Below are 72089 nucleotides of genomic sequence, written 5' to 3'. Positions count from 1 at the left end.
AGTATGTAGAGGGAAATTTATAGTTCTAAATGCCCAACAAAGAAAGCAGGAAAGATCTAAATTGTCATCCTAATGTCACAATTAAAAGAACCAGAGAAGCAACAATAAACAAATTCCAAAGCCAGCAGAAGATGAGAAATAACTAAGATCAGAGCAGAACTGAAGGAGATAGAGAAACAACCCTTCAAAAAAATCAATGAATCCAGGAGCTGGTGTTTTGAAAAGATCAACAAGATAGACCACTAGCCAGACTGATAAAGAAGAAAAGAGAGAAGAATCAAATAGATCCAATAAAAAATGATAAAGGTGATATCACCACTGATCCCATAGAAATATAAACTATCATTAGAGCATACTATAAATACCTCTACGAAAATGAAAGAGAAAATCTAGAAGAAATGGATAAATTCCTGGACACTTACGCCTTCCCAAGACTAAACCAGGGAGAAGTAGAATCCCTGAATAGACCAATAACAAGGTCTGAAATTGAGGCAGCAATTAATAGCCTACCAAACAAAAAAAAGTCCAGGACCAGACGGTTTCACAGCTGAATTATACCAGAAGTACAAAGCGGAGATGGAACCATTCTTTCTGAAACTATTCCAAACAATAGAAAAAGAGGGAATCCTCCCTAACTCATTTTATAGGGCCAACATCATCCTGATACAAAACCTGGCAGAAAGACAACTAAAAAAGAAAACTTCAGGCCAATATCCCTGATGAACATTGATGCAAAAATGCTCAATAAAATACTGGCAAACTTAATTCAACAGCACATCAAGAAGTTATCCATCACAGTCAAGTCAACTTCATCCTTGGGATGCAAGGCTGGTTTAACATACACAAATCACAAATGTAATTCATCACATAAACAGAACATAAGACAAAAACCACATGATTATCTCAAAAGATGCAGAGAAGGCCTTCAACAAAATTCAACAACTCTTTATGCTAAAACTCTCAATAAACTAGGTATTGATGGAACATATCTCAAAATAATAAAAGCTATTTAAGACAAACCCACAGTCAATATCAGACTGAATAGGCAAAAACTGGAAGCATTCCATTTGAAAACCAGCACAAGACAAGGATACCCTCTCTCACCACTCCTATTCAACATAGTATTGGAAGTTCTGGCCAAGGTAATCAGGCAAGAAAAAGAAATAAAGCGTATTCAGTCAGGAAAAGAGGAAGTCAAATTGTCTCTATTTGCAGATGACATGATTGTATATTTAGAAGACCCTATTGTCTCAGCCCCAAATCTCCTTAAGCTGATAAGCAACTTTAGCAAAGTCTCAGGATACAAAATCAATGTGTAGAAATCACAAGCATTCCTATACACCGACAAAAGATAAACAGAGAACCAAATCATTAGTGAACTCCCATTCACAATTGCTGCAAAGAGAATAAAATACCTAGGAATACAACTTACAAGGGATGTGAAGGACCTCTTCAAGGAAAACTACAAACACCTGCTCAAGGAAATAAGAGAGGACACAAACAGATGGAAAAATATTCCATGTTCATGGTTAGGAAGAATTAATATCATGAAAATGGTCACACTGCCCAAAGTAATCTATAGATTCAATGCTATTTCCATCTAGTTACCATTGACTTTCTTCACAGAATTGGAAAAAAAAATTAAATTTCATATGGAACCAAAAAGAGCCCGCATAGCCAAGACAATTCTAAGCAAAAACAAACAAAGCTGGAGGCATCACACTACCTGACTTCAAACTATACCACAAGGCTACAGTAACCAAAACAGCATGGTACTGGTACCAAAATAAAGATATAGACCAATGGAACAGAACATAGGCCTCAGAAGTAATGCCATACACCTACAACCACTGATCTTTGACAGACCTGACAAAAACAAGCAATCAGGAAGGAATTCCCTATTTAATAAATAGTGTTTGGAAAACTGGCTAGCCATTTGCAGAAAGCTGAAACTGGATCCGTTCTTTACATACACCTTACATAAAAATTAACTCCTGATGGATTAAATATTTAAACGTAAGACCTAACACCATAAAAATCCTAGAAGAAAACCTAGGCAATACCATTCAGGACATAGGTATGGTCAAAGACTTCATGACTAAAACACCAAAAGTAATGGCAACATAAGCCAAAACAGACAAATGGGATCTAATTAAACTAAGGAGCTCTGTGCAGCAAAAGAAACTATCATCAGAGTGAACAGGCAACCTACAGAATGGGAGAAAATTTTTGCAATCTACCCATATGTCTTATCCAGAATCTACAAAGAACTTAAACAAATTTACATGAAAAAAAAAAAAAACAACCTCATCAAAAGTGGGTGAAGGGTATGAACAGACACTTCTCAAAAGGAGACATTTATGCAGCCAACAAACAAATGAAAAAAAGCTCATCATCATTGGTCATTAGAGAAATACAAATCAAAACCACATTGAATACCATCTCACGCCAGTTAGAATGGCGATAATTAAAAAGTCAGGTTGTAGAGAAATAGAAACACTTTTACACTGTCAGTGGGAGTGTAAATTAGTTCAACCATTGTGAAAGACAGTGTGGCAAATCCTCAAGGATCTAGAAATAGAAATATCATTTGACCCAGCAATCCCAGTACTGGGTATATACCCAAAGAATTATAAATCTTTATAAATCTTTCTGTTATAAAGACACATGCACACATATGTTTATTGCGGCACTGTTTACAATAGGAAAGACTTGAAACCAACCCAAATGCCCATCAATGATAGACTGGATAAAGAAAATGTGGCACATATACACTGTGGAATGCTATGCAGCCATATAAAAGGATGAGTTCATGTCCTTTGCAGGGACATGGATGAAGCTGGAAACGATCATTCTCAGCAAACCAACAAAGAACAGCAAACCAAACACCACATGTTCTCACTCATAAGTGGGAACTGAACAATGAGAACACATGGACACAGGGAGGGGAACATCATGCACTGGGGGTTGTCAGGGAGTGGGGGGCTAGGGGAAGGATAGCACTGGGAGAAATACCTAATGTAGATGACAGGGTGATGGATGCAGCCAACCACTATGGCATGTGTATACCTTTGTAACAAACCTGCATGTTCTGCACATGTACCCCAGAACTTAAAATACAATTAAAAAATAAAAAAGAAAAAAACAGTATTAAAAAAAAAAAAACTTGTGTAATCATCCTCAGCTTCCTTTTTTTCAAATTTTTCTTTTTAGAGATAGGGCCTTGTTCTGTCAGCTAAGGTGGAGTAAAGTGGCACAGTCTCAGCTCACTGCAGCCTCCACCTTCAGGGCTCCTGTGATTCTCCTGTCTCAGCCCCCCAAAGTGCTGTCATTACAGCACCACCATGCCCAGCCCTCAGCTTCCTTTTAAAAACCCATACTCCTGGCTGGGCGCGGTGGCTCAAGCCTGTAATCCCAGCACTTTGGGAGGCCGAGGCGGGTGGATCACGAGGTCAAGAGATCGAGACCATCCTGGTCAACATGGTGAAACCCCGTCTCTACTAAAAATACAAAAAATTAGCTGGGCATGGTGGTGCGTGCCTGTAATCGCAGCTACTCAGGAGGCTGAGGCAGGAGAATTGCCTGAACCCAGGAGGTGGAGGTTGCGGTGAGCCGAGATTGCGCCATTGCACTCCAGCCTGGGCAACATGAGTGAAACTCCGTCTCAAAAAAAAAAAACCCATACTCCAGCCGGGTGCAGTAGCTCACACTTTTAACTCCAGCATTTTGGGAGGTGGAGGTGGGCAGATCACCTGAGATCAGGAGTTCAAGTCCAGCCTGTCCAACATGGTGAAGCCCCGTCGCTACTAAAATACAAAAATTGGCCAGGAATAGTGGTGCACGCCTATAATCCCAGCTACTTGGGAGGCTGACGCATGAGAATTGCTTGAGCCTGATAAGCAACTTTAGCAAAGTCTCAGGAGTCAGAGGTTGCAGTGAGCTAAGACAGCACCTCTGCACTCCAGCCTGGGCAACACAGTGAGACTTTGTCTCAAAACAAACACACAAATAAACAAAAAACCATACTCCCCTCCCTCTTTTCAGAACACAAGTTGGCTTCTAGCCAAACCTGTGTCTTCCAAATTGCAGTTCTTAAGACTCCAATAAACACCTTGTCATATTCCACTGCAGTCTGGTCTTTTACCTCTTTTGAGTTGACAATTACTATGTGGCAGGTGGCTCAGGTGCCCCTTTTCCTATTGCCCAGCCCACCTCTGGTTTCAGCTGCAGCTGGGTGGACAGTCCCTTGGCAGCCCCAATTATTCGCCTGTTACTGGCTGGCTCTCACCTCAAGCACTATATAGACTTTTCTTTCTGTCCCAAGGTCTTCTCTGATGTCCTAGGATTCCACTACCTCTGAACCCACGTGTCGCCCTTGAGCATGAGGTTAATGTTGCCAGAGGAAATCTACAACCAGTGGAGAGTTGCTAAAGTCATTGCTTCTTCTCTCCATGCTTCAGGCAGACCACCCTGGAAGGCCTTCTGCATTGGGATCCAGGCTCCAGGGCCCACAGCAGCAGCCTCAGTGTTGCATCCTTACAGATGCTTCTCATCCCTGTCTCCCTCTCCTCAGCCTCTCACATCTGCTCCCTGGGATCACTTCCCAGTTAAAGCCCTTCCCCCACCAAGTCTTGCTGCAGGCTCTGTTTCTGGGGAAATGCTGGATGCTGAATTTCAAAGTGGCCTGAGAAGGTGGGGTCACAGAGCAGTGACCAGGGTGGATAAACCAAGAGGCTTCTTGGAAGAAGCGGGCTCTCTATTGCGTTTCAGAGGAGAGGGATGTGATGGCCTCTCAGAAAAGTCCTCTGGGTTGTGACTCCTAAAGAGCAAGAAAGCTGAGTCCATGGTGCCTCGGTCTCACTGTGGGAAGATGGTAACTGTGGCTGTCAGGTTTCTGGCTTCTCCATTCGCAACTCTTCTTTGGAGAGACAGGGTTTATAAAAATGCTTTTGCCTTTCAAATGAAAATCTAGCCTTTCAAGTCTTATTAACTCTAATGGGAAAAAAATACCTCAATTTAGTTTTTTCTGGAGGTAAGAGCAACAATATTAAATGATCCAATTTACCCATTTCTAATACCACTCTGGTTGCTAATGAAGATGCATCTGCCACATAATGTGTGGTTCACACACAGGGCTTTACTACTCGGATGAACACCGTGCAGATGCTTTCATGCAATACGAAAACATTGCATGCAAATTTAATTTTTGTGAATCAAATGCTGCTTTCCTCTGGACTCACATGGTTGTTTGAGAATCATAGTTTCTGTCTCTCAGGGCCTTGGCAGACAGTACCCCCATACTCCCTTCCCCGTTGCCAGGTGGCCAATGGCCCACAGGTAAACAGGTGGACAAGGGAGGGTCCTTGTGCTGGAACCATTCAGAGCAGACTCTGGGCAAGCACAAATTTTTAGTAGTGCGAAAATAATTGCTAAATTTGCTAATAATCACAAATACACTACCTGCTCTGCTGGTAGTATGTCATCACAAATGTCCCATGAGGTAGACATATTATTATTTTCATTTTCATAGATGGGAAACCTAAGGCTGAGAGGCTAAGTGAATTGCCTGAGGTCACAGAGCTACCACAGCCACCCACTCTGCCTTAACTCTATCCTCCCTTCCAGGAGGAGGAATAAAAATCCAAACCTGAGTCCTATGACTCCAAAACCTATTTTCTTTGCCGCTATGTCACAAAGTTACACAAGATTCGCAAATGATATCATACATTTTCATCTGCTTATACTGATAGACAGTAGTTCCCCTTTATCCATGCTTTCACTTTCCACAGTCCAAAAATATTAAATGGCAAATTTCAGAGATAAACAATTCATCAGTTTCATATTGCTCTCTGTTCTGAGTAGCGTGATAAAATCTAGCACCGTGTCACTCAGCCCCGCCTGCGATATGAACCATCCTTTTCTTCAGCGTATCCATACCATATAAGCTACCCACATTATACAATGTGATCATATGGGAAAAACATAGGCTATGTAGGGTTCAGTACTGTCCTGTGCCCCAGATGATAATGATTGAAATTGATGGATTATTCCATTAAGCGTAATCTTCAAATTGAAGTTTTCAAGAACAGCATGCAAGAAGACAGTGTGTTAAAGATTTATTATGCTTATGAACTATTTTTGTACAATTATTCATCAGCTACTGAGGCTCTTGGAATGAATTTCCCAAGAAGGGGGCACTGATATATGTAGTAGTGGCTGTGTTAGTTGATTCTCAGGGCATATTAAAATGGTAGAAAATTTTTGTCACTTTTGAATTCTTCTATCTGACCTAGTGCTCATCACAAGTGAGAATTATGATCTATGTTCTCTATGCTCTTTTTCTTCCACTCATCCTGGAAACATGCTAGATTAAGATGGAAATAATGATATAGGCAGAATTTTTAGAGAAAAACCCATTCCACAAGAGCCAGAGGCTTCTACCAAAAAGTTAACCCACTGGGGACACCACCTTCTCAGAGAGAATTCATTATTCCAAGAGCAAGGCCAGAGAGAGGATGTGGCTTCTTGAACTCGCCCTGTGCATTTGACCCTGATTTAGACAAACTTGTCCTCATGAGCCATCAGCTGACCCAGCGGTTCCAGCTTCGGTGGCAGCTTGGCACGTATTCCTCTCAAATTCATCATTTATGTAATAAATCCCAAATGGGCTCCATTTCAAATGTGAATACATGAGATGAACAAATTAATGATGAAAAATTCATCCTGAATATATTTATTTCTAATGATACATAAAGTCTTGTGTTTAAGAGAAATAATTCTGTAAGCAGAAAGGTACCCATCACAATGTGAATTGTTGGGAGGCTAACTCCAAAGCCAAAGCAGCCCAGCATTTTCCTGCATATTAAATGCACAAAGAGCCATCTGCCCCAGATGATAATGATTGAAATCGACAGACAATTCCATTAAGTATAATCTTCAAATTCAGACATTCAAGAACAGCATGCAAAAAGACGGTATGTGAATGATTCATTATGCTTATGAACCATTTTTGTACAATTATTCAGAACAGACTGGAAGTAAATTATTTTTTAAAATGTACTTGAAAATGAGTGTGTACATTTAGACCTTTATAGTGCAATAATTTACTAAAGAGCTTGTAACAACCTGCCCTTTTATTTAGCATACAGTTTGTGTTTTAAAATGTCAGCTAAGTATTTCTTTGTTTAGGGATTTTTTTCAAGAACTTCTATAAGAAATAGAAAACAGAATATGACTGCCAATTCAGTGAAATTACATCCAGAGGGACAATGAACTCTCTGGGTGTGCTGTCCCCATTTTATAAATGGTGATCGATGAAACAGTGGAGGAGGTTGGTGTATTTTAAATATGAATGAGAAATAAGACAAGCACTAATGTCTTTATAGATTATTTATGCTGCTCTAATCTCACGCTTTTAGAAACTTTTAGCCATACTCTTCCACCATAATTCAAGCTGAACTTCATTCTCTTTCATAGCTTTCCTCTTAGCCATCTTTCTTATGCCTTTGTTCCCTCAGGTAATTCAGACACTTCCTATTACTTCCTTCACTCCTTCACTTTGATCTTGTAGGACTTCAGCGTAATGCGATGTATTTCTCCTTCCTCTGAGAAGATGGCCCTAAGATAGTTGGATTTTATATGCACAATTATACTCTCGAATCTGGTCCACCTGCCTGTTTTCTCCTTTTGATAGCATGTTCCTTTTCATGGAGAAAGACCAAGACCAAGGGGAGAGGAGGGCTACATGAAATTTCTGCTGTTATGGCCAAGAAGTATTTCAGAGTCTCTTGTTCTCTCCTCCATCCCCCAATTCCTGAATTCTCAAGGAAAGGAGGAAGAGTTCTTATAAGTCTAGTTTTTAGCAAACCTTTCAGAGGCTTACCACTGGCTACAAAATAAATTCTGATAGAATGAAATATCAGCCCAACTAAGAGAGAATGAAGAGGTAAAGTGAATTAGGAGTTGTTGTACCACCAGAGACAGATATGAAAAAGGAGCCAGATTATTAATTGTTTTTTGTTTAATATTTAACAAACCAAGGCTCTACCCCTGCCAAAATTACTCCCCAAGTGTAAATGTGGCCCAGATGGAATGGGAGGTTTCTTTTCCTCACTGCAACATCCAATTTTTATTATTTTCTTTGCCACTCTAGAAATTGTCATCCACTCCAAATTTACTCTCTTCTCTATCTATCCCAGTATACCGAAACTCAACCTGTCCTGTACTTTGCCCTTGAGTCAAGTACATTTCCAGTCCTTGAATGAATAAGTTCAAAGTATTTCCCACAGAGCTCACAAGTCTCCTGCTGTTTTCCCCTCCTTTGTCTCATGGTGACTTCAGATGCAGGGAAAGAAAAGGGCTTGTGACCAAATTAGTAAGCACTAATGAAAGCAATGCAGAGATCAGTTGGAGAAACTGAGGCCCAGAGAAAACGCAACTGAGCCAAGGTCACATAGTCAGCATGCAGCAGATTTGGGGTCAGCCAATTGGTGCATGAACTCTGAGGGCTGGCTACCAGGAATCCCAGCCTGATTCTACTACTTGCTAGTTGAGTAGCAATCCTATTACAGCCTCAGTTTTCCCACCTACAAATTGGGGTTATTAATTGATGCCTGTTGTGAGAATTCTGTGGATAATATAGGAATAGCTCAACCAGTTATAGTTAGGCTCAATAACTGAGACCATGCACATTAAACTAACAAGACAGATTAGCAAGATAAAAGGTTTGTGGATTATATTGATATTAATACTTTTATGTTTATATGTACATAAGGGTCTCATAGAAAAGGAAATGAAGACCCAAAGAAGTAGTTAGGCCTGAGAGTTTACATACCATTTTAACAAAGAGTGATAAATGTGTGGAGAAGTGACAGGACAAAAGAAAAGAGTTTGGGTTTTTAGGGGTGGTAAATTCTGGAAAGGTCAATATACAGGGAAAACTAATGGAAGACAAGAAATATTTCAGTAAGGTTTGTTTGTGCAGATTCAAGCCAGTACCATCTCCCGTAATAAGAGTCTTCTATTTTTCATATGGGAGAAATGAGTGGGACACCTTCACAAATGGAAATTTGTGCCCTGCATGTAGGCAGAAAGGAGGAGGATAGAGAGCTTTATTTGCACCTGCTGTTTTTGAATTGTCTTCAACTCAAAATAATCCTCATGACCATGTGGTATATTTGGGGGTTGCATACTCTGAACCCCTTTATAGTGTTAGTGATTACACTAACAGAGTGATTAATTACAGAGTGATTATTCATCCAATAAAAAAAGTCTCCCGTTTACCCAAATGTTATAGAACTCAATTTTCCTTTTGACCATGCTGGGATTTAGTATGCCCACTTACTCTCCTGTCTCCAAAATTGTTATTCTCTCTATTCAAATTTGAGAATAAATGTTAGTGAAGCAATCTGCTACTCCTTCTGCCCCAAGTGTTCTCAGAGACATTAAATAATATTCTCCATTGCCTTTGGTGACTGGCCATGTAACTAAGAATAAAAAGGAGGGAGCAGAGAAGGATCAAAGAAGAAAGGAACAGGAAAATGCACTTAGTAGGAAAGGAAGGCCACAGGAAGGCAGAGAAAAAGAAAAAGAGTGCCCTGTATGATCAAACAGAGTTCCCATCCGGATAGAACTTTCAAAAACCATTTAATCCAACCCTTCTTATTACATTTGGAGACACTGAGGCATGGAGAGGGATGGGTCTCATGGTGGCAGAGAAAGGTTATGAACCCAGGATCTACCTTCTCAAATTTCCCTCTGACTAGAATGCTTTTCATTCTGAACCACCGTCCCAATGTCACCCTCTGCCGAGTTAATGTCTATTAATTATGAAATCTCAGCTCAAACATACATTCCTCTGGCAAGTCTTCCCTGATCTATCCCCTTTCTATCTAATCCAGGTTCCCCTAATGCACTCTCAGAGCACCTCCCAAGGTGTTTTTTCCCCAGTCCCCCATTCTCCGCCCACAACCCTGGGCACGTAATTGGCACTCCATCAACACGGGTCAATTAGCAAGGTGTAGACACCACACGTGTGCTCTATGTGGGATGCCTTTCACTACGGCAAAGAAACATCTCCATACAATTCATTCATGAAGCAAGGAACAGAAATAGCTCCCATTCATGCATCTTTAAATAGGGAGGTTCACACAGGATTCATTAAAGGAAACTTTTAATTGTGACATTTACTCCTGCAAAGTCAATGTAGCTCTTTCTCTCTAGTCAGCTCTTTCTTTCAAGGCAAACCCTACTAGACAGGACAAGAACTAACAAGGAAATCCCATAAATTGTTCTAGTGCTTTATTTTATTTTTTCTAACTCTTGGTCTTATCACCCCAGACACACTTTACGTGGAACAAATTGATTAAAACATAAAATGAGAATTCGCTTTCTCTTAGGCTCTGCAGTGTGTCATTACTGGGATATAAAAAGATCCAAGTGGCTTAACTAAATCCAAAAAAATCCATCTCATACTGTCTTATCTTCAGCTCTGAAGTTTAAGCTCCTTGCTGAGAATGGCGAAGGAAGAGAACTGACATTTATTGAGTTCCTACTATACTCCAAGCACTGGGAGAGGAAATCCTCATCCTTTATTCACTCAGGAAATATTTGAGTTCCAGGCACTGTTCTAGGAACGGGGGAGACAGCAATGGAAAAATAATAACTCCTGTTATCGTTGAGCTTTGTTGTTGTTTGTTTGTTTAAGACAGGGTCACCCAGACTGGGGTGCAGTAGCACAATCATGGCTCACTACAGCCTCAATCTTCTAGGTTCAAATGATTCTCCTATCTCAGCCTCCCGAGTAGTTGGGACTACAGGTGCACACCGCCATGTCTGGCCTTTTTTTTTTACCCCATAGAGATAAGGCTTCTCTATGTTCTCCAGACTGGTCTCAAACACCTGTACTCAAGTGATCCTCCGGCCGTGGCCTCTCAAAGTGCTGGGATTACAGGTACGAACCACAGTGCCCAGCCTTCATCAGAGTTTTCAGACAGACAGGAAGCAAATAGACATATCACCTAATGTCAGATAGGAAGTACGGCGATCAAGAGAAAGAAAGTAGGTTAAAGACTTCGGAGTGATGGGAGACATTTCAGACTGGAGGGCAGGAAAGAACTTTTGTGGAGGTGCTCCTGGAGCAAAAGGCTTGTGATTATTGGGAGCAAGAGTGTTCCAGCCAGAGGAAGCAGCTAACACAAAGGTCCTGTGGCAGGAAGATGCCTGGGAGGCTGGAGACACAGGGAGAAGGCGGGCACACTGGGAGCACACAGAGCAAGGCAGCAGCAAAGCGGAGATGTGGACGGAGAGGCAGACGAAGATCAGATCATGTAGCCATACGAAGAACTTCCAACTCTACTCCACATTTCATAACAACCTTTGGAGGGTTTTGAGTGAGGGCGTGCAGCAATCTGACTTTCTTTATAAATGGCTGTGTCTTATTTAGTCTTCAAAACTATCTTATGAGCTAAGCAGTATTAATCTCATTTTGCAGACGTAGGATTTGGGAATGAGGGAGATTAAGCATCTTGTCCAAGTTTATGTTGCTTATAAATGCTAGATTTGTAATTCCAATTTAGTGTGGTGTGATTCCAAACCCCAGGCTCTTCACATCACCCCATGCCATCTGAGGACAGGAACTGTGTCTTGCATGACACTGAAACATGGTCACAGTACCCAGCTCATGGCCACTGCCTGGTAGGTATTTGGTAAGTGAATACATAAGACTCAACTCAAACTCTACCACATTCCAGCAATGCCTGGGCATTTGGGTCATTGATGTGTTAAATATGGAGACTATAGGGATTTTTACAATAAAAAAGAGAATAGCAAAGAAGTAAGATGTTCTGCTCTGTGCTCTATTTCAGGCAATACCCATCCATGGAAAACATCCTATTTTTTCAGTGATTCCAGTTTTTTACCCCACTTGATACTTTATATCTTCTACATAAAGAGTTCTGTGTGCACACACATGTCAACATTGAAACAATCATCTTGCCCTTTCTAAAAGTCCAGGGGTCTGTTGGAAATGACATGCACTGCAATTTAGCTGAGTGCTGCGTTTGCTCCTAAAGGCTATGCACACACATATATCACATCAAGAAGAGCAACATGAATGGATCCCATGCCTGTTCTCCTTCCTACACTCAAGTAATACACTCCTTTTTTTTTCATCCTTTTCCCAGAGGCAAAGTAGAAGAGAAAAGACCATTCTCAGGTGAGTACCTATTATCTAGCCCTCTACTGACTCACAATTCTCCACTGAACACCTCAAGGCTACTCCGGTGCAGCCATTCATGCCATAAAGACGGCTAAGTAAAGGAAATTCCCTGGGCCAGCCTCTCCTCCCTGCTGGGTGCGCTGGTGAGCAGAGCCCCAAGCTTGCCCTGGCTCACAGGAACCTCTCAGGTTCGCTGGATGGAAGAGGCCAGGCACATCCTCACACAAACATGAAACGGAAGAAAGGCACCGAAGGAAGCAAACCAGAGTTTCTAAGAGCTTCCAGCCTGACCTCTTCCGGGGTGGAGGCACAGAGGCTTCTCTGACGGCTCATGACAGAGGCTGTGTGGACATTGAAAAGATAAAGAAGGGGAAAGGAGATTCTAGACTCAGAGCTTTCTTGGGGCTCTGAAAAGCACAGAATCAAAGGGTGCAGAAGGCTAGCGTGATGGGTCAGGGAGGGGGCTGCCGGTGGGAGGCAGGGACTTTTAGGATATGTTCCTTTACCCCGCAACACTCACAATACTGAGTGTTGACTCAGCCTCCATAGGCGGTACCACAGTGATCAATGAAAACAGGCTCAGGAAATCCTCAGAGATCCCACGGTGTCTAGACACAGGGATTCTATAATCCTGCCAGGAAAGCGGGTGGGAAAGGGATTTGCAAAGAAAGCCATTAACATCACCTCCTCGGGGAGAGGAACTCCAGGTGAGGCTCTGGGAGAACTTGGCTATGCGCAGTGGTTTACAGCCTGGGTCTCCTGGAGCCTATGAAATGAGAAGCAGTCATTAGCACAGCAAGCAGCCCTCATCCTTCCTTCTCGACAATAACACTGTCACCAGAGGACGGAAAATTACCCTGACGTCTCTATATCTTCAAATTGCACTTCAGAGACAGACTGCGTAAGGCAAACAGACCCGGAGTGAAAACGTCCTGGCTAGACTTCCAAGCCAAGGCCTAATAAATAACCCTGAAATATACAATCTGACGGCAGCTTTGCTCTGTGGCTGGTGACTTCTGCCCTGGGAAGGACCATGAATTGCAGGGTCTGACAGATGGGGTCAGAAAGTGGAGTCTGCCCAGTGGGTTGAGGACCTGCAAATTAACCCCATGGTGCTGGTTTCAGAACAAGTGTGCCTGCTCAGGCAAACACTAACCTCTAAGAAAGGAGCAGGCCCGGAGGCGAGACGCCCCCTGGTCATGAAAGAATCAACCCCAGTCCACAGAGTCCAGAGACGAGCCATCCCGCCTGGAGGGGGGAGCCCCGTGCATCGAAGAAGCCAAACGGAGATCTCTTCAGTGGTTGAAAATGTTCATTAGGAGAGGCTGCACGACATTAAGTGAGCCCCATTGAAATGTGCAAAATTTTTGTAGCCTGTATTTTTCTTTCTCTGTCAAAAACACCCCGATTTGCCAAAGCACTTTAGCAATCATTTGTAAATTGGTCTGCCAGGGTCTCCATAAGAATGTTAAATGACAAGAAGAAGAAATCAATATCTCATTGCTGACGCGGCGGGCGGGGGCGGGGGGCGGTTGGGAGGGAGGGGGTTGGGGGGGCAGGAGGGGCATTCAAATGAAAAACAAGATTCAAAGTACCTATAACGATGCAAAGACGCTGATCTCCTGGGATGAAAAATAGTTAAACAGAAGGTGACAAACGCCAAGCTAGAGAGATTGATCTAAACAGCTAATGCAAGTAAATCCAACACAGACAGCTATAGATGTTGAAGCTTTTTTTTTTTTAATTAGATCTCGTCAGGGACTACTGATAAGCATCACATCAAAAAAGATAATTAAGAATAAATTGGTTCCCACTTAAGCAATTGCTGCAAAAAAAAATTGTGATGTGAAAATAAAGGAAATATTCCTGGTGTGGATAATTTAAAAATATGAACAATTTTGGAAATAGGAAATTTACAGAGTTTACTACAAAATCTGTATCCTGGAAGAGGCATTACATTTAGAGGCAGGAAACTGCATATAGGGAACCAATAATTGTTAGCATTTATCAAGTATTAGTTATATGCCAGGTACGTAACTAATAAGTGACTTTTTGTAAGTAGATGGGTTTTTTGTGAACACTGAATGAGCTCTATGGAGTATGTAGATTACAATCCTTATGTTGTAGATGAGGAAATTATGGCTTAGAGAGGTTAACCATCTTATCCAAGATCACACAGCAAATCAGATCTAGGATTCCTGTCTCAGTTCTAGAGTTGCTGCTATTTGATTCTACTTTTTACACATGTCTATCCATTTGGCTTAGGAGAAAGAGAGTGTAAGGAGGGCTAGCTCAAGGCTCTCACTAGAACAAGAAAGAAATAGCTTGAGAGCTTTATCCATATAAACTTTTTTTTTTCTGGGAAGAGAAAAGGTAGGCATCGTTTTGGGTATGGCCATCACCAAGGCTGGGTCCCACCCCCCACCCATGCCTTTTCAGAGGCTTTAAGATTCTGGCTGGAACTTCAACGAGAATCCTGGGTTTTCTCTAAATACAGTTATATTTAGCAAAATAAATAAATAAACATGAATTGGGGAACAAGAGTCAGAACAAAACCACTTTCACATGTTTTTCTCAAGCTGCTATAGGGAAAGAAAATTTAGCAAAGTACTCATTTGAAATATTTTTAAATAATTACACAGCAACAAGCCAGAAAGCCAAAACATTTTCTTCTTTTTCAAGATATTCTGACTTCCTTTGTGTTTCTACCTCTGGGAATAACAAACCATCCTCTCTTTTCATTTCTTTTCTGTTTTGGAAAAGCTGCAAAAACACCTCTCAAACTCATGCAAATTATCAGTGTCTCCTGAAATATTTTCCCGAAACATTGCAAAGGCTCGTAATCAGATCCTTCAAGAATAAAAACGGGCTATTTTTTTTTTCTTTTTGGCTTCTGGTCTTATACCACCACCATCTTCTTTTTCCTCCCAAATTAATATATGAATAGAATTCTCTTCCCAAACAACAAATGAATCATTTTCTTGTTTTATTTTAGAAGGAAGATCTGGAGTCATTGTTGATGCGATTCAAGCCAATAGCTTCTACCAGTAGGTGCCAGTGGTCCTATTTTCTGTGCATTTGATAACCACATTGCTTATTTACGGCTCTTTTATTATCCAGACCTGCTTGGCAGTGAATGAGGGCGTTAAGTCAATTAATTGTGTTTGGATGCTGCAGGACTTGAGTTTTGTGAGGCAGCAGAACCAACCAAACTTGGTTCCGAGGAAAGAGTCTCAGAGAGGGAGAAAGAGGATTAGATGGTTTTATGTGGATGGCAGTGAAAGAGAGCCCACCGGCCAAGTGGCCCAGGTGTGAATTGAACGATGATGCAGAGAAGGCAAGGCTGCCAAGCAGAGCTGGCTCAGCGCGGTGGGTTTCCTCCTCCCAGCCAGCAGATCAGGTCTCCCTCATGATATCACAGCACTCTCTCTTTCTCAGAGGTTTCTTTCTCTTTCTCTTCCCTTCTGTTTTTTTCACCATTCAGAAAGCTTCTCCTTCACTCCTCCCCCCTTCTCTCACCTTCCCACCTCCTCTGTCTCTGTCTCCTCCTCACCCATCTTCCTTTTATCATGAATGCTTTACAGGACACACTCCGTTTGGCTGACAGGGAATTCATATGCAAGCTTTTGTTCTTTCAAGCTGTTTTTGTTTCTAAGAGACAAAATACCTACTTTGTGTCATGTCCTCTTGTGTGTGACTAATGGTAACAGAACAGTTATGAGCTGCACATTTGTATTCTTAGAAAGCTTAAATTAGTACCATTTTTAAAATAACAATTGTATTAGCATAAATTGCTTGCTTCTGAAACATCACGTGAAAGCAAATTAAATGGCTCAAATTATATATGTCCATTGACTACTAAACCATTAGAAAGTAGAGACTAGTAATTCTTAGTTTCAAAGCTGCACAATTTCTGTTGCCTGAAAGCTTCTAAGATGATGGCCTTTGGCTTCTAAGAACAAAAGGGCATCTATGGCATCTATCTGGGTGGGAGGAAATGGCAGATACCAAGGCCAGTCATCGGCATCTGATACCATTTCTGACATTCACTTTCTGTGCTGATTCGTGACATTTTGGATATAGCAATTAATATTAATCATAAAATAAAAGGATTTTAAAACTATAGGTTTTGCCACAATTGAACTTTTATGGTAAAGAGGTAGATGAATGGGTGACAGATGGCTGGCTGGATGGTGAATGGAGGGATGAATGGTGAGTGAATGAATAAATGGGTAAGATGAATGGTGGACAGATGGATGAATGGGTGGTGGATGTGAACAGTCTCTTGGAGTCAAACCAAATCATCTAAGGAACATCAGCAATAAGTTTGCTTATTACCAATTAAATAGGCACCTGTTCTATGCAAGAGATAAAGGAAGTAGATGGTTTTTTTGTTTTTTGTTTTGGTTGTTTTTAATATTTTTTATTTCCATAGGTTACTGGGAAGCAAGTGGTGTTTGGTTACATGAGTAAGTTCTTTAGCGGTGATATGTGAAATCTTAGTGCACCCATCCCCCAAGCAGTATGTACTACACCCTATTTGTAGTCTTTTATCTGTCCCCAAAGTCCATTGTGTCATTCTCATGCCTTTGCATCCTCATGGCTTAGCTCCCACTTATTAGTGAGAACATATGATGTTTGGTTTTCCATTCCTGAGTTACTTCACTTAGAAGAATAGTCTCCAATCTCATCTAGGTAGGTCTCTATGAATGCCATTAATTCATTCCTTTTTATGGCTGAGTAGTATTCCATCATATATATCTCAGTTTTTTTCTCATTGATTGATGGGCATTTGGGTTGGTTCCACATTTTTGCAGTTGTGAATTTTGCTGCTATAAACGTGCATGTGCAAGTATCTTTTTCATATAATGACTTCTTTTAAAGGAAGTAGATCTTTTAAGACAAAGAAGGAAAAGATGTGGTCCATGCCCTCAAAAAAGTTGCAATCTAATTTGGAAATAAGACAATATAAAAATAACAATACACATTTAATTAAAAATTATATGGTACAGATTGTTCAAAGGAAACTCAGTTGGAAAAATATGGGGTGGGGAATTCCAAGTAAGAAGTGGAGTATTCAGGGAAGGCTTCATGGAAGGGACCTCATCCAAGCAAGAGTTTAAAGGACAGATCAGTTTTGAACAAGTGGGAAGGAGGGGCCATTCCTAGGGAGAAACAAATAAAATTTGGTGGCACCAAGTTATTTCTTTTTTACTCATAGTCTCCCATTGTTCACTTAAGGGCTTTGAGCTAGGAACATCAAAATTTTGTCTTTTCTTTAATTGTACGCTCAGTTGTTAGAACAGTATCTTGCACAAGTGAGGAGCTGAATTAATTCATAGTGAATGAGTAGGTTGAATGAATAAACGGAGAGCTATAGCTAAAGTCCCTACTCAGACTATAGTCCCTCCTTGGGATCCTCACCATGAAATGAATCGCAGCTACATTCTAGCATGGGTTGTATTGAATTAGATTTTTCTTGCATAAAGATCCCTGGTAGCAACTTAAAATATGGATTGGGAGTAAGTTGACGAAATACAACTTGTACTTTGGCAATACTGGAGACAAACTAGTTTCTTAACATTTTTCTAAGAGGAATCCTTTCATAGTTGAAATGAAAAGAAAAGGGCCAAAGGGGATACCAGAGCCACGCTTTGACACAATCTTAATTAAATAACTGCTCCCAGCTTTTTAGAAAAATCAAATTTAATAATATTTTGCCCATGGATTGTTCTTCAGGAGGATAATAACAAATCACTCCACTGGCTTTAGCCTTGCAACCAGCAACGTGCAGTAATTTAATTAGCTGATGTGCTGTATCAGTAGTTTAGAGACTGCAGTTGTCTACTCTCTGAACTACAGGGGAAGCGCTACTGGGAAGTGTTACTGCCTCTGAAGGTGAATGTGCTGGCCAACAGGTGGCTCAGGGAGTTTGCTAATGAGTTTTTTTTCCTTTTCTTTTTTTTCTTTTCTTTTTTTTGGTTTGAGACAAGGTCTTGCTATGTTTCCCAGGCTGGATGGAGTACAATGGTGCAATCGTGGCTCATTTGCAACCTCCACCTCCTGGCCTCAAGGAATTCTTCTACCTCTGCCTCCTGAGTAGTTGGGACCACACGGGCACATGTCACCATGCCTGGGTATTTTTGTTTTTTAAATTGTAGAGATGGGGGGGTCTCACTATGTTGCCCAACCTGGTCTTGAACTCCTAGAGTCAAGCAATCCTCCAAACTCGGCCTCCCAAAGTGTTGGGATTATAAACATAAGCCACCATGCCCATTCTATCTACTTTTACAACCTCATCTCTTATTCTGACTCTCTTTATTCTCTATTCCCTTGCCATGTTTTATTTTTTTCCATTAGCATTTATTATCACACAGCATAGCTATAGTAGTTGTCAGTCATCTACCATGAGAGTAAATGGGGTGAGAACCTTGTCACTTGTCAGTCATATTCACTATCACTATCTTTGCCTGAGGCTAGAACAGTGCCAGGCACACAGAAGACACTCATTATTTCTTTAAGAATGAGAGAATAAATTTATTGGGTTTTTGCTTTGCATAGTTAGCCCTCAAGGAGCTAAGCCGAAAGCAAGGACTCTAACAAGACTTATTGTTTATTGAATACCCATTATGTGTGAGGCACTATGTTAATCACCTTACATTTATTAACTCATCTCATTCTCATGATACTGTGAAGTAAATACTATTATTACCCCTTTTATAGGTGAGCAGACTAATGAAGTCAGCCTGCTGGGCCTTAGGTTGTCAGAGACAGATTGTATATGAGGGCAATTATATTCAGGGCTATCCCCTTGGCAGCCTATGTTGAAAGTAAAGAAACCACTTGGATGATAATGATGATCTTGGTGATGATGATGATGGTGATGATGACAATGATGATGATGATGATGATGATGAGCTGATACATGAAGTACTAACCATGTGCTGGGCAGTACAGTGCAGTGCCGAGCACACAGGACGCGCTATGATATTGATTTAATCTGCAGCGAAGCCTTAAAAAGTAGATGCTCATATTATCTTCAGATTATAGATAAGGAAAATGCACATGAGAGAAGGTAAATAATTTGTTTAAGGTCACACACAGCTACCAAGTGTCACAGTCTGGCTCCAGGGCCATGGCCACGTAGAAACGCAAATGCCATCAAAGCAAAAAAAAGAAAAAGAAAAAAGGAAGTCCAAACAGAAGAGGATTCCAGAGTCCACAACAGCTTCGTAGATCCACAAGCTGGGACTCAGCAGATGCTCCCATCAGAGTGGAGTTATAAAGAATCCAGAGGCGAGGGCATTCTTTTTCCCTGAATAGACTTATGCAATATTTACAGAAAACTGTTCACTGAAGAGACCATTAAAAGTGGAACCTCTTACCAAAGAGGACTGTTATACCTAATAATCACTAGATAAGTGAAAAAATTCATGCTCCATGGAGCTAAAAACACTCTCCCTAGGGGATGGAAGAAGCAGTCTCTAAAATAAAAAAGGACATGTTGGGTAATCAGTATGACAAATAATTTACACAAAAAAACACAAAAGGGCCCAGTTCCTTGCATTTAGCTAAAGGATTTTTGTTGTTGTTGAATAAGGTTCTTTTCCTTGCTTCTAAGTTATTTCTTTTTCCACTTGAACTGCCTCAAAAAGAGAATGCCAAACGGAAAAGTTACTGGGAATGGAATTCAGTAATATTTAGGAAGAAGTAAAATTAAATATTATTTGATGCCACAATTCCTGGCTGGCTACACATAAGTTCCTGGCAGGGAGCTCACTTAGCTAAGCTTCAGGAAGCATAGACAATGGGTTTGTGAATTCTACAAACACACCATCGTCACTCACTGTCTCACTCTTACAATGAGGTTAGGACTCAGGGACAAAAGTGAAATAACCAAAGTCTGAGTTCTCTAGAAACTCCCAGAGTAAAGACCAGAGGCTCCAGCTCTCCCATCACTTTTCTTCAGCCAACTAGAATCTTAATAATTTAAACATTAATAGTTATTATTTGTTGAGAACTTTAATGAGCCATGAAATATACTAAGTGCTTTCTGATTATTACATCTTTTAAATTCTCACAACAAGCTCATGAGAAAGATAAAGGAATTAAGGCTAGAAAGGTGAGCGGCATTTACCCCAGCCTCAAAGCTAATATGAGGTACAGCTGAGATTTGAACTGTGGCAGCTCTCACCCCAGAGCCTGTGCTGTCAGCCACCCCGCAGTAACAGTTAAGAACACTTTTGGAGCAGCTTTGGCTCTAGACAGAGCTGAGTTCAAATCCTGCCTCTAAACCTCTCAGAATAAGGCCAGTTGAGAAGTGGTTCCTCTAAATGAAAAGATGGGTTCTTTCATCAGAAGAGGGAATGGTGGGCAAAGAAGCAGACTCAAGCCAGCAGCTGTCATGTACACGTGCGTGGATTTGTTTAGCAGGTCACTTTCCTCCTCACAGCCGGCAATAACATGATGGGAGATTGACAGGTAGTCAAGGGACACTGTCCAGATGTGACCGCCTTCTGAGAAGCTGGGAATTAAGAGAGATCATTTCAAGGAACGAGGACCCTGAAGACAAGCCACATGCTGTTCAGTGAGGTACCACGTAGAGTGTGCCTCAGAGTCCGGGTACTTCTTCACCACCTCCCGTCCATCTCATCTCGAGACCTGCACCCAGGGGCAGCTCCCTGACATTTCTGGTCCATCCTGTGGGTAGGCTGAGAATACTCAGGTGGCCAAAGAAAGCCCCCAGGGAAAGAAGTAGAGGGAATTGCAGGCGGAAGCCACCTGACTGGTGTGCGTGGGGATTGGAGGTGCCAGGGGAGGAGGGCTAGGCAACAACCATGCCTGCCATGGGTGCAGAAAACTGTTTCTCTACTGCAAGAAAGGTGATAGCCTTTGTGTCAGCGAGAAGCTAAAGAAGCTACTTGGCTTCAACCAATTGTTGGCCATGCAAGAATGTAGAGCCAGTCAGTATTCAAGAGAAACCACAAATCTGAACTGTGCTGGAAATCCCTAGAGTTTCAAATTTCTTGCTAGCAGATTGAAAAATTTAAAAACACCGTGCAGGCTACACAAGTTCATGTGGTGGTCCCAGTTTGTAACTTCTGATATAAGAGATCCCGATGCCATTGCTCAGTGTTGGTAATGTGTTTGTTCCTTTCTTGAAAGGGCCTTCCAGCTGCCACCTCACAAGCCCTTCATTACATCCCAGGGAAGAACCCATTTTCTGAGCGAGGTTGCTGCATAGAACACATCTCAGAGCTGTCCCACCCGAGAGGTAGAATGCAAGGTGAAGGACTTTGCCGAAGGGATCACAGCTAGTTTGTGATACGAGGGTCTCCCAACTGACATCCCTTCTGACAATCCATGTGATAATTTTAGGATGGTGCTCCCTCTTTCAGGTGAGCCTTACCAGAGGTGGCTGCTTCAGATCAGGGCTTCTAGAGAGACAATGTTTTCCCCCTCTTTTTCCACCTACCATACATAGATAGAAATTTCTCAATGGTGAATAGCAGCCATTTGATGTTATTTCTCTAATAACTTTCACACTGGGAAATTTTGTTCTCAACAGCCTTTCAACCACATCCTAAAATGTAGGGCTTAATGATAGACATGCAAACAGTAAAAATGACTGTGGCAATAAGTGATTCTCCAAACACCCACAGACCACCTTGCACCTCTTTAACTTCCTGACAGGTCATAGTCAGGGAATGAGAACCAGATTCATTCATTCATTCAGCAGGTAATTATTAATGCTGAATGCCAGGCATGGTTCTAGGTGCTGAGGATGAACAGACAAGCTCCCTTCTCTCATTCACAAACACCTTCTTCAGGGGAATATGCACCCACATTGGAAAAATTGAGAACACAGCTCCAGCTTGACATGAAAGAGTTGGTGCACCTCTTTGACCAGATGAGGGTAACGCCCCTGACCTGTCTACCTTACAGATGTGTGTTGAAGTCAGTTGAAGCCACGGATGTGGAAAGAGTTGGGAAATTGAAGGACTCTTCAAGTTGAGGCATGTTTATTACTTGCCTTGTCTGTTTCTTTGGCCTCTCCCATGTGGAGAGGAACAATTGTGTCTTGTGATCACACAGGACTAATAGGTAATATCTTCAGTGTTTACCCAGAAGCAGGAGATGACTGTTTTATTAATTGTTAGACAAAAAGGACTCCCATCCACAAAGACTCACTGTTTCATGCAAATTAAGATGTTTTGCCTTAAATATCAGTGCTGGGAGATTCAAATCAAAGCCTGTAGCCCTGCATTTGGATGTCTCTTTTCTTTTTTGAGATGGAGTCTTACTTCTATTGCCCATGTTGGGGTGCAGCGATACAATCTTGGCTCACTACAACCTCCACCTCCTGGGTTCAAGCGATTCTCCTGCCTCTACCTCCTGAGTAGCTGGGATTACAGGCCAGTGCCACCACGCCTGGCTAATTTTTCTATTTTTAGTAGAAACGGAGTTTCATCATGTTAGCCAGAGTGGTCTTGAAATCCTGACCTCGTGATCTGCCCACCTCGGCCTCCCAAAGTGCTAAGATTATAGCCGTGAGCCACTGCACCTGGCCTGGATGTTTCTTATAAAGGTGCACTCAATAAATATTTGTGCTATTCAAAGGTATGAGAACCAGAAGGGGTCATCTCAGCCATTCTTCATTTTACCTCTGGGAAAATTGAGGTCCAAAGAGAGGAAGTGACTTGTCAGAGACTGCTCAGTGGACAAGGGCAGAGCAGAAGGGAAAGCCAGGTCTTGGTCCAAAGCACTTTCCATAACAAATTGCAAAAGTGACCTTCCATATGAAGGGTCTAGTTTATTCAATACATTTGTGCTGAGTACCTTTGGATGAATGGTCCTTGGGTAAGTTCCTTAGACAAGTGCTTTATTCAAATAAATGTCCCGGGTGAGTTTGAGGTGATTCTGACTCAGGAGCTCTGAAGTGGAGCCTGGAAACCTGTGTATTATGTATTATGGCAAATGGCCCTGGGTAATTCTGGGAGCCAGGCAAGTTTACAGAATGCCAGCCTGTACAGCTCGGGGCATGGTCTTAACCAAAGCTGGGCAGGACCATCTCAGAGCACACATTCCCAGGCTCCGCCTCCAGAGACATCTCATCATTATTTCACTGTACAGCAAATCCTCATTTAACATCACTAATATGTTCTTGGACGCTTGCAACTTTAAGCAAAACAATGTAACAATGTATAGCGGCACCAATTTTACCATAGGCTAAGTGATAGAAATAAGAGTTAAGCGCCTATGTTTCTGGTCACAGAAACATCACCAGAAGTGTAGGAAAAAACCAAAACACTTCTGATATTAAACATTAAAATAAATGTGAATCCCAGCACTTTGGGAGGCTGAGGCGGGTGGATCACGAGGCCAAGAGCTCGAGACCATCCTGGTCAACATGGTGAAACCCCGTCTCTACTGAAAATACAAAAAATTAGCCGGGCATGGTGGTGCGTGCCTGTAATGCCAGCTACTCAGGAGGCTGAGGCAGGAGAATTGCCTGAACCCAGGAGGCGGAGGTTGCGGTGAGCCAAGATCGCGCCATTGACTCCAGCCTGGGTAACATGAGTGAAACTCCGTCTCAAAAAAAAAAAAAAAATGTGAACTATCCATACATTAGGAAAGATTAATAAAAACAAGATAATTACTTACCCAATTATTCCAGTCAAGGATTTTGGGAGCCCATATCAGCAGCTCAGAGCACAAAGAGGGAACTGACCTGAGATGCCATCCTGTGGCAGAGCACGCACACCCACACTCACTCCAACTAGGACACGGGGACACACCAGTGAGCCTCCCGTGCACAGCTGGATGTGGAAGGAAACCAGAGTGCCCGGAAAAAAATCACAGAGTTATGGGAAGAACGTGCAGACTCCACACAGACAGTGGCCCCTTCCGGAAATCAATTTCTTTTCCTCATCAACATTATAACAAAACAGCATTGAACAAAATGACATTATTTAAGGACCTGCTGTATTTCCAAAACGTTTTCTGAGTGAGCCTGACCCACGCCATGTGCTCAGGAAGTCCTGACATCGTTTGTTAATTAGGTCACTGCCATATAGGCAAGGACACACCTGGGATCAAGTCCCAGCTCCCCAGTTACCAACTAGCTCTGTCACCTGAGGGTAAAGTTATTTACCCTCTTCAAAACACAGAGGATAATAACAACAGATCCCAGCTCAGAGGGATGTTGTGAGGATTCAACGGCATGATATGTATTGAGCCTTTACCACGGTGTCTGGCCTATGGACACCCAAAGAATGCTAGCTATTATTATTATTATTATTTTTTTTTTTGAGACGGAGTTTCACTCTTGTTACCCAGGCTGGAGTGCAATGGCTCGATCTCGGCTCACCGCAACCTCTGCCTCCCGGGTTCAGGCAATTCTCCTGCCCCAGCCTCCTGAGTCGCTGGGATTACAGGCATGCACCACCATGCCCAGCTAATTTTTTGTATTTTTAGTAGAGACGGGGTTTCACCATGTTGACCAGGATGGTCTCGATCTCTTGACCTCGTGATCCACCGGCCTCGGCCTCCCAAAGTGCTGGGATTACAGGCTTGAGCCACCGTGTAATCTGGCAAACCTGTACTTGTCTGACAGCTGAAAACTCCACATAAAGCTACAGCCTAATGAAGGCAAAGAATGTTGAAAGGGAGCATGTAACCAAACATTTTATACTGGGGAGAAAAGAAATACAGACCATATAAATCTGAGTCTGGGTATAGTGGCCCAGCCTGTCATTTTAGCACATTGGGAGTCCAAGACAGGAGGATCACTTGAACCCAGGATTTCAAGACAAGCCCGGACAATATGGTGAGATCCTATGTCTACAAAAAAAAATTTTTTTTTAATTAGTTGGGTATGGTGGCACATCCCTGTAGTTCCACTTGAGTCCAGGAGATTGAGGTACAGTGAGCCATGATTGTGCCACTGCACTCCAACCTGAAAAAACCCTATAGATATGGACTTTCAATGTTAAACTTTGACAAAAAAGAACCTATTCCACTAGGTGAAATGATATTCATTCCTCTCCTCCACATCTAAATTCTATGTCTTCCTATATATTCTCCCCAACGGAGGGACAATTCCTAGTATGAGCATTTCAGTAAAGGAAGAGCTTGGAATGACCTTTGCATCCAAGCCAAAGCACTCATTGTGGATTGCTCAGAAAATCTCCAGATCTTCCAAGGTTACCCAAGAACACTGTTAAACTGAAGGAGTTGTTCTGAATCAGGCCAGTTTTTTTTTAGCACCTTCCCTGATTAGGGGTTACCATGAACCAAACATTTTGTTGTTCTGCAAAGAAATTACCCCATCCCAGGCGATAAGACTATTTTAAAGGAGCTAAGAAAATAAACACATTCTCTGCATTAAAGCCTCTGCCTTCTTTGAACTTCTCATTTTTAGAATATCTCCACTGATAAGGACAAATGTAATTTTCACCATCAGTGGATCTGAACAGACAATTACATTAAGGCAAATAAGACAGGGTGAGGCCAATGATGTGAATCACATTGTGTGCATCTCCTGTGCAAACAAAACTCTCAGATAACAGTGAACTGCCTCAAAGCAATCAACATTTTTTTTTGCATCTAATCAGGGACCAATTTGCATAAACATTTCTTTACCTGCCACCTCCACAAAATCAGCTACTGGCATTTGGAGGTCTGGGGAGAGGGAAGAATTCAGTCAACTTTTAAGACATCTTCCCTAAGGAAACTGCTCAACTCCCTTAGGAAGGGCTTACAGGTGCCCAGCAAAAACCATGCCTTCATTGCTGCCACAAGGCAGATTTACAACGCACTTTTAAACTCGTTATCTGATTGGTCCTCACCACAACACTACAAGATTGGAAATTCAGATCATTACTTATCTTTATAACGAAGAGAAACCCAAGATTGCAAGTGGTTTCATAGGAAGTGGCAGGACTCGGGTTGAAGTCTTACTTTCCTCTGAAATCTCCATCCAGTCAATCAGTATCAACCAATTCAGTAGATTTTCAATGGTCTGCTCCTGCTCTTACCCCCAAGCACAGAGGGAGACACTGGTTTAGAACTCTGTGACTCTGCTAAGGAAACAAAAACTTGAAAAGGGGCAGCAGAAACTGTGCTCAGCCCCACTGAGATTTACATTTTTACAAGTGGCGTTTGAGCCAGCCAAGTGGGGGAAGCAAAAGGTTAGGCTCACAGAATGAACTCTGTGTTGAGCTTTTGTGTGCAAGAGAAAGGAAAAGAAATGATATTCAGGAAAGGAGTATTAGGGAGACCATGGGGAGGGTAAGACAGAGCCAGGCCTGAAGGCACATGCAGAGAAAGGCAACAGCCTGCTCCTTAAAGCCTCCCTAGTGTTTGACACCAAAGGGAGCAGGGGTCCAGGCAGATGTGCCTCAGAAAAGAAGCTGGGAGCTCATGGGTTACTTTTTGCAGCCTTCAACACGCATGGCACTCAACATTTGGTGAGGGCCTTGAGTGCTATCCAATGGGGGTGCACTGGTGTCATGAAGCTGTGAGCCCCCAGCAGCCTACCCTCCACTCCTCAGCTATTGACGTGCTTCTGCCTCCCCTGGCTGCTGATGGGGGTGGTGGAGGGCACTGATGCTGCTTCTCTGTGTACAGGGGCAAGCATAGCACAAGAGGTAGGAAGGGATGAAGGTCGAGGTTTGCAGAACAGGTTTCTTTGAGTTTCTCCAGAGAAACAGAGAGCCCGTGAAAGGGTTCAGCACTGCTTTTTGCTTCTTTATGCATTGTTCCCAGCAATGGGGAGGGGGGCGGGAGAGATAGAGAGATAGATAGAGAGAGAGAGAGAGAGAGAGAAAGAGAGAGAGAGAGAGCATTATTGATGGGGAAAAACAGCTTGCAATCCATGACCTAGATATTTACTAGGGCTCCATCCAGCTCTGAGGCTGTAAGATTTTCCCCTTTCTACCCTAAATGGGCCTGCTTCATTTCTCTAGCCTATTGTTTTCCTGCAGTGAGATAAAATATCAGCAGGTATTTTATATGGTATTTGCAAAGCATTATTTTGACAGTTATACATTTATTTTAAAGTATTATCTCATGTTTATGGCAACTGATGCTGGATTTGCATTTATGATAGTAATATGAAATATCTTTTTAAAGTCAGTTTATTTACACCTTTAAAAAATGAGTTGCTCTCATTATTGCGTAATTATTAAGGAGTAGTGTATGTCAAACACAGCAATGGCAAAAAGCATGGCATCTGATTAACAACAGTTTGGGACTTACTGTCCCAACCCAATTGGTGGAGTCAGCCAAGCACTGGCATAGAAGCCAGTAGGGTACCCAGCAGAACACCCAGACCCACCCAGTCTTGTAGCAAGTCAATGGGAAACAATGGCTACTACATGAAAATTTACAACTGGCCACTGCATGCCTCCCATTTCAGAGACAAGGACAGGCTAAAGACACAAAATATAAAAGGAGGTGGTAAAGTCAAAGACACTGCCCACAAAGGGTAGAGTTGGGGAGACCGCATGGTGGAGACGAAGGGATGGGACCCTTTCTGAGCTTGTGACCAACACAACCTCTGCCCTCTAGCCTGGCTGGTCTATACCATCCTATATCCCTGCTGTTTATGTTCACCTCCTTATTTTTATGTTTCCCTTGCCTGATATGACCTCTGCTCTCCTGTGTGTATTTCAGAACTCAAGCCCCACCTTCTCCATGAAACCTTCCCTGAAACTCAATAGCACAAATGTTCTGGCGCCTCCCTTTGGTAATTTCCGAGCTCTGCCCCATGTCACTGCACCCTGCCTAGAGACTGCAGGAATGCACCCCACTGGCATTCACCCCACTGAGATGATTTAAGGGTGAGCTGACTCAGTCTTAAATAGCATTAAAGCGCAAAGTGAGAACGTCACTCCCTTCTGCTTCTGCTTCAGTGAGTCTGATTAAATCAAGAAGAAAGTCTCAGCTTGGGACTCACATGTCTTTAACAACCAACCACAACACTTGCTAATCTCCCCTTTCAACAAAGAGTTTTGGATGAGAACCTTCATCATGTAATAGTATTCATCCAGAACTTGACATTTTTTATATGTATATTTTAAATTAAAGCAAATTTTTCTGGTTTTTCATTTGAAATGGTGATTTTTAAATCAATGTATTTAAATAAAAATCTAGTCAACTGGAAGAAAATATTAGGCAGTGGCACATGTAAGGTGCTGTTGTGTGGACATGGAAAACATTGGGAAGGTGCTATAGGAATAACTAACATTTGGAAAACATGGGTCAAGCTTTTCTGTGGATACAGTTAATCTGTTTACCTCCACGTGGCACAGAGTGACTGAGATGCCAGGGGTGAGAGCCTGGCATCAGACCCCATCCTCCATCAGCTAGACTCCGTCATCCGTAGGACAACAAAAAACAAGCAATAAGCAAAAATACCAAACAGCAGCAGCAGCAACAACGAAACAGAGAAACAAAACACACTTACTGGAAGGACACTGAGGACCCATAGAACCAAGAGGAGGTGTGAAACTAGGGCAACAAAGCGACTTCTGAAGACCACAAAGAGGAAGCATAGAAGTTTTCTGTAGGATGAACCCACCATTACGATGAAAGAGCCCTGACTGACTATCCATTGGTGTGTTCAAAGTCGGTTGAGAGTGTCTGACTGGTTGAGCCCAAGTCGCAAGCCAGTATGCTGCTGCCAGGGTACAGAAGAGGAGAGCATGGCCCCTCAGCTCCCACAGGTAGTAGCCAGGCCCTACTTCCTTGCAGGACCACACTCAGTGGAGATTTCCTCTAACAAGGAGGGTTGGGTGGATGCTGAACAGCCTAAACATGACAAATGTTCACAAACAGGTGCACACACATGTACGCACACACACACACACCTGCCTATGCTGCGTTTCATCCCTGCTGCACTTCCTAACATACCTCCCCCTCAGTCATCCTCTCTCTCTTGCAAGTATATTCAATGTCTCCCTCTGATATAGTTTGAATGTTTGTCCTCTCCAAATTTCATGGTGAAATGTGACTCCCAATGTTAGAGGTGGGGCCTGGCAGGAGGTGTTTGGGTCATAGGGGTGGATCCCTTATGAATGGCTTGGTGCTGCCCTTGTGATAATGAGTTCTGCTCTGTTAGTTCCTGTGAAAGCTGGTTGTTTAAAACAGCCTGGCCTCTCTCTTGCTCCCTCTCTCGCCATGTGACATGTCTACTCCCCCTGTGCCTTCTGTCATGAGTAAAAGCTTCCTGAAGCATCACCAGAAGCTGAACAGATGTTGATGTTATGCTTGCACATGCTGCAGAACTGTGAGCCACATAAACCTCTTTATAAATTACCCAGTCTCAGGTATTCCTTCATAGCAACACAAAACAGAATAATGTACCCTCTCTACTTGCCTTTTCCCTTGAGACTGTAAACACTTTTGAATGTCTCTTATCTTTAAAATCCCTCCTTTACCATGCATTACTTATAACCTATCCCCTAAGAGTTGGGAAAGTGCTCTTCACTCACCACCTATACTTCCTCACCACCCATTCACTGGCCATCCCACTGCAGTCTGACTTCTGACTCCCCCTGCCTGGCACTTCCCTGAAGCTGTATTTTCCAAGGTTGGCAATGAATGTCAAGCTATTCAATCTAAACAGCACTCACCAGTCTTGATGTCCCTTGGGTGTTGATCACTCCCTGTTTCCCTGAAACACTCTCTCACCTTGGCTCTAAGACCCCTCACATTCAATTTTTCATTCAGTAGATGTACACGGATCGCCATGACTCACTAGAGCAGGGACCATGGTCATAACTGGAGATACGATAATAAAATGGCCAGGTCCCTGTCCTGAAGGCACTGAGAACCTAGTGGAAGACAAGCAACTAGGCCGAGGCCATAAAGACTGACATCGGTGGGATGGGTTGGATTGTCATCCCCAATTCTTCACTTTCTTCCTAGGATGAAATTGCATGCCCATGACCTCTACCTTGTGAATCTGTATTATGGAGTCTGCTTCCCTGTCCCTCTGACTTTGAGCTTAGCCAAGTTCCTTGTTTTGACCAACAGAATATGAGCAGATGTGACAAAGCAGAAGCTTTCTATGTGCTTACAAATAGGCTTGCCGTCTTGCACTTCCACCACCTGCAATAATAAGAACAAGTCCTAGAATGAGAGACCTGAGGAACAGACCTCCCTGGCTGCAGCCTGCAGCAGAGCTGCCCCAGCTTGTGCCCCATGATGAGCAAAAAAATGAAATATTTGTTGTTGTGAAACACTGAGATTTATCAGTTGTCTGTTACATTAGCATTATAGCCAAACCTGACTTTCTGTGTGGGACTGCTGACCCTCTGGGAGCACAGAAAGTGGGATCTAGCCTCACAGAGGTTGATCTGAGAAGACAGTGTTGATAACGAAGCTGAGTCATGAAGGATGAGTTAGAGTTGGCCAAGAGAGAGTAGGGTGGGTGCCAGAGGATTGTGGGGAGTTCCAATGGAAGAAGTAAATGCACTCAGATGAGAGAGGAGGCAGTACGCTTGGAACGACTCTTTTCTCACTCTAGCTGGCGTGTGGAGTGCAGTACCTTGTTCCTTTGCTTCTCTGGGCCATCTCAGCACCTCCTATGGCTGCCTTTATCATCTTGTGCTGACTTCTCCTGATTCTACAGCTCCAACTCAGACTTCTCTCAAGCTCCAGGATGCCATCTCATGGGGCTCTCAAAGTCAACATGTCAGCATGTCCAATGTTGACCTTTTTAGACCCCTTAGACCTGTTCTTCCTGTGCTCCTAAACTCAGTAACAACCCCTTCCCTAACCCCCATGAGTGCGAAGGCCAGGAAGCATGGCCTCCTCCTGGAGTTACTTAGCTCCCTGCTTAGCTCCACATCCAATAGGTTCTGTCTAGTCTACCTCCTTATCTCCCATACCTGCTCCTGACTTTCCACCCCTCCTTCCACTGTGAATAGCCACAGTGTTAGTGGACATGTTGACCTTGTTCCTAATTTTATTGGAGATCCTCTTGTATCACCAATAGTAGGATGAATGTTAGAGACTTCTAATGTAACTTATTTGTTACTTATTTGTAACTTATCAAGCTGAGAATTTCCCTTCTAGTCATAGCTACCAGTTTTTTAAAATAAGGATTAGGTGTTAATTTTGTAAAATTTTTTTCCTGAATTGATTGAAATCATCACATAGTGTTTATTTTTAATCAGTTAATTAAATAGATATTTTGAGTCATTATAAATCATGCTTGGTGATAATGTAATATTTCTTTAATTCAATCCTTAATTTTGTACAGGGATAGGTTCTGTTATCACTCTTGCGTTGATTTCTCCCAATCAATATCTCCAACTCAGACTTTCTGCCTTTATGTTCATGAGGGATATTGACATATCTCTCTTTCTTTGTAATATTATGTAATATTATAAGACATATTTTAGTAATATCATTAAAAACTCATACAATAGGTTAGAATCTTTTAATCGTGTTTTAACAATCCAGAAATTATATGTGTATGTGTAAGTAGGTAGGCAGATAATGTTTACAATATGGAAATAATGGTTTTATAGAACTCATTTATTAACTTAACTGGATCTAGAGTTAATTTAACAAGTGATTTCTCTAAAACCATTAAGGAATGGATAATTTCTAGGGTTATATCTTTGATTGCCTCTTCAATTGCTTGCATGATTATTGGTCTTCTCAGGTATCTTCCTAAACTCTAGTCAATTTGATTTTATCAATCAAATTTAATTAGTTTCTTATTTACTTCATTAATAGAAACTTTTATTAATTTTATTTAGCCTTTTTTCTTTCTTTGGTTTATTTTGTTACCTTTCCTAGTTTTCTGTGTTGAAGATTAGCTCATTAATTTTCAATATTTCTGACTTTCCATTCATTGTATGTACTTAAAGGTATATATTTTCCTGTAAGTACCACTTTGCCCATTCTCCCATTGGTTTTTATTTATGGTACTTCTACGGCATTTATTTACAATGGCTTATAATATCAATTTGGCTATCTTACATGGCAAGCCAGTTCAAATTGCTTTTTTGGCTCCCTTTGGACATTTATGTCTTCCACATATACAGGTTAAGTGTCCCTTATCCAAAATTCTTGGGAGCAGAGTATTTTGATTTTTTTATTTTTTCGGATTTTGGAATATTTGCATATAGGTAATGAGATATCTTGGGAATGGGACCCAAGTCTCAACATAAAATTCATTTATGTTCCATACTCCTTACACTCATAATCTGGAGGTAATTTTATATAATTATTTTTAATAATTTTGTGCATAAAACGAAGTTTTGACTGTGTTTTGACGGTTACTCATCACATGAGGTCAGGTGTTGGATTTTCCACTTCTGGTATCATGTCAGTGCTAAAAAAATTTTAGATTTGGGGTCAGTTTGGATTTCAGATTTTTTGATTAGGGATGCTCAACTTGTACAATAGACAAAATAGTTTAAGTTTCCTACTGTGATTTTAACTGAGATTTTATAATTGAGAGTTTATAATTTAACTGGAAAGAATTAATACAATTTCCTAAGAATATACTATATATCTCTACTTGTTTAGATCTCCTTTTATGTCCATCAGTAAATTTTAGTGTTGCTTTTACATAGGTCTTTTGCATCTTATTAAGTTTGTTCTTGCTATTGTGAATGGAGCCTTTCCCTTTTTCCTATATATCATTAATGGTTATTAATGATATATAGGATAACTAACAATTTTTACTTGTGACTTTCATATTTTATTACATTATTAAACTTGTCAGAATTAATAGTTATTTGGTTTATTCTCTTGGATTTTCTAGGTAGGTAATCAAATCATCCGCAAACTAGTAACACAAAGTAGGTGCTCATTAAATATTTGTTGAATGTCTGCACTTATCTTCCAGGAAGTGGAGACAATCGTATACAATTTAGATGTCCTCTAAGAGCCTTGCCCTGCAGAAATCTGTCAACACTCTAAATTGTTTTTGTAAAATCTTTGTACCCTTGTGATTTATTCTACCACAACATATAAGCTATATTTTAGCCTTAAATAATTTAGAAGAATCATAACATACACAGTCTAGACACAGCATTTTCACAAATATTGAGGCCTCAACAGCAGATAGTTTCATATTTCTGAAAGGCCTTCCACATCAAATCTACACATCAAGAGTGGGAGTGGCTCTCTCCTTCCATTTTGCAAAAGGACATTGAGGGAAAGTGCCCTGTCTTCCTCTCTAAAAGCAGAGAAGGACTTCTTGGCTCACCCTTGCACACTCAGACTCTTCGTACAGAGAATAAGCAGAGAGAGGAAATGCTGAAATGTGCTTGTGGCAACACCCGTCCAGGAGGACTTGAAAGATTCGAGAAAGACAAACTATCCTCCCAGAAACATATTTGCTTTTTCTATATTTGATTTAAGCCATCCAAACTTTAAAAAAATCAATGCGGTCCAGGGAGAAGAAAGGAGGCAGGAAAATGAGCCCTTTGAAAATTCCTCTAGAGAGCCAACTACAGCCTATTAATATTAACACATGATACCTCTACCCTTGGATGCTTTTGGAAAGCCACGGCTGACTCTCGGGGTCCCTGCTGTGCACGGTTCTTTTTGAATGTTAGGAATAAAACCCACAGCCTCTGAGTCAGGCAGAAAAATGCCCATTTTCCTTTGTGCTCACACTTTCAGAGGAAGCTGCCTCAGGCAGAGAAAAGAAGGAAAATGATGAGAATTCTTAACAACAGGCTGTTCCTTGGCAAGGAAAATCCGTATTTAAGAATCTTGCAAAGTGAACAGAAGACAATGAAATGAAGCTCAAATCCATCTTGAGAAAGTATATCTTTCTGAGATAGACTCAATTACTGATCCTCCTTAGATGGTGACTTGGCAATTGTTTGTACCTAAAGCAGCACAGTGAAAACAGCAAAGAACCTCGGGTCTAAACAGAAAATGACTGGAGGGAAGAAAGACTTCACAAATTAGGAGAAAAAGAAATAATTGCCTCAGCCATTCCCTTAGATACATGAGACTTCTTACTGGAAATTCAGATTTGGCCTTGAACTTGAAACATTCAGCAATAGGCATCCCGAGTGGGATGGTACTTACCGAGCAATGCCATGCTTGGCCTTACTGCCCTATATTGAGTCCCCTGAGCCATGCTCCTTGTTTGCACATCCTTGTCTGCCATGATCTCCATTCCCCCTTAACTTGCTAACTTCTGCGAGTCTTCACAATCAGCTGAGATGCCACTTCCTCCAAGGATCCTCTCCTAATCTCCCAGCCCCTGCGTCTGTCTCAAGCACAGCACCTATCACAGCAGATTCTAATTGTCCATTTAGTGGTCTGTCTTTTCCCAGTAGACTTCACGTCAGCTGGCATTGAACACTGCTCACCTGACGCAGTGCCTAGGATAATATGTGGCAAGAACTCAATAAATATTCATTGAATGAGCAAGGTATATAGGCCAGCACAGCATTTCCAGTGCCACTAAGTTACCCTCTTGCCCTCGGGCTACATTTCTGTTTGAAATGAAAACATTTTCAAGGTGAAATATATTCTTGGAGGCACATTTAATTGGCTGGCTTCCCAACACTAAATCATTTAGCTTCAGGAGGAAGAATTTTTTTCCCTTGGCAAACGTTTCCTAAAGAAAAGTGGATGAGGCAACTGTCAGAAGAAAATGAAGCATTGCTGTGGGGCTGAAGAGATGTTTAAACACTGCCAAAGATGTCCCATGGGCTTGCCCACTCAGGGAATATCTATAAATGTCTGTTTTCCACAGTTAGCCTATTAAGACAAAATTATCTTGAAAACACTTTCAAACATTAAGTCACAAGTGTTTGCTAATAATTCTTTGCCCTTCCTTCCTCTCCCTTCCAATACAATTGGATACAAATGGTATCCTTCATCTCATGACTCCACTTGACATCTTTGTCCTTCTTTTTCATCTCTGACCAGGAAAGGCAAAATAGTTAAACTTCAGAGTTTGGTTAAAAGAATCTTTCACTCTTAAGTCAGGGACTGCCATAATAAAGTACTGCAGACTGAGTGGCTTAAACAACAGAAATTTATTTTTTCACAGTTCTGGAGGCTGGAAGCCTGAGATCAAGCTGTGGTCAGTGATGGCTTCTGAGACATCTTCCTTGGCTCTGCAGATGTCCACCTTCTCCCTGGGTCTTCACATAGTTCACATGAAGACATAGTCTTCATACATGTCTGTGTCCAAATTTCCTTTTCTTATTAGGACACCAATTGTGTTGGATTAGGAGCCCCTCAAACGACTTCATTTTAACTTAACTACCTCTTTAAAGAACCTATCTTTAAATACAATCATATTCTGAGATACCTGGGGTTAGGACTTCAACAGATGAATTTGGTTGGGCAGCCATAACAGCAGGATACCGTTTATTTCCTTGGGCATTTCTGGGCAGGAATGGAAGACACAGGAGTACAGGCTCATGGACAATTTTTCTTCCAAAGTAGAAAGTGATCATCTCTTGAAAATCCAAGAGAAATGGAATTTGTCCATTCAACATGGGATGATCTCTGGTGGGAAGTCCCAAGATGGGAAAAGCAGTGATTTGATTCTTCTGTGGCTTAAATGACCCCCTCCCTATCTGTATAGAAATGAGATCACTACAGACTTTCTTGGACTTTTATTCTAGTTTCCCCCTCTACCTTTTCATTTCCAAAGTACCTGAAAACCGAGGACAAGGGTGGGAGTCATCAGGGACTGATGAGGGTGGGTCCTTCCTGCCCTTCGCCAGGACTAGGATGCCCTTGTTATGAGTTCATCACCTTCCGCGGGATTCAGGGCGAGGGTGGGAGGTTGTTTTTAAGGGAGAGAGAACAGGATGAAAAATGACTTTTGGATGTTACAAACCACATCTGCCCTGACTTTGATTAAACATGCGGCCGACTGCTTTTAGTAGATAAGCAGCATTTAATAAGATAGCCTAAATGTGCCATCACTCTTCACCTAGCCACAGATATTTTTCTGGGCAGATGGGAGCACAGGCTGTCAGGAACATCACTTACCCTCGTTTTGGCAACAGCAGGAAGACCTGGAAAGAAGGGTCAGAAGTGCCCGGGACAGGACTCTGCAGCAGAAGTCTCTGGTTATTTTCTGTGCCCTGTCTCATTTCCCCCCTATTTTGCTCAGAACATTCTAATTTTCCTTTGGGGAAAATCCCTGACGTTCTTCCTACTGAGAAATTGCCACAGTTCCTGTCCTTTCCAAAATCATTGGGGTTGCTTATTTCCTCCTAATTACCTTGGATTCTGTGAACTAGTCATATCTCCCACTCAGGCTTCTGTCTCTAACTCGATTCATGTATCCAAAGGCCTGTTTGACCTCTCCAATTAAATATTTAGCAGACACCCCAAACTCCTAATTTAACCTCTGGTCTTTCCCACATACTTGCTGTAGCCACAGCCGTCCCCAACAGCAGATAGCAACTCTGTTCTTACAGTTACTTGGACAGAAACCTTGGAATCACCTCTCACTCATTTTCACGTTCCACATGCAACCTGCCAGGAAATTTTGTGGACTCTCCCTTCAAAATTGATTCAGAACTCGACTTCTCCCACTTCCCAGCCACTATCACTTCCTGCAGGATTTGCCTCCTGTCTCCTCCATCACTTCCTACTCTCTGCCCTCCCAGAAACCAGTGCATCTTCCAAAACGCAAATGAGAGTATGCCTGCCGGGTGAGGTGGCTCACGCCTGTAATCCCAGCACTTTGGGAGGCCAAGGTGAGTGGATCACTTGAGGTCAGGAGTTGGAGACCAGCCTGGGCAACATGGTAAAATTCTGCCTTTACTAAAAACACAAAAATTATCTGGTCGTGGTGGTGTGCACCTGTAATGCCAGCTACTTGGGAGACTGAGGCAGAAGAATTGCTTGAGTCCAGGAGGCAGAGGCTACAGTGAGCTGAGATGGCGTCACTGCACTCCAGCCTGGGAGACAGAGCGAGACTCAGTCTCAAAAAAGAAAATAAGAGGATGTCAGTCCTCCTTTCAGACCCTACAGGTGCCTCATTTGATTCAGAGTAGGACTGAAAGTACCTGCCACAGCCCACAGGAGCCCACGTGATGTCAGGTCCCTTTCTGCCTCTCTGACCTTGTCTGCCACCACTCCCCCTAATTCAATCTGCACCAGCACATTGGCCTTCTTGCTGCTTCTAGAACACACCAGCATGTGTCTGCCTTCAGGAGCTCTGGCTGACAGCTCTTCACCCAGAGACCCCACAGCTAAGCCCTCGCAGCTCAGGTCTCCCCTTCCTGGGTGGCTGTCTGACCACTCAGGCACTCCTGCTGCCTTTGCCTGGCTCAGCTATTATTTTTCCCACATATCCTATAGCTCACAGTAATTCCCCACCTAACACCATCCGTAGGTTCTTGGAAGCTGCAACTTTTAGGTGAAACGACACACAATGAAACAATTTTTACCATAGGCTAATTGATGCAAATAAGAGTGACATTCCTACAGCATATTTCTGATCACAAAAACATCACCAATCTCCTAAATAAGGACCCAAAACACTTCTGATATTAAACATTGATATAAATGTGATCTATATATCCATTTAAGAATGATTATGAAAAACAAATAAGATCATTAGTTACCCAATTTTTAACTTTTTTTATTATGGTTTCATAAGAATTGTACATATTTGTGGGGCACACGTGATGTTTCGATGCAGGCATACGATGCATACGGATCGGATCTGAGTAACTGGGGTATCCATTGCCTCAGACATTCTTGGTGTTAGGAACATCCCAAGTCTGCTCCTTTAGTTATTTTAAATACATTATAAATTACCTCTTGCTACCACAAAGTTCACAAATAATCAAAACTATGGCAGGCTCACTGAACACGTTCATGCCACATCATTTAGCATCATGCCTTTGTGGGATTATCATCAACCTTACAATTTTTTTTTTTTTTGAGGGGGTTCTCACTCTGTTGCCTAGGCTGGAGTGCAGTGGTAGAATCTCTGCTCACTGCAGCCTCCGCCTCCCAGATTCAAGCAATTCTCCCACCTCAGCCTCCCGAGTAGCTGGGATTACAGGCACACCACCATGACCAGATACCCACCTCGGCCTCCCAAAGTGCTGGGATTAGGGCGTGAACCACCATGCCTGGCCGCCCTTACAAAATTTTTATTTTACAATAATTTATATTCATTCATTCATTTGTTCATTTTGTATTCATTTCCCAACCCACTTATTCCAGTTCAGAGTTGCAGGTGGCCAGATCTCATCCCAGCAGCTCAGGGCACAAGGCAGGCACCCACCATGGACAGGACACCATCTCATCACAGGGCACACTCACCCCACACACTCTTACTTCAACTGGGGTCATTTAGACACACCAGTGAACCTCATGTGCACAACTTTTCAAATGTGGTAGGAAACACAGTACCCAGAGAAAACCCACACAGACATGGAAAGAATGTGGAAGACTCTACAAAGACAGGGTCCCCAGCCTGGAATTGATTTTTTTTAATCAATGTTATAATGAAACTACATTATTTGAGGACCTTCTCTACTTGCTTTTTCTTTATTGTTTACTGAATGCCCATCCACACTTCCCCTTTCCCTTCTCCTTCCTGAACAAGAAACCAATTTCTACATGCACAAAGATCTTTGTTTTGTTCTCTGAAGTATCTTAGCTCCTGAAATTGTGCCTGGCACATATTAGATGTTCAGTAAATCATTGTTAAATGAAAAGATAATAATAATAAAGCCCATATCCTTCCAATGAATCTCTTTTACTCGGTTTAACTCAAATGTTCTACCATTGCTTGAAAGCAAAGCCCCCAACTGAGAAAGTGCCCTTCTCAGCACACCATGACTCCAAAGAGCCTGCTATGCCTTTCTGCATTAAGAAAAGGATCAAAATCAGACAGAAAAAGAAAAAATACAGACTTTCCAATTGTTTCTATAAGAATTCAGCTGGTTCTTTTGGCTGCCTGTATTAGTCAGGGTTCCCTAGAAGGACAGAATTTATATATATATGTGTGTGTCTGTGTGTGTTTGTATATGATATATGGGAGTTTATTAAGTATTAACTTACATGATCACATGGTCTCACAATAGGTTGTCTGCAAGCTGAGGAGCAAGGAGAGCCAGTCTGAATCCCAAAATGGAGGAACTTGAAGTCTGGTGTTCAAGGGCAGGAAGCACCCAGCACAGGATAAAGATGTAGGCTGGGAGACTAGGCCAGTCTCACCTGCCTGCTTTATATTTGCTGGGAGCTGATTAGATTGTGCCCCCCAGATTAAGGGTGGGTCTGCCTTCCCCAGCCCACTGACTCAAATGTTAATCTCCTTTGGCAACACCTTCACAGACACACCCAGGAACAATACTTTGCATCCTTTAATCCAATCAGGTTGACACTCAGAATTAACTGTCACTCAACCCTTGTGGGTGAAAATCAACAGGAAAATCCCTTGATCCAGGGCCAGGACACCCAGCTGTGCCTGCAAATCCTACTACTTCTGGGGGTGTGGCTTTGGGCATCACTAAGCTTCCCTGGACCTCAGTTTTCTCACCTGTAAAGCAGATCTAAAACTCCAATGCTTCAGGATTGTTATGAAGACTAAATAAGACCCCAGGTATCTGGGACTCGGAGGAGAGACCCCCGACTCCTTGCAATCAGAGCAGCTCTGCATTGCAAGCAAGGGTGTAGGCTCTGGGACAGGCAAACCAGTTCAAATCCCACCTTCACCACTTACTGCCGTGTAGCTTCAGACATGTCACTGGGTCCCTGTTGCCTGGTCTTTAAGACGGGAACAGTTCACGTAGCTTGTGTCTGAGGACAGTCGTGGGCATTGCTAAGTCCATGCCTGTGTTTTATCCCAGTGCCTGGCATATGCAAAGTGCCCAATAATAATAATGTGTTGTTGCTATTGCAGGGGACTCAATAAATGTCCTTTCCCTCCTCATGACGAGAGCTTTGGCACCTGAGCCAGATCATTTATTTCTTTTTCTCTTTTGATGCCAATGATGACACATAACTTACCCCAGGAATTTGTAAAAACAATTTTACTTCAAGCTTCCACAAACATACCATTTCCCCTGCCTCTGCTTCCCTGTTGTGAACAGGAAAGCTGTACTATCATATGGTTAACCCTCCACATGAGATAAATTGGTCTCCTTTGAAAGCCACTGTGTTCCATCCATAAATTAACAGCTGTACAGATGTAGACCTCTGACTGACACAGAAATCACTCCTCCAAATCCCCACCATGTATAGCCATTTAGAAACAATTCATTGCACTCCACTGGTCCCCTGTTTCCCTTTGGAGAGGTTTATAGTGGATAAGACTCTTGGGTACAGATGACAGAAACCAAACTGAAATTGACCTAAGCATGAAAAAAGGCATACTATTCCCATGATAGAGACACTCGGGGGTAGTCCAGTTTCAGGCACAGCAGGATCCAAGTGTCAAAAAAAAAAATTTCCAGCCAACTGTGGGGGCCCATGCCTATAATCCTAGCGCTGTAAGAGGCCAAGGTGGAAGGATGGCTTGAGCCATGAGTTCAAGACCAGCCTGGGCAAGATGGCCAGACCTTGTCTTTACAAAAAATAAAAATACATTAGCCAGTCATGGGTGACATGCGTCTGTGGGTGCCAGCTACTCAGGAGGCGGAGGTGGGAGGATCCCTTGAGCCCAGGCATTTCAGGCTGTGGTGAGCTATGATCACACCACTGTACTCCAGCCTGGCAACAAAAAGAGAACCCATCTCACTCTGTATATATATATAACCATTTTACCTACATCTTACATCTTACCTACATCTTACCAGCTTAGTCTCCCCAAGAGAGTGAGGTTTGCTTTGCCAATATTTCCAGCAAAAATCTTAGCAAAGGATGGCCATGGCTCTGAGTGGCCCTGCCCATGTCTCATGCCTACGTAGGACCCAACTTCCGTGGCCAGGGGCATATAATAATACCCTCACATGATCCCTGCGTCAATAGCTGTTATTGTCTACTATGTGCCAATCCTTTAACTATATTGTCACTCATCTCACAACAAGATGAAAGATATCTATTTACTATCCCCATTTTTCAAGTGATGGAACAGGATTAGAGAGGTTAAATAACTTTCCCAAGTTCATATCTCATAAATGGAGAAACTAAAATTTTGGCCCAGTTCTCCAGGACTCCCTATCAGAGTGCCAAAATGGCCCATCTCCCTGCAGCTGCAGAATAAGTGCCCTGTCTCATAAAATATGCATTCATTCCATAGACATTTATTAGGCATTGCTCTGTACAGTCACAGGTTATGATTGGAAGATTCCTGGGCCATTTCAGCACTGCAGGCACCAGCTTCCTTAAGCCCCACGTGGACCCTTCTGGAAACTGAGCTGGTAATAGTAGGACCCTGGTCTCTTGAGAGACGCATGGCTCATCTGGTAATTCTGGGTAGCAGAACCTTCCCAAAGAAGAACAAGTCACCATTGGCATCTTCTGCCCAACCTGTTTGACCACTTTCAAAAAGTCTACCATCTAGGTAAGATAAAAATAAAAAGGGTGTCACAGATCAAGCTTGCTGGGTCCATATATTTTTTCTGAATTGGACTTGTTGCCAATACTGAAAAGATAGGACATTTATTTCACCTTCAAAGCCATGTTTCTGGTTTCTCCTAAACATATCAAATGTAGCAGTACCGAGGCCTTATTCTTAGATGGTAAAGGTCAGTGGGAACAGACAAGAAGACTGGCTGCTGCTTTGGGGTGGGGCATGTGCCCTCCAGTTTGTCCTAGTCCCGTTCATTCCTTATTGCCTTACACAAAGGCTGCCTTACTCACTGACTTCACTGCTGAGTGAACAGCACAAATGAAGTGTGAAAGCACACAAAGAGGCTATGAGCATCCAGAGAGAGAAGCAATGCGTTCCTCTAGGTGGAGAAGAAGAAATGAGAAAGAGGTTCCAGCCTCAAAGTAGGAGTAAGCTTTTAAATTGCAAAGTCTCTTCACATGTAGGGTGGATTTGGCAGAACGGAGCAGTGTGGGGAAGGGATTTGCCAAGGTGAGTGGTGGGCATGGGGAAAGCTGCATGCAGAACATTCACCTGGTGCTCGGGGAGCCCTGCCTGCAGAAGGAATATGTCAGGAGGTCACATCCTGGAGAATGGGTAAGGTGAAAGACCAGCTGGACTGGATTCTGCAGCAGCCTCACCACCCCACTGGGGCCTCCAAACACACACACACACGCACACACACCCAACACACACACACACCCAACACACACAGAAGCTCATGGGTCCAGAGGTGCACTAGAGCCCATGTGGCACCAGAAACCTCCAAGTGGTCCTGGGACTGGGAAGCTGTGCTCCAGACTCAGCCACACCTTGTGTTTCCTATGAATGTGATTGTATCCTCTGCCAGCCTGGTGGGCACCTTGACCCATCCTGCTGGGATCAGGGCCTCTCGCTGCTCCACCCAGTTTCTTTAACCCCTGCCACCCTGGCTGCTCCTGAGCCAGCCTCCTCTCAGAACAGGAGCGTGTCCCCAGCTGATTCTGGGTCCCAGGGTTCTGTGTTGCCATCCTTGAGCTGGGGCCAGTGAGGCACATGAAGAGAGGGCAACAACCACGTGACCAGCACACCTGGTGCCTCCTCCAGCCCCACTTTGAAGGCTGACATCATTAACCTGACTCTGCAAGGAAGAGCCTGAAGCCCACAGAGGTTAATGACTGACTGTGGATAAGGCCTCTCAGCATCCATCTCATCCTCTGTAGAAATAGGATCATGTACAAGTTTCCCCAGTTTTTTGTAAAATTTAGAAATAGTGTGTAGAGTGCTGGCCTGGTGCCTTGTATGCATTCATTAGTCAAAAATAATTAGTGAGAATCTGTTATACGCCAGGCACAGTGCTTGGCACTAAGTTACAACACTCAACAAGGCAGACACAGTTTCTGCCATAGAGAGTGACAGTCGGGGGGGGTGTGTGTTTTGAAATTCTGTGTGTATGTGTGTGTGTATGTTGGGGTTATGTGTGTGTGTTGTGTGTGTGTGTTTTGGGCTGGGGTTGTGTGGGTGTGTTGGGTATGTGTGTGTTGAGTATATGTGTGTTAGAATTCTGTGTGTTTCCTGGGTGTGTATGTGTTAGGGGTATGCATGTGTGTTGTGTGTGTGTACTGGGTATGTGTGTGTTGAAATTTTGTGTGTGTGCTGGATGTGTGTGTGTTGAGATTGTGTGTACTGGCCTTGTTTGTGTGTATGTTGGGATTCTGTGTGGTGTGTGTGGTATGTGTTGGGGATGTGTATGTGTGTTGGGTATGTGTGTGTTGGCTCTGTGTGTTGGGTGTGTGTTGCAGTTGTGTGTGTGTGTCGAGGTTGTATGTGTTGGGGTTGTGTGAGTGCTGGAAGTGTATGTGTGTTGAGGCTATGTGTGTGTGTTGGAATTCTGTGTGTTGTGGGTGTGCTTGTGTGTTGAGGAGGTGTGTGCATTGGAGACTTGTGTGTTGGTGTGGTGTCTGTGCTGAGTGTGTTGGAATTCTGTGTGTGTGTTGGGGTGCATGTGTGTTGGGGTTGTGTGTGTGCATTGGATGTGTGTGTATTTAGGGTTGTGCGTGTGTGTGCATTGGAGGTGTGTGTTGCGGTTGTTTGTGTGTGTGTGTGCATTTGTGTGCTGGAGCTGGGAAAGTGAAGAGAATAAGTGACCACATACAACACAACACAATGGAAAAGTGGATGCCACGGAGTTTTTCGGGAGAATAGCAGCCAGTCCCAGGGATAATACTGAATTTGGGAGGATGTGCCATATCCACGTGTTTACAAAACAAAGAAATTCAATGTGGCTTCAATGCAAAGGGGTCCCTCCCCCATTGCAGTCACTGCAGCGTGCAGTGACACCTGTGCTCCTGGCGGTCCTTGCCTAGAGGACATTGACATCCTATGGACATTACTTGTTTGCTATATTTTTCTTCTTGCCTTCACCTTCTAGCTTCACAGAGGTAGGAACGTTCTGACTATTCTGTTAATTGATCCCTGTGCCTAGAACTATAATACACAGTAGAAGCCCAATTTATGCCATTTGCTGAGATGGGGAAGCCTGGAAGACGAGCAGGTTTGCAGGCTGGGGCAGAATTAGTGGGGGAATTGATAAGCTTGAGCTGTCTACAGTCGCAGAATCACTAGCTCATCTTCCTATGTCACCTTCACCCACCACTCAGCAGTGATCACGGCCCGCCTCTGCCCTCCACCCCCAAGGCACACCTCAGCCCTCAGTGAGCCCCACAGAGGCAGCACTGGCAGCACCATTAAAACACACCCAGGTGCCACTCTAAACACAGATTATCTAACTTGGTCAGCACTCCTGTGATTTTAGAGATGAGGAAACTGGGCCGGGCAAGGCGGTTCACACCTATAATTCTAGCATTTGGGGAGGCCCAGGAGGGAGGATCATTTGAGGCCAGGAGTTTGAGCCCAGCCTGGGCAACATAGCAAGGCCCCGCCTCTCCAAAAAAAGTTTTTTAATATAAAAAATATGTTTTCAGAGGTGAAGAAACTGAGCACAAGAAGAATAAGTAAGTTTTAAACAGCCGAGCTGGAATTTGAATATAAGTTGTCCAACCCCAGAGCCTAAACCACTCAGAGCATTTCATGGCCATCGATTTAGATACCAAGAAAGGAAGGTAGGGTGAGGAGGTGCGGCAACACCAAGGCAAACTTGATTTCAGGTGTAGCAAGAGGAGACAGTCTGTTAGGAGGAGGCCGTTTGCAGCAAATACTGCTCTGTCTCATGGGAAATCCCGCAGGCTGCCCAAAGCCCTCACAGATGCCCCCCCCGATTCAGGCCTGACTTACCCCATTGAGTCAGAAGAGTCTGGTGCCTCTGACACAATACATCAACTGGGCATTCATAAAAATGAAAAAGGAGCCACGCCCACCCCTTTTCCCCCACCAAAGGAGAGCAGCAGACATCTGAAAAACAGGGTTATTAACTCCACCAGGCTCTCAGGTTGCCATGGATACTACCGACCAGTATGACGCCTCTTCTGCCCCTTGGTTCTGAGGCTGCGTGTACTCTTCAGCCCTGGCTTATGCTGGCAGAGAGGGTTTTTCTCCTCACTTCCCCAAAACTGATCCTAAAAGCACAAAAGGTATTTGAGGACTCAGAATTGGGGAGAGCTCACTCTACCCTCGTCATCTTTTTAAAAATTACATTCGTTCCATCTCTTTTGCACATTATGTCAGCTGTATTCATGTTAATGGAAGCTTGTGTGTGTGAGGACCACACACAGGCTTAGAAGTTACGTATTTATACTACAACTTACGATTAAACACCTTGGGGGTCTGAAGAGAGGGAACTAGGAGGCAAATTAAAGAGTTCTTTTTTTTCTTTTTTGAGACGGTCTCACTCTGTTGCCCAGGCTGGAGTGCAGTGGCGCAATCATAGCTCACTGCAGCCTCCAGCTCCTGAGATCAAGTGATCTTCCCACAGGCACGCGCAACAGTGCCCAGTCCAATGAGCCCTTGCATCTGTGAATATGTCTATTTTGACATATGGTCACTGGTGATCTTGACAGCTTTATTAAAATTACATTTATCAGTATAGGAACATGAAACCTAAACTTTGTCACTAAAGTGAAGTACCCATATACCTCCAATCCAAGGACAGTGATTGATCTTTGTGTCCAGACTCAAGCTCTCACAAAAAACTGTGCCAGGAACGAACATTCTCAATAAACATTAATCAGATAATCATATTTGAGAACTGCTTTTAACTTTTCAAATACTTATCCCATTTGAGCTTTACAACTACATGAAATCAACAGTAAGTAACAATCGTCCATCCAATCCAGGCCAAAATCAGTAATATGAATGATAATCATTTTTAAATGCTACAGTGGAAACATACTTGAAATGCACAATCCAAGGTAGATTAATGGCTGGATGGAATGCTTAGGTCTGATAAATTTCAAAGGTCCTTTTATTCCCCCAAATTCTATGTTTTTATATTGATTTTCTAAGCATTTCTCAGATACTCTAAAAGGAAGATAAGTTAACATTCGTCAGCTAAGATCAATTTAAGGTTAGGCTCTGCAGCAACTCAGAACTGAGCCGAAGTATATCAGTCAGAGGCTAGTGTATGCTGTGGTAGCAAACATCACTACAATCTTGGGGCTTAAAACTACAGAGTTTTATCTCTTGCTTACACAATATGGGCACCGCACGTGAGCTGGGGGCTTTGTGCCTGAATCGACGCTGTCCTCTTTGTTGTTCTCCTTCAGGGCCCAGTGAACAGAGAGCCCCTGGACATTGCCCAAGGGAAAGGAGAGAGCCCAGCAAAGCACACCAGGTATCTGAGGCTTTTCATGTGTCATTGCGTGAAAGGAAGTCACATGGGCCAAGGAGAGGAAGCAGGTGTCATCAGAACAGTTCCACAGTCCTCTAGGTGTTGTACGGGCCAAGCATAGAAAGTCAACACCAAGACAAAAGTATGCCAAATTGCAGGGTCTTTATTGCCAGCGGCCACAGAGGACTCGCGTCTCTCCCACCCGTGGCCCCGAAAGGAGGGTGTCAAGGTCCTTTATATCCGTAAAAATCACCTTGGGAGTGAGGGTGAGGGGAGGGGGTGGGGGTGAGGGGCTTCAGACATTCTGAGGGCTAGTGGATTCTGTAAATCACCTTCTGGGCAGACATGAGGGTGAGGGGGTTCCGGACATTCCAGTGGATTCCTGGGTGAAGATGAAGTTGAGGGGCTCCGGACCTTCCGAGGGCCAGGGGACTTTTTGACATTCTGGTTGTTACTTAAGTGATTCACAAAAGCCAAGATTAGCATTTGTTTACACATTGTCTGGGTAGGGTGGTGATTACAGTCCTTAATTACTTATTCACATTTGGGTTATAGAGAGCAGTTTCAACAGAAAGCTGAGGTATAGTTGAGGTATGCAGTTTTATGGGGCTTTTTACCATGTCACATAGGCACAGTAGCAGGCATGCTCATCTGTCCTTCTCTCCTTTTAGACTGTAAGCTACCCAAAGTCAGTTTCCATGGGTTTTTTCCTTATATGCAAACTATCACATGACAGGTGTGCCAGATAGCAATAACTCAGATATATCCTGAGAAAGACCCTATAGTCCAAGAATGTTGGCTCAGCGCTCCGAACTAAGGAAATCGGGAGCAGCCAACCCAGAGGTTTACTCCTTATCTGTAGAGCACAGCTGAACCCCTGGCCCATTTCTTGGAACAGGATGTGCGAGGAACCAAGGCCCTTTGTTTTGAGCTAGGTGGAGGTGGCCAGGTGGAGGTGGCCAGGCAGAGGTTGCTAAGTGAAGATTGCTATATTAACTGCATGCTTTTTACAAAAGGTAGCAGTTACCCCAGCCAGCCAGCCACTCCTGGACTCCCTGTATGTTTAAGTTCCCCAATAAAACTTATGTCTTGCTCACTGTCTCTAGGTCTTTCCTTCAGCCTCTCAGACACGGTGCCTTCTGTGGATTTGAACTCAGTGGGAGTACTACTCCACAATTACAATGCCCAAAAAATGCCCACCTTTCTTTCTGACACTCAGTAAACATCTGCCATTGACAATGATTGAATTTCTAACATCTTTACCCTCTGAGGAACAGCAGATCTTTTCTACCTGTGACACCTTTACTTTTGCTGGCTCAAGGACAGTGTTCAAGGTGGGCCTTAGAACCTGTGGCACAAAAGCCTGTTGTTGTTTTCCTTGCCTGGTGGAGATTTGAGGCTCAGCAGTAGGACATTCTCTCTTTCAACCTGAAGCTTTGTTATTGTGTCTCTAAAGCAGGGAGCAGGGAAAGAGGGAATCACTTAAGGACCCTGGGGCTCCTGTGGAATTTCTGCAAGAGAGAGGTGATAATAAAGACTTAGTAGAGTGGGACAATTGGGAGGGAGACAGCGATTAGCCATCTGAATAGAAGGGAAAAGGAGGCTTCAAAGAAACCCTAAGGCTTGTTTTAAAGGCAAAGATCTTATCTCCTCATTCTTGTGGCTCCCTAACCCCCTGTGTGCCTACCCTGCACAGATGTCTTTGAGTCTGTGTCTTGCAGTGATGCATGAGGCCAAATGCCCTCCCCAGAGGCCATTGAGCCAGATGATTTCATGCTGAACAACCTAGTAGATTCCAGCACAGCCTTCTGTGAAAGGCGGCTTGGCTCCAAAGCTACAAAATACAAAGCCTTTCACAGCAACAGCCAAACAGGTACATAAATGAATCAATACTCAAGCACTCAGCACATTTACGCATATTTACTACGGGAACATGCTGGACCAGGCCCAATACCTGGGCTCCTAACTGTGCTAGTCAATATCACTTGTCAATTAAAACCTAAAGGAGTTTTATCACTCACCCTGACACCCCAGACTCCTGGCTCATAAAATGGATTTCAAGTCAGGGTAAATAGCTTGCTTTGCCCAACAGCTGTGTTCCTGAAAAGTTTCTTGTAAATCAAATCCTCTTTTAAAATGCATGAAACTTTCTGTTTAAAAGGAACCCTGTGATTAATCCCTTTGTAAGGCAAAACATCTTCCTGTAATATAAAAAATGCTACTACCACCTGCCCCATCTTGTTCTTCCTCCCCTTGCGACCCCCTCCTCCTGGTTGCCACCTGCCCACATCGACTCCATTCCATAGGTCAGCTTTAGGTGCAAATACCACTTTTAATGAGGATTCACATTTTTGTGACTTGGAAGCAAACCAAAGGCTCATCTTTTTTAATATGTATCTTACAAATATCCTGGTTGAAAAGCCTGCAGAATATACATCACTTGTTTGCAGATACCACAATACACAATCACCAGAAATGCTGATGAGCTTGGCTATGAAAGGAATGAGCTGATGTTCTCTGAGAGGATGGCTCATCATCCCTCACTCAAAACAAAATCAAAGGCAACATCTTGGAAGGCAGGTGGAGACACGATTAAGGACGCCTTTACTTCCCCTCCCCAGCTCACGCCACTGCTTCCTGCTAGTGAAGATTGAAAAGCAGAATGAATCATGGAAAATACCATTCTCCAAATGTCATTGGGTACATCAGTCTATACTTTTTCCTAAAACTGAGACTAAAGACTAGCCCCCGTCTTTCTCCTTCTTCCAGCATTTCAGATTTTCGCCATGCCTGTTTGCCACCTGTAGCATTACTTACTCGGTTTTACTGAAATTAACTTCTTCTTACTTAGCCTTATGAGAATGTGAGGGCCAAGGAAGAGCTTCCCCCTTAGCCCTCTGAAGGTCTGCTGAAAAATTAACTCACAAAAGGCAGATGAGTAGGAGAAAAGGCAGACAAATGTGTGTAATGTGTATACATGGGAGCCTACAGAATGATGATGCATTTCCTGGTGAGCCTCCAAAGCTTGCACACCATCTCAAGGTTACAGCAAGATTGCATGCTCCGAGCATGACTCAAAACAGGTTAGGCTGGTAGATCAAGTTTAGTGCCAAGGCAGGTTAAGAGATGGGGAGAGGAAGGGTCCTGGCTACAAAAAGGGGTCTCGTTATCTAGAGTAAGCCTCTTGGGTGGCAGCCCTCAAGAGAATAGATGGTAAATATCCACTTTCTGACCTTTAAAACGTCAGATTCTCAATCTTCCCTAGATCTAGTAACAGCCTAGAAAGGGAAGGCCTGGCCGCATCCTTGGAGATTCTCTACAGACGCAAATTTCCCCCAGGAAAGACAGCTTTGCAAGCCATTTCTGTCTGTTGGCACTGCAGCAGCCATTTCAAAATATGTCAAAGAAATAGAGTTTGGGGTAAAATATCTCTATGTCCTTCAAGAAACAATGAGATCCATGAACTCACAGGTTTGAGGTGTAGTTATATATTTTTAGAACACATTAGTATGAGTTTATAACTGAAACCACCTTTGGAAAAATTATAACAGTGAGAAAATTATGACAGTGAATGAGATCTGATCTAACTCACTTCTATCTTGCCTTTAACCTCCAAACTGCCCTTAGTTATTCCTGGTCCTGGCCCAAGGTAACTTTGGGAGACATTCAGTTTATACTTCAAATAGTAATAGCCCTTCCCCAAAACTCAACGGCTTTTGTAAAGCTAATGAAAGGAATAAGCCAGGTCAGGAGGATGAGAGGAGCCTGAATTCTACTAACATGCCAATGTAAAGGATTACCACCCATTATGCTGGAGGTCACAAGATTTGCAACTTCCCCAGTTATCCCTGCAGATAACATCACTCTTATAGAACCTAAGATTGGCCTTTTAAGATGTATTTTCAGGTTTTTACATTTCTGACAACAGATGGCTCCACCTGGACCTACCAAGGGGTCCTGTGGTCCCACCCAGAAGCAGACTGAGCATGCAGGAGACCACTTGCCACACCCCTATGATGGCATCCCCAACCAATCAACAACACCCATGTCCTGGTCTGCCAAACTATCCTTGAAAAACCCTAGTCTCCACATTTGTAGGGAGACTGATTTGAGTAAAGAATTCCAATCTTCCATTCAGCCAGCTCTGCTCGAATTAAACTCTTTCTCTAATGCAATTCCCCTGTCTTGATAAGTCGCTCTACCTGGCCAGCAGGTAAAATTAACCCGTTGAGAGATTACATAACTATTTAAAAATGGGTTCGTCCAGATGCTACCTAAAGTCATTCTGTGGGCCACTATTGATACACATACCACACTTTGCCACCACACTTTGACTGGACAAAGTAGCCTCATTAAATATGAGTGAGCCATGCTAGTCCCAATTCCCTTACCATTGTTTGCATATCTGTGCCTGCATTCATGCAACAGACATTGGTATCGACTATGTATGGGCATTGTACCAGGCATCAGTGAGGAGAGAGGAGAGCCTCTGTGCCTTTGAGAGCTTACAGTTTGTGAAGGAGGCTGGGTGCGGTGGCTCATGCCTGTAATCCCAGCACTTTGGAAGGCCAAGGCGGGCAAATCACCTGAGGTTGGGAGTTCAAGACCAGCCTAACCATCATGGAGAAATCCCATCTCTATTAAAAATACAAAAAATTAGCCAGATGTGGTGGTGCATGCCTATAATCCCAGCTACTCGGGAAGCTGAGGCAGGAGAATCGCTTGAATTGTGGAGGCGAAGGTTATGGTGAGCCAAGATCGGCCATTGCACTCCAGCCTGGGCAAAGAGTGAAACTCCATGTTAAAAAAAAAAAGAGAGAGAGAGAGTCGTGATATAGCATGTTGTACAACAAACTGGAGGAGCACAGAAGAGACATGAACACTCCTTCAGGAATAGGAACTTGAAAGACAGCACTGGCTGGACTTAGAAAGGTGAGTGAGATTCACTCTGATGAGGGGGGTGAAGAGAAGACATTCCAGGAGAGAAAGCAGCAGTGTACAAAGGCTCAGAGGTATGTGACAGCAAGATGCAGGCAGAAGGGATGGGTACTCTGGGTGGCTGCAGAGGGGACACTTTTTAAAAATAAAATTGTAGGGGTCTTTTGTGTAGACTTGGTGATAATGTCCTCAAGGTTAATCCATAATGTTGCATGTAACAGACTTCCTTCCTTCTTAAGTCTGAATGATATTCTATTACAAGTTGTAAGAGATTAAATTGTGCCCTCATCCAAGTGTAGAAGCCTTAACCCCCAATGTAACTACATTTGGAGATAGACCCTTTACAGAGGTAATTAGGATTACATGAAGTCATAAGTGTAGAGCTCTAATGACTATTGTCCGTACAGGAAGAGGAAGAGGCATGAGGGAGGCACTTACACAAGGGGTGAATGGGAGGACACCAACCCTGCCACACCTTGATCTTGGACTTGCAGCATCCACAGCTGTAAGAGAATAAATTTCTGTTGTTTAAGGCACCCAGTTTGTGATATTTGGTTATGGTAGCACCAACAAATTAATACATACATATATATGACATTTTGTTTATCTATTCATCTGTCAATGGACATGGGGGTTGCTTCCACCTTGGGGCTATTGGGAATCAGGCTGCTATGAACACATGTGTGCAAAGATCTCTTCAAGATCTTGCTTCCAATTCTTTTGGATATATATCCAGAAGTGGAATTGCTGAATCATATGGTAACTCTATTTCTAATTTTCTTGAGGAAGTTTCATACTGTTTTCCATAGCAGCTGTGCCATTTTACATTCACAGCAGCAGTGCACAAAGGTTCCTATTTCTTCACATCCTCACTCACACTTGTTTTCTGTGTGTTTTGTTTTTTCTTTCTTTTTCTTTTTTTTGATAGCAGCCATTCTAATCAGTGTGAAGTGGTATCACATTGTACTTTTTCTTTGCATTTCCCTAATGATCAGTGATATTGGACATCTTTTCATGTGCTTATTGAACATCTGTAAAACTTCTTTGGAGATTCAATGTCTATTTAAATCATTTGCACATTACTGAATTGTATTGTTTGCTTTTTTTGTTGTTGAGTTTTAGGAGTTTTCTATATATAACGGATAGTAATCCATTATCAGATGACATGGATATGGATATATATGATTTGCAAAGTTTTCTCTCATTCTATTGGTTGCTTCTTTATTCTATATGTATTGTCTTTTGATGAAAAAGTTTTAAAAACTTTCATGAAGCCTAATTTGTCTATTTTTTCTTTTCTTGCCTGTGCCTTTGAGGTTATTTCCAAGATATCATGGCCAGATTAAATGTCATGAAGTGAACATGTGTTTCCTTCTAAGAGTCTTATATTTAGATCTTTTACCCATTTTGAGTTAATGATTGTGTATGGCGTTAGGTAAAGGTCCAACTTTATTCCTTTGCATGTAGATATCCAGTTTTCTCAGCACAATTTGTTGAAAAGACTATTCCCCATTGAATGGTCTTGGCACCCTTATCAAAATCATCTGACCAGTTTCTTTCTGGGCTTTCTGTTTTATTACATTGGTTTATATGTCTGTTTTTACGCTAGTATCACACTGTTTTAATTATTATAGTATTTTCATTTTTTTGAAACAGAGTCTCACTCTGTCACCCAGGCTGGAGTAAGGTGGTATAATCATGGCTCACTGCATCCTCTACATCCCTGGGCTCAGGTGATGCTCCCACTCAGCCTCCTGAGTAGCAGAGACACAGGCACACAACACCATGCCCAGCTAATGCTTATATATTTTTCTTTTTTCTTTTTTTGTCTTGTTTTTCTTTTCTTTTCTTTTCTTTCCTTTTCTTTTGTCTGTCTTTCTTTCTTTCTTTCTTTCTTTCTTTCTTTCTTTCTTTCTTTCTTTCTTTCTTTCTTTCTTTTTCTTTCTTTCTTTCTTTCTTTCTTTTCTATAGAGGTGGGGTTTCGCCATGTTGCTCAGGCTAATCTGGAACTCTTGCGCTCAGGTGATTCTCCCACCTCAGCCATCCTACTGGGATTATAGGCATGAAGCACCACACCTGGCCAATTATTATAATTGTTTAGTAAGTTTTGAAACTAGGAAATATGAATCTTCCAGCTGAGTTCTTATTTTTAGGATTGTTATGACTACCCAGAATCCCTTGAAATTTCATGCAAATTTTGGAATATATTTTCTGTTTCTGAAAAAAAAATTATTGAGATTTTGATAGGAATTTCATTGCATCTGTAGGTCATCTGGAGTAGAGTAACATTTTTAAAATATTAAGTCTTCCGATCCTTGAGCATGTTATATATTTCCCTTTATGTCTTCTTCCATTTATTTCAACTATGTTTTATAGTTTATAACATGCAAATCTTTCACCTTCCTGGTTAATTCCCAATATTTTATTTTTTTATGCTATTGTAAGTAGAATTATTCTTGTAATTTCATTTTCATATTGTTCATTGTTCACACATAGAAATGCAATTAATTTTTTTGTGTTGACTTTGTATCCTACTACTTTACTGAATTTGATTATTAGTTCTAACAGGTTTTTTGTGTGAAATCTTTAAGATTTTCTACATATAAGATACAATCTGTCAACAGAGATCATTTTACTTCTTCTTTTCCAGTTTGGATTTTTTCTCACCCTTTGTTCTGATTAGAACTTCCAGAACTATATTGAATAGAAATGGCAAAAGTGGGTATCCTGGCCTTGTTCCTGAACTTAGAGGAAAAGCTTTCACTCTTTTGCCATTGAGTATCCTGCTCATGGTGAATTTTTCATAAGTGGCTTTTATTATGTTGTTTTTATTATGTTATTTTATTTTATTATGTTATGTAGTTTTCTTCTATTCTTAGTTTATTTCATGTATTTTATAGCTATTTTTATGCTTTATCTTTAAATTCTATGCAATAATTTAATTTATATGTAAGAATTTAAAGTAGATTTATGCACCAAAACTACAATGACACAGGTTTCTATATTTGTCCATATAGAAATTTGTCCAAATTCCTAGTTGGAATTTGTTGAGCTTCCTGAATTTGTTGTTTTCTTTTTTGAGATATGATTGCAGTCTGTTACCTAAGCTGGAGTACAGGGGTGAAATCATAGCTCACTGCAGCCTCAACATTCCGGGATCAAATGATCTTCCTGACTTGGCCTCCTAAGTAGCTGGGACCACAGGCATGCACCACTATGCCTGGTTAATTGTTGTATTTTATTTTTTTGTAGAGATGGGGGTCTCACAATGTTCCCAGGCTGGTCTCCGACTCCTGGGCTCAAACATTCCACCAACTTCAGTTTCCCAAAGTGCTAGGATAACAAGGAATTGCATATTCATTTATTTCCTCAAATTTGGAAAGTTTTCAGCTGTCATTTTTTTCAAATAAGTTTCTCCCTTTTCTCTCTCTTCACCTTCTGGAAGTCTCATAATGCCTGTATTGGTCCACTTGGTGGTATCTCATAACTCCCTTAAGCTCTCTTTACTTTTCTTCTTTTTTTGTATGTGATTTGTTGTTGGTCTTATAACTTGACAATTTCAAATACCTGTCCTCAAGTTCACTGGTTTTTTTCTTCTGCTTGACTAAGTCTGATATTGAACCCCTCGAGTGAACTTTTCAATTCAGTTACTGTGTTTTTCTGCTCCAAAATTTCTGCTTGGTTCTTTTCTTCATAGTTTCTACCTCTTTGTTGATATTCCTAGTCTATTCTTGCATCCTTTTCCTGATTTCATCTCATTGTCTATCTTATGTTTTCTTTTATGTGGCTGAACACATTTAAAACCACTGAAAGTTATTTTAAATGCTTTGTCAGGTGATTCAGATATATGAAAGTCTTTAATGCTCATTTCCAGAGATTATTTCATTCCTTTGATTGAGTCATGTTTTCCTGTTTCTTTGTATGCCTTGTGATCTTTTGCTGATATTTGGGGATTTGAATAAAGAGCTACCTCTCCCAGTCTTTCTGGACTGGATTTGTGCAGAAAAATACCTTCACCAATGAGTCTGGCTAGAAGTTCTGAGACATAGACCTCTCAAACATTTTCTGGGCATGTGTCTTCTTTGTACTTGTGAGTGTATTTTTCATTCCAGTATATATGGCTGATTTCAACTGTCTTAATTTCCCATATAAGCCTGATCCTGCTTCTTCTTAGGAGCTTTTGGTTTCCATTTCTATTATATTCCTGTGACCATAATCTCTTGCTTCTCTAATGCCTGTCCGTGGAACTTCCAGACTCCCTGCTGCTAACACTGCTAAACCTCCAGTGTTTGCCTCTTTTTTCATGGGGGGCTCCCATCTGGTATCTAAGCTACCCTTGGTATCTAAACTGTTGCCATTAGCACTCCAAGTTAGGAAAAACAGAAACCAGTCCCTCAGGAAGCCCCCAATAAGCCAGAATGTTGAATGCAAGTTCCACTCTTCTTCCTATCCCAAGGAGGAGCTAGTAATTGGGAGGCTTCCTCCCAGTGTTGCTACACTGCACTGGGAAGGAAGAGAAGCTAGGGTGAGCAAAATGCCTTCAACTTTTCTACACTTTTCAGCTTTTTTTTCTTGGTTGACTGGGTCCTGTAGCTTCCAAAATGGTTTCCAGAATACTCACAAACATATTTTCATTCATATATTGTTATTATTTCAGGATCTCTATAAGGGAATAGGGTATTGAGCTTCTTAGTACACCATCTTGCTGATGTCACCCCTATCAATTGATTTTTGACAGAGGTAAAAAGGTAATTCAGCGAATAAATCATAGTTCTTTGATTGAATTATAGGCCAAATTGTAAAACCTAAAATTATGAAACTTCTAGAAGAAGCCTTAGAAGAAAATTTTTGTGACCTTGGTTATACAAAGATTTTTTACATGTGATACCAAAATCATGATCCATATAAATTGTTTTGATAAACTGGACTTTATCAAATTTAAAACTTCTGCTCTTCAAATGATTTTATTAAAAGGAAAAGACATTTAATATGGTAAATTTTATATCGTATGTATTTTACCTTAATATAAAAATTGGGGAAACAGAAAAAGTCAAGCCATGAACTGGGAGGGTATAGATTAGATTGGAGTAATGTATCAATTTTAATTTTCTGAATTTTATGGTTGTATTGTGGTTACTGTGGTTACTAAATTATTTGAAGGTAATGGAGCATAATATTAGCAACTTATTCTCAAATGGTTCAAGTGAAAATAAGTTTTTGTACCGTTTTTACAGCTTTCTGTAAATTTCAGGTTGTTTCAAAGCTGAAGGCTACTCTAACAATTATAACGCTTGTTCAGATGAGACTCAATTAAATTACAAATGTGAAATTATCAAAGCCTTTATCGGAGTAAACACAAGATGATGAGCATGAAATTGGCAAGACTTGGAGACTGTTTGAATGAGGGAGCGGTGATGGCAGGTGGAGTCTAAGATGACAGTTAATTTTCAGGCCTGGAAGATTGAGAAGATGTTGGTGCCTTATTAGAAAAAGAAGGGAAATAGAAATGCATAAGTCAGGAAGAAGATTAGCATTGGGGAAAAAAAAGAATAAGTTTGTTATTGTGAAAATATTTACTTGGTAGAGTAGTTCACAGTATGTTCAGATTCCAGGTCCCCATGAGTATTTGGACAATAAGAAATGCTAGACACAGTGTATGTTCGTGTGTATATATGTGTTTGTGTGTGTGTGCACATGTGTGCATGTATGTGTGTGTCTTTGGTGGGGCGTTGCTTGGCTTGCTCTGGGTCCACTCCAATAACTGTCTGAATGTGCCGCATCCCTACCATGAATTAGCCCTTTTACCAGTACCCTGGTTGTCCACAACAGTGGTGGGGAATGAACCTAAATATATAATTGATTATTCTTGGAAGATTGCCAAAAACAAAAGCTGAAAACTTCCCAAGCTGTCTCCAGAGCATAATGTGTTTTCAGCGCAAAAAAATCTCCATTGCCAAATGGTCTGCCAATTGCCTGGATTGCTAAAGAGACTGAATGCATTTTCATTGCACAGATGTGTCCTCTGATTACCTTATTATTGAATGCCCTCTATAAAGGTAATTTATGGCTTGAATACCTTATCTTGGCATTTGACGTGCTCTCCAAACAATTTTGTAGACCCCTTTCCTCTGGTCTCCCACCTAAGTCCTCACTACCTAAGCCAGTTCAGTATCCTTTTCATCGTCAAAGCTTGTCTTGCTGTCTACCGCTTTTGAGACCTTATTCACCCTGTTCTGCCACTTGGAATTCCCACTGTGTGCTGAGAGAGCATCATGCTAGGCACTGTGGAGGCACTGAGCTGATAAAGACACAAGGAACTTGCATTCACAATAGAAAAGCAAGGCGCTTACATGAAGGAAAGGAAGATCTTCTTTATTAAAGTAGATGTGGGAGAGGAGCGGGCATGTGCACCTCTAGATTGGATAAATGCTTGCTTTTCCAAATATGACTTGCAGGCAAGCTAACCTGTCCCCAGATCGTCCATTTAGGCTGCTCACACTAAAATACACGTGTTTTGCCATACTCACTATCTCTCATTCTTCAAACCTAAATAAAAAATCTTTTCCACAGAGTGGCCTTTCCTGATGCATTCCTACCACAATACAGTGAGAAAGTCTAAATTCACACTTCCTTCTCTTTCTCATCAGGTAAAACGCCAGGTGCACTGTAAAGAAATGGGGGCAAAAACCAAAGAGTTTCAGAGTCTCAGATCTGGAAAGGACCTTAGCCAGCCCAGCCTCTTGTGTAGCAGATGAGGAAACTGAGATTCAGACAGGGAAAGTAGCTCACCAAACACTACGCAGTTCAGAGTCTTTGGGTTGCAAGAAATTAAAATCTCAAACCAAACAGGTTTACACCAAAAGGAATTTGTTAGTTCATATAATTGAACAGTCTAGAGGTATATCTAGATTTAGCTCAGACTTGATCCGAGACCCCAATAATGAGATTGGGATTAAGTCAGTCTCTCTCTCCCCCCGCAACCTCTCTTCTCTTCTCCTCTCTTTTCTTCTTCTCTCTTCCTCCTCCCCCTTTTCCTCCTCCTCCTCCTCCTCCTCCTCCTCCTCCTCCTTCTTCTTCTTCCTCTTCTCTTTCTCTCTGTCTTTCTTTTTCTCTCCCTCTGGATATCCCATTGTAGAACCCAAATGGCCATTAAGAAATCCTACATGATTCCTCCCTAGGACTCCATTTTCCCCAACAACTCACTTGAAGCTCCTCATTGGCCTGATTCACCTGCCCTGGGACATAGCAGTTCTCTGAACCCAAAACTGTAGCCATTGGAATGGAATGGGCAGATTGGCTTAAGCAAAACAGGGCTTTGCCTTAGAACTGGAGGTAGGATCAGTTCACCAAAATCTTATGGCCAAGAAACACTGGATGCTATTGTGAAGGGGAGAAGAGAATCAATGATAAGGTTACAAACCACTGAAGTCCACCCAAGAAAGTTACTGGCAAAGTCAGGGCTGAAGGTCAGGTGCCTTGGCTCTAGGTCAATGGTTTCACCACATTCTTGGAAAGGTTCAGTGCCAGCTAAGATTCTGTGATAGCAGGATGTAGCCAACAGAGCTTTGCATTCAAACAATTCTGTGTTGACTCCAAAGTGGGAATGCTAAATTCATCATTCCTCAGGCAGGGAGGAAAAAATAACTCCAGGATTTGTGTCCAGAAAGAGACAGGGTACAAGAAGAAAAGGGATGATTACTGGAACAAGCTGTAGATCCAAATCAGGAATTAGAAGTAGAGAACCTGAATAATAATTGTCTTCCATGTGCTGTCAGTGGAATAGAATCTGCATAATTGATTTAATCTATACAAAGTGAGACAGGCCTTCTGGAAAGCTGCCCATGAACAGATCAGCAAGACCCATAATTGCCAATAAAGTGAAGACTAAAGATGGAATCCTTCCAACCTACAGTACTCAGAGCAAGACAAACAGAGTCTGGCTGGTTTGAGTAGAGCAGGAAGAAGGATAGCAGCTGTTAGTGATTCCGAGGCAGCCATAGTTCAGAACTGGCTTCTTCAGGAATCTTTATCTGTATGTTGTGTTTTAAATGAAGCTCACATAGAATACACCCTATTCCCAATAATGTATCATTTAAGATGTGCTTGTTTCTTGGTTTAACCAAACAAAAATATTTCATCTGTGAATCCTCTTAAAGTCCTCCCAGTCCCGTAAGGATACCCCCACCCCTTGGCACACAATTCTGTCACCAATAAGCAGGAATGCCTCCTGAGTATTTTGACAATTTCACCTTCATCCTTCTTCAATGTTCTCCTGGAGAGAAGGGGTAGAGAGGTACAGGACAGTTCCATCCCTTCAGGATCACATTATGGCACATATTCAATAAGAAGGAAAATTCACATTTCTTGGCAAGTTGTTCCATAATCTAGTTCTTGCCTATCTTCTAAATTCAAACTTTCATGTGTCCTGTTCAGTTCCCATCACAACAAACCTCTAGCAAAGAGTTTTCCCATATAATGCCCATGATTGTTTGATATGTTGCCTTACACCAGTACTATCTTTTGCTTTACCATGCATCTATGGACTAGACTCAGATGGTGGCCTCCAATTTTGACTGCTAGATTAAAATACTGCCTTCTTGGTGAACCCTTCTTTGATTCTCAACAAGAAAGAATGACTGCTATCTTTTTTAGACACCACATCATTTTGCTTCTTTCTCCCTTCGACCATTCATTGCGTGCCTTGTATTGCCATGATTTGTGCATTCACCTTATCTTTCCGATGGATCTCTGGATTTCCAAGGCAGACATCACAGGTGATTTATATCTTCAGTCTCAGCATGGATGGATTTATCAAAGAAAATGCATAGGGCAGGAACTGTGTGTATTTTGCTAATGGTGGCACCTTGAGCAAGTATAGTTGGATGTCTCACGGAAGCTTTGAGGGTAAGAAAATGGGGAGAGCCCCTGGGTTCATTCTCTGATAAGATTCCCTGAAACCTTCCTTTCATTGCCTCAGCCCTAAGTCTTTCACTGTGGAGCTATTTGTCATTCTCAGCCCAGAGGAACCTTCACTCATTGAGTTACTGTGAACCTGGGCAGTTACTAACCTGTGAAGCAATTTCAGGCCAACATTCTTGGTGGCACAGATTATCTGTAAAACCATCTGTGAGGTGACATCCAGCAAGTAACATGCCCTGTGGTGGGGTGTTTCCAGGAAAGTTGTTTAGATTACAAAAATAGACTCTTAGGCCACCAGTCACATAATTAGATTCTGGTACCAAGGACCATTTTACTTTTATTTTGGATTATTTTCCCCCTATGCTGCCACTACCATCTTATGCTGGGACTTCAGCTACCCAAACTGTCTTACCCCTGTGCAAGGTAACAGTGAACCATCCTCTAAAGAATATGGGTTCTGGAGTTAAGACGCAAGGTTTGAAACTGGCTCCTTTAGTTGAGCGCTCTTGAGCAAGTCATTTGACTTCTCTGAGCCTCCATGAGTTTATCTGCAAAGCAATGAAAGCAATAGTGTCTATCAACAGGGTTGTTTTGTAAAATTAAGTTACCAGGCAAAAAAAAAAAGCCCCTAGCATAGTGCCTGGCATATAATAGCACTAAAAAATGTTAGCTACTGTTTTATTGATTACAATATCATTATTAGCAGAATTTCTAGTGATAAAATTCTCAGGTTAACATCTATAGGGAGCCATAGAACAGACTCTTGGCCACCCTGTTTCCTAGAGCTAAAACTCTCAAGATATCAAGACTCCTCTTCTGCCTGCAGAAGTATCTGTCTTTATACATATCTGAAAGAATGTACCTCATCCTTTTGTCAATCCACAAGAACCAGAGCTAGAATCACCAGCTGGAAAATATGGAGATGCTGGTGTCAGCTCAATGTAACAGAACTTTCTCATAGACAGGACTTTCCAAACATGAGATAGGCTGCCCTGGAGGTAGTGACCACCCAAGCATAGGAGATATCCAGTAAAAGCTGGACAAAGGATTGTAGGAAATCTTGTGAAATAACCCAGATATTGTATCTAGGGATTGAACTGGAAGAACTTTGAGGACTTGACCAACCATAGAATTCAATACTGCAGTTATCCTTTCTTTTTTATTCCTAGCATATCCTTACAGAAAACAATTTGATAACATCAAAAATTAGCCAAAACAGCTACCACAGCTGGAAGTCTGCTTTGTGGAGCATGGCATTTGCAAAGCAAAGATCCTGAAACTATGTTTTCTGAATAGTAGAAAAGAATTTCTAGTACACATACTACCAACCCCTACAAAACTCATATTTGAGAAGCCAAAGATAGCTCTACTTGGTAAACTCTCATTTTAAAAAGGTATTCACTGAATTGCTTAGCTATGTGTACCTTGAATTGAGTTCAGGAACAAAATGTATCAAACTATGTCTGCCTTCTAGCTTTTAATCTATTATACCTTCTGGCATTGAACTATGTCCTTTATCTTCTGGGAAGAGAGAATCTCTCATCCCAGTCGAAGAACACTTATTAGATGTCACAAGCATAATACAGAATTTAGTTTTGATCATGGGAGATTCTAACACCCTTAGAATTTCTTGAGCCATAGGAGTGCCTTTTCTATGCTAATACAGTAACTCATAGTAGGTCCTTAATATAGCTAATAGCTTCTTGAGGAGGACTGGTCACCAGAAGGACCAAAAAGGTGATTAAAGTGTTGGGACTTTTGGCCAGACCAATTTCCAGGAAGAGATTGGGGTCTGGAAATTGAGTTCAATCGCATGGTCCATGATTTAATCAAGTGTGTCTGTGTAATGAGACTCCAATAAAAACTCTGGATACCAAAGCTCCAATAAAAACTCTGGAGCTTCTTGGTTGGTAAACACACTGATGTGCCAGGAAAATCACATGCCTTATTCCCTGGAAAGAGGACATGGAAGCCCTGTGTTCAAGATCTTCCCTTGCCTTTAGCGTGTCCTTTAAAATAAAATTATAGTCATAAGTATAGTGCTTTCCTGAGTTCTGTGAGTCATTCTAGTGAACTATCAAAACTGAGAGAGACGGTCATGGGAACCCCTAAACTTATAGCCAGTTCATTGGAAGTACAGCCTGAAGACCCCCAGGGTGTGGATGGTCTCTGAAGTCAGCACAGTCTTGTGGAGGCCTGAGCCCTTAAATCTCTAGAATTGAACATTAATTCTGGGTGGCTAGTGTCAGAAGTAAATTGTAGAATGCCAAGCTGTGGTTGAAATAAAATAGATGCCATAACAGAAAGTTATTACACTGGATAGGTTGTGCCTTGGCTCTCCTTTCTATGAAAGTTTGGACCACAAAATATTGACAAGGATGAGGGGAGACCAGGATTACAGATTAAGAACATAAGTCTTAAAAGGTAACATAAGGTACCAAATGGGAAGAAACTGGGCCAGTGGAGGATGATGCGGCGCATGTAAATTCCTTACTCCACAAGCAGGAGGTCCCAGGCAGCACAAGTAGGTCTGGTGTTGGAAATTCAGGAAGGGTGGGAATATGGGTCAAAAGGAGTGCTTGTATACGTTTTCATTTAATTCTCCTATAAATTTATGATAGTCATCATCACTTTCTCTTTACAGATGAGAAAAATGAGACCCAAAGAGGTTGAATAATAGGAATAAGCCTGTACATGTCAAAGTCAAGATTCTTAACCCACACCTATTTGATTTTAAGCCCCTTGCAATATTTTATGCTGCCCTTCCCTGTAAGGGCAACTGGCAGTCTCGGGACCATGGTCTGCAATGGGAAGCCTCTGAACAGGAGATGGGAACATGACCACTCAGCCAAGACTAGTGAACAGTCCTTTAATGGTAGTAGAGGGGAGAGGCAGTGGAGGAGAGGGGAAGGTTTTTGTGAGAAACTGAAGCATATGGCAAAGTTATAATGACTGAGATTCACATATGAAAGCATAATACCATAAACAGAGTAGAGAGAGAAACCAGTCACAGAATCAAAGTAGAAAAGAAGCAGAGTCACACTAGCAGCTTCTCGGTAGCCTGGGTGCTGCACAACCTGGCTTTGTCCTCTCAGAGGTCAGAATCAATTCCAAAGCCCCAGCTGTATGGCTGGAAGTCTGTAGAGACAGGAATTGGTGAGATAATGGAGTCATTGTTCTAAAAGGAGCAGCTAAGGTAAGTACAACAGGCAGTAAGCGCTGTAAGTGCTTGCATTGTAATGAAGCCTAAATCCAGATTGATTTATAAGGAATCAAAACTCTTTTTAAAACTCAGCGTAGGCCCCTCAAAATGCATTCATTGTGTACCAGCATGTCATCTCAGGACAAGTGAAAAGTATAATATCCATTTAGGGAAAATAAAGAAAAATGGGTAAGATGGTTTCTTCCTTCAGAGGTGTTACAAGGCAAATACAGACTTTATTTTTTTTCTTAATTCACATAAGACTGACATCAAAATAAGAAGAATTGTTTGAGTGTTAAGGAGATTAAGGGGAATGAAAGATGAATGAAAGCTGTATCAAGAAGACAATAGATGGGTCTACTTTTCTTATGATTATTAACCTTTTAGGAGTTTTATTAAGTTCTAACACCACTTGATCCAGTTTTTCAAATACTATCATATGAAAGAACTATAAATTGACATTGACTTTTATTTATCTAAATTGAAATTAAAGGAAAGTAGCCCCTATCTTTTTAAATTATATTGCATATTTGGGGTTTCACAAAATCTGAATCTATACATTCATCTGCTTAAAAGCTGCTAATAAAAGCAACTGACTTACTAGATGACTCTTCAGCCCTGTGATTCTTAACTTTATTTTAAAACTTGTAACCTTTTTTAGAAATAAAAAATACAAAAAAATTCCCACACCATATATCACATATACAAAACAGTACACTATTCAGATTTTCTAATTCTTCTTATGTCACTTTTAGTAAGTTGCATTTTTAAATAAAATTTCCTATTTATCTATTAATTTTTTATGTCTATAGGATTTGAAGGTATGCCTGCTTTGTTCATACCTGACACTGGTTATTTGGGCATTCCCCCTCTTTTTTCGATCGGCCTCCACAGAGATATCAAATATTATTAATCTCCTTAATAATTTAGTATTATTTTATCAATTCTAGTGGACAATGTTACAGTTGTTTTTTTTTTTTTTTTTTTTCTTTTTTTTCTTCAGATGGAGTTTCACTCTTGTTGCCCTGCCTGGAGTGCAATGGCCCAGTCTCAGTTCACTGCAACCTCTGCCTCCTGGGTTCAAGCAATTCTCCTGTCTCAGTCTCCCAAGTAGCTGGAATTACAGGTGTCCACCACCACACCTGACTAATTTTTGTATTTTTAGAAGAGACAGGATTTCATCATGTTGGGCAGGCTGGTCTCGAACTCGTGACCTCAGGTGATCCACCCACCTCAGCCTCCCAAAGTGTTGGGATTACAGGTATGAGCCACCATGCCTGGCTTTACAATTTTTACTTTCAACCGTCATTCATATCTTCACTTAAAAACTTAAAGGGAGAAAACAGTCTATTACATTTGCCAACAAAGCATTTCTGTTGTTCTTCCTTTAACTCTGAATTTCTTTCTAGTATCGTTTTTCTTCCATTTGAGAAGCTTAAACTTACTTTCACGTATCTTTTAGAGCAGGTATGCTGGCAATGAATTATCTTAATTTTCCTTCAACCAAGGGCGTTCTTTTTCAATCTTTATTCAAGTAAGATATTTTCACTGGATACAGAATTCCGGATCTTTGAGCACTTAAAAAAAATTGTTCCACCGCTTTATGACCTCCATGGTTTCCAATGAGAAGTCTACAATTATTCAACTTACTTGTATCTGTCTTTCTGTGGTTGCTCTCACAGTTTTTTCATCTTTGGATTTTAGCAGTCTAATTATGATGTGTTTGTGTGTATATTTCTTTGAGTTTGTCCTGAGGTTTACTGAGGTTCTTGAATCTGTAACTTTATATGTTTTACCAAATTTGGGAAATTGTCAACATAAAATATGTATCCTCAAACATACTCAAGGTCTGCCATTTACGTCATTGGAATTTCTAAAAAGCAGAAGAAATGTGACTAAAATTTGTTTGAGGAAACATTCAGGAATCAGGAATTGAGCCCATGGGTTCATCCACAATCTCATGGAATCCTTTTCTCAAGCTTTCCTCTCTCCACAATCCAATCTCTACACTCTCTCCCGGGAACCCCGTTCCTGTCCCCTGGCTTGGAAGCCTAGGCTTTAGTCTCCCTAAAGTGCTGTGCACTTTCCACTATTGGGTCCACCTCAAAGGCCAAGTGGTTTGAGGCTAGAGAGAGGAAAAAAGCAGTGAGGACCTTCCCAATTATTCAGACAGTGGTTATAGCCAGAGAGAAGGATTTATGTTCCTTAGAATTTTTGGTGCTGTCCTGGCCACTGCTGCCATCATTGCTACTGGGGACTTTCAGGAATGAGGGAAATAAAAAATAAAAATTCCCACACCTTCTCTGCTCTCTATCCCTGATATGGGTTCCTCTGCCTATTTCTCTAACTAGAAAGGGGTTCCCTTGAAGCTAGCTAGCTCGCTTGCTTGCTTTTGGGACAGGAACCTGCTCTGTCCACCAAGGCTAGAGTGCAGTAGCATGAGCTTGGCTCACTGCAACCTCAACCTTCTGGGCTCAAGCAATCCTCCCACCTCAGCCTCTTGAGTAGCTGGAACTACAGGTGTGCACCACCATGCCTGGCATTTTTTGTTTTTTTTGGTAGAGACAGGGTCTCACTATGTTACCTGGGCTGGTCTTGAACTTCTGAGCTCAAGTGATCTGCCCACCTTAGCCTCCCAAAGTGCCGGGATTACAAACATGAGCTACTGTGCCCTACATAAAGCTCTTTTCTTTTCTTTCACATTTTATGAGCTGTTCCAGGATTTTCTTGCCTTTGAGCTAACATCAGAATATACAGAGGGGGAAATCGCAGGGACTTCACTGCCACATCAGCCATATTTCAAGTTCAGATTTTCTCCTCAGTCTGCCTGATCCCATTTACTTTTCAGTCCTCAGCTAGTTGCCCCATATATTCTGTTCAAGACTTTTAGTTGCATTCAGTGGGAAAAACAGAATAGAGTGTGCTTACTCCACCTTAATAGGAATTGAAGGTGATTGACTTCTAAATTTTATAGAAATTGTATCAGACTATATTATTCACAACCTAATATTTCATCTAATTCTATATTATCACAGAGATAATATAGATCTAAATAATACAAATGTAGAAACTGCTATATCTAGTTCCCTACTATGAATAATTTGCTTCCAGAGTTTTACTGTTGAAAGCAATGTTGTAATGAACGTCCTTGAACGTGTTTTCTTGTCCACGTGTGAGAGTTTCTCCAGGACATATACCTAGAGGTGTCATTGTTGAGTAAAAAGATATGTCCAGTGTTTTACCAAATTGCTTTCTAAAGTAGTTGTGTCAATTAACACTTCTGGAAATTGTTTAGCATTCTTCACTCCTTTCCTACATCCTTGCAAGCAAATAGTGTTATCAGATTTTCTAAAACAAATTTTCCACTTTGATGGGTATGAAATGGCATTGTATGATTGTTTCATTTTTCACTTCTCTTTGAAATTATCTTCTGACCTCATAAATACATATGCACTCTAAAAGTAACATATGTTATAGAAATATAGAAAAATTGGAGAAAATAGAAAAGTACAAAGAACATTGTTTTAAAAATCCAATAACCAAACAAACACCAGGTATTATCTTGGAATAGGAGGACAGGTAGTTAGAACTGGGCATGATTGTTGAAGGGGATTGAGCATTAATGTAATATTATAATTTTTTGTATTAAAATATTCTCATACATTTCATATAATTAAACATTACGTTAAAGTAAATAAGTCTCTTGTTGGGCTATTTTTTCCATTGTATAGATTATATATTAATATGTTATATTATGGCATAAATATGAGTAGACTATATTTGCAACTTAAAATCTTGGTTTTTAAATTAATTATGACTTAAAGATTTCTTTTTATAAGAAAACTTTGTGAACATCTTTAATGATTGCACAAAGTCCCATCCACTATAATTCACTAAATTGTTTGCCTCTTATGGGCATTGTAGTTTCCGTTTTTCCTCTTTGGATATAAAAATAACACTTCAAGGAACATCCATGCCAGTATTCTGGATTGTTTGTTCAGGATAAACTCCTGGAAGAGGAATTAGTGAATTGAAGGGTACAAACATTGTTAAGATTCTTGATATGTTCTGCCCTACTATTCTTCAGAAATATTAGGTCATTTCCAACTACCTCATTATTGGGTATATATTCAAAAGAAAATAAATCATTTGACCAAAAAAGACATAAGCACTCATGTGTTCACTGCAACACTATTCACAATAGCAAAGTCATGAAATCAACCTATATGCCCATCAGTGGTCGGCTGGATAAAGAAAATGTGGTATATATACACCATGGAATACTATGCAGCCATAAAAAGAATGAAATCATGTCCTTTGCAGCAACATAGATGGAGCTGGAGGCCATTATCCCAAGTGATTTAACGCGGCAACAGAAAACCAAATACCACATGTTCTCAGTGAAAGCTAACATTTAGTACTCATGGACGTAAAAATGGCAAAAACAGACACTGGGGACTAGTAAAGGGAGGAGGGAGTGGGAGCAAGGGTTGAATAACCATCTATTGGGTACTAGGCTCAGTACCTGGGTGATGGGATCAGTCGTACTTCTAATCTCAACATTAAGCAATTTACCCACGGAACAAACCTGCACATGTACACCCTAAATCTAAAAGTTGAAAGTATTTTTTTTTGTAAAAAATAAAAAGTAAAAAATGAGTATTAGGTCATTTCAACCAACAATACACAAGAGCGCTTTGCCAGTATTTGAAAGTTTTGTATTTTAAAAATTCTTTAATTTCTATTTCATGTTGCTCAGAGAGGAACTCTATGAAATGTCATTTCGTTTATCTAAAATATAATACACTACAGAGAGAGAGAGTATGGTGATGGGGTGGGTGGTTAGAAAAAGAGAACACATTGTACTCCCAGCTAAAATACCACAGTGGGCAAACAATGAATCAGATTTCAGGAAAGACAAATAGAACAAAATTGATTTCCTCCTTACTAGAAAACTCTGCTTTCCAACTACTTTTTGTAGCAGCAGTCATGTCACTTCTCTTACTTTTAGAACCACCTTCTAAGCCCCAGCCCCAAGTAGGTAAGATAACAAATTCCACTGGTAATAACCTCGGAACTTAGCACACTTACTGCATCCTGCAGGTGGAGGAAACTGGGAGCCCCAGTTTTGCCCACCAGAATTCATCCCTGCCCAGATCAACACAGAATCCTCATTTCATTTTGCTTTGAGGCATATTAGATCCCTTGGAAAATGCTACTAAGTGATTGAATTCAAAACAGCATTTTATACTGTATTATACAAAAAACAGCTTTTTGTCCACAATAAACACACTTACAGTTTCTCTTTGCAACATCCAAATTTTACAAAAATCAAACACACACAAAACATAGTCACATAAACCAATTCAAAATGCTAGAAGTTTGTGTTAAATGTTGAACATACACTTACTTTGCAAAGATGAAAATAATTTGAGTTTACTAATAAGAATCCCATTTACCGCATTATTTCTGGTTTTTCTCTATGCATACTTTTGTTATTGAGAAAAGAGCATATACATTATTTTATTTTTATTTTTATTTTACTTCTTTTTTTTTTTAAGAGATAGGGTCTTGCTGTCACCCAGGCTGGAGTGCAGTGTCATGATCATACCTCACTGCAGCTTCAAACTCCTGGGCTCAAGCGTCCCTCCCACTTCAGCCTTCATAGTAGCTGGAACTACAGGTGCATACTACCACACTTGGCTAATCTTTTTTTTAGATGGAGTTTTGCTCGTGTTGCCCAGGCTGTGGTGCAAGGCCATGATCTTGGCTCACTGCAACCTCCGCTTCCCGGGTTCAAGCGATTCTCTTGCCTCAGCCTCCCAAGTAGCTGGGATTACAGGCATATGTCACCATGCCCAGCTAATTTTGCATTTATAGTAGAGACAGAGTTTCTCCATGTTGGTCAGGCTGGTCTCGAACTCCCAGGTGATCCGCCCACCTCAGCCTCCCAAAGTGCTGAGATTACAGGCATGAGCTACCACACACAGCCCATACTTGGCTAGTTTTTATCTTTTTCGTAGAGATGTGGTCTTGGGTTCGAGACCCAGGCTGGTCTCTAACTCCTGGCCTCAAGCAATCCTTCTTCCTCGACTCTCAAAGGACTAGCATGACAGGTGTGAGCCTCTGTGCCTGGCCTGATTTTCACTTAACTTTTAATGTAAGTTGTTTACCTGCTATTCATCACTCTCCATAACATTATTTGTAATAGCTGTGCAATATACCGTAATTTGCCACTTGTCTTTAGTCATCAGGAGAGTTATCAAATGTCAGGCCCTGTGCTAACCCCATTTAACCCACGTGATACTCTTATAAGGCAGGTTTTATTATCATCCCCATTTGGCAGACGAAACTGTTGCACGAAGTCTGGTGTCTTATCTCAGGGATGAAAAAGGAAATCACGATCTAAACAGTGATCCTTGATTGCTAACTGTGATTTTCATAGAAACTGAGAGTCCAAATAATCTCTGTTTTAAAACATCAGTTACCTTGTTTTAGCTGAGCTGGTGTCCATTTCTATGGAAACAGATGTAGCAGCAGAGGAGTGAAAATTGGCTTTGGTGAGCGTCAGAAACAATTGCTGCCCGAAAGCAGGACTGTGGCTTCCTAAATCACACCTGCCCAGCCCAAGACATAAGATACATGGCTGGAGTTTGTAGATCACTGGCTTTGGAAAGCAAAAACAAGAGTTCTGCCAAATTTGATGCTTAACTCCTCAGCTAAGTCTCACTAGTCAGTCTAAATAATTCAGGCAAAATTAGGGTGCTTTTTTTTAACCCGAAGTTTGCAGAAACACTGTCTAGTTGTCTCCAACAGTTTTTAGATAATTGCCAAATATTCTACTTCGTTCATATGGAAAAAGCTTGCTTTTACCAAAAAGTAATTACTGTCATTGAGTGACTACTCACTCTGTGCATAGCAATATAGGGTAATAATTTTATAATTACAATCTCACTTCTTAAGAAATTGTCACATAAAACTTCAAGCACAAATAGTTTAAAGTTTTAGCATGGAAATTTTGGAACATCTAATAAACTAGACAGAATAAGGCAGAGTTGGAAAATTTTGTCCCATGGGCTAAATCTGGCCTGCCACCTGCTTTTGTAAATAAAATTTTAGTGGAACGCAGCCATGTTTATCCATTTACATGTTGTCTATGGCTGCTTCCTCACTGCAATGACAGAACTGAATAGCTGTGACAGAGACCATATGGCCTGCAAAGCCTAAAATATTTACTATCTGGCCCTTTAACAAATAATATACTGACCGATGATCTAATGAACATCCATAGACCCATCTCTCAGCTTCAGCTCATGAGAAGCATACATTCACAGGTGAACTTGACTGTTTGAAGTCTCCCTTAGTGCCCGTTGTAAGCCATTCAATTATTTATATAACATAAATATCAACAGTTAAAAATGGTTGCAACTACAGGTACAATAACCAAATCAAGAAAATCTTTATGTAACAAAATGGGATCACTGTAGTTTCTTCCTCCGTCACTTGATGTGTGTCACTCTGGAGTTTGGTACTGTAGAAAAAGAGAGGAGAACAAAAGCCAAGGCTGAGAAAGTGAAAAGGGTGCTTCAGAGGGGTGGGTGGCAGCATGGGAGTGAAGGAAGAGCCAATATGGAAATAACAGAATCCTCTTCCCTTTGCCCCAAGCCCCAGGAACCTTTCCAGCACACACCACCAGCACAGATTTCAAGATTTTCTTACATCACAACTTATTTGGGGCACAACCAGACAGCATGATATATAAAAAAGGACATGGGCTGATGAAGAACTCAGCTCGGCCCCTCGCTTGCTCTGCAATATAGAGCAGCTCATTCACCGGCTCTAGCCAATGAGACAACAGAAGACTCAGTTTCCCTTGAAATACAAGGGGACCATGCTTGTCTTATGTAGCTCACAGGATTTTGCAGATTAAATGCATATTTGCATACATGTGTTTCTTCAGAACACTGTAGTTCATCTGTGTGGTAGATCTGAGAAATCATGTGGTGGGAACACCCAGTTAACACTCAAGAATTTGAAGTGATGACATCACTATCATCACAAAAATGCAAATTACAACCACAATGAGATACCATCTCACACCAGTCAGAGTGGCCATTATTAAAAAGTGAAAAATAACACATGTTGGCAAGGCCATGGAGAAAAGGGAATGTTTATACACTTTTGGTGGGAATGTAAATTATTTCAACCCCATGAAAAACAGTATGAAGGATTTCTCAAAGAACTAAAAATGGAACTATCATTAAACTCAGCAATCCCACTACGTGGTATCTACCCAGAGGAAACGAAATCACTCTATCAAAAAGACATTCACATTCATGTGTTTATCATCACACTGTTCACAATAGAAAAGCCATGGAATCAACCTAAGTACCCATCAACCATGTATTGGATAAAGAAAATGTGGTCCAGCTACACAATGGAATAGTATGCAGCCATAAAAAGAACAATATCATATCCTATACAGCAACATGGATGCAGCTGGAGGCCATTATCCTGAGTGAATTAATGT

At 41.6% G+C, this 72089-nt stretch overlaps 1 long non-coding RNA gene across 1 annotated transcript; it reads left to right on the top strand.

Moving 5' to 3' along the window:
• The first annotated feature begins 12891 nt into the window (after positions 1-12891).
• On the top strand, positions 12892-47594 carry LOC116534891. Its single transcript, XR_004261932.1, has 3 exons — positions 12892-13573; positions 46436-46599; positions 47130-47594. It is a non-coding gene; the product is annotated as an uncharacterized LOC116534891 (long non-coding RNA).
• The last annotated feature ends 24495 nt before the right edge of the window (positions 47595-72089 follow it).

Source organism: Sapajus apella, unplaced genomic scaffold, assembly GCF_009761245.1.
Source record: "Sapajus apella isolate SASKATOON/1434 unplaced genomic scaffold, GSC_monkey_1.0 scaffold90, whole genome shotgun sequence".
Classification (NCBI taxonomy): domain Eukaryota; kingdom Metazoa; phylum Chordata; class Mammalia; order Primates; family Cebidae; genus Sapajus; species Sapajus apella.
Note: the sequence above shows the minus strand (reverse complement) of the source record. Positions and strands in the feature narration are given on the sequence as shown.